This window comes from Diuraphis noxia, unplaced genomic scaffold, assembly GCF_037042655.1.
Source record: "Diuraphis noxia isolate RWA-SAM2 unplaced genomic scaffold, SU_Dnox_SAM2 contig0005, whole genome shotgun sequence".
Lineage (NCBI taxonomy): Eukaryota > Metazoa > Arthropoda > Insecta > Hemiptera > Aphididae > Diuraphis > Diuraphis noxia.
The window spans coordinates 32,771,094-32,843,182 of record NW_028301715.1 but is presented as its reverse complement, the minus strand read 5'-3'; the positions used below and the strand labels follow the sequence as shown (position 1 = coordinate 32,843,182).

At 27.0% G+C, this 72,089-nt stretch overlaps 5 protein-coding genes and 1 pseudogene across 7 annotated transcripts; 2 read left to right on the top strand and 4 right to left on the bottom strand.

Moving 5' to 3' along the window:
- Positions 1-12,437: 12,437 nt before the first annotated feature.
- Positions 12,438-19,654, bottom strand: Arp1 (Actin-related protein 1). Its single transcript, XM_089229877.1, has 8 exons — positions 19,470-19,654; positions 17,544-17,608; positions 17,146-17,472; positions 16,941-17,084; positions 16,714-16,879; positions 15,544-15,717; positions 15,409-15,471; positions 12,438-13,383 (listed from the first exon to the last, which is right to left on the bottom strand). The coding sequence occupies exons 1-8, from the start codon at positions 19,515-19,517 to the stop codon at positions 13,240-13,242; spliced, it is 1,131 nt and encodes a 376-aa protein (XP_089086003.1). The 5' UTR covers positions 19,518-19,654; the 3' UTR covers positions 12,438-13,239.
- Positions 19,655-19,830: 176 nt separating this feature from the next.
- On the top strand, positions 19,831-27,239 carry LOC107168867 (ubiquitin-protein ligase E3B). The gene is made up of 19 exons (XM_089229876.1): positions 19,831-20,022; positions 20,096-20,254; positions 20,332-20,463; positions 20,714-21,044; positions 21,105-21,293; positions 21,389-21,583; positions 23,117-23,403; positions 23,468-23,613; positions 23,681-23,852; positions 23,925-24,043; positions 24,126-24,304; positions 24,367-24,515; positions 24,579-24,715; positions 24,778-24,941; positions 25,012-25,274; positions 25,843-25,972; positions 26,033-26,197; positions 26,264-26,375; positions 26,448-27,239. The coding sequence occupies exons 2-19, from the start codon at positions 20,097-20,099 to the stop codon at positions 26,618-26,620; spliced, it is 3,201 nt and encodes a 1,066-aa protein (XP_089086002.1). The 5' UTR covers positions 19,831-20,022; position 20,096; the 3' UTR covers positions 26,621-27,239.
- A 1,774-nt stretch (positions 27,240-29,013) lies between these two features.
- l(2)09851 (WD repeat-containing protein 1 l(2)09851) lies at positions 29,014-32,003 on the top strand. Its single transcript, XM_015518418.2, has 8 exons — positions 29,014-29,485; positions 29,578-29,711; positions 29,822-29,971; positions 30,286-30,538; positions 30,608-30,776; positions 30,854-31,022; positions 31,087-31,254; positions 31,772-32,003. The coding sequence occupies exons 1-8, from the start codon at positions 29,293-29,295 to the stop codon at positions 31,907-31,909; spliced, it is 1,374 nt and encodes a 457-aa protein (XP_015373904.2). The 5' UTR covers positions 29,014-29,292; the 3' UTR covers positions 31,910-32,003.
- LOC107168875 (PXMP2/4 family protein 4-like) lies at positions 31,932-33,820 on the bottom strand. The gene is made up of 3 exons (XM_015518419.2): positions 33,485-33,820; positions 33,278-33,409; positions 31,932-32,232 (listed from the first exon to the last, which is right to left on the bottom strand). The coding sequence occupies exons 1-3, from the start codon at positions 33,740-33,742 to the stop codon at positions 32,068-32,070; spliced, it is 555 nt and encodes a 184-aa protein (XP_015373905.2). The 5' UTR covers positions 33,743-33,820; the 3' UTR covers positions 31,932-32,067.
- Positions 33,821-38,988: 5,168 nt separating this feature from the next.
- Positions 38,989-43,361, bottom strand: LOC107168868 (uncharacterized). Of its 3 annotated transcripts, XM_089229470.1 has the most exons (6): positions 43,138-43,354; positions 42,901-42,974; positions 42,166-42,483; positions 41,958-42,100; positions 40,030-40,214; positions 38,989-39,960 (listed from the first exon to the last, which is right to left on the bottom strand). In XM_089229470.1, the coding sequence occupies exons 3-6, from the start codon at positions 42,464-42,466 to the stop codon at positions 39,516-39,518; spliced, it is 1,074 nt and encodes a 357-aa protein (XP_089085596.1). In that variant the 5' UTR covers positions 42,467-42,483; positions 42,901-42,974; positions 43,138-43,354; the 3' UTR covers positions 38,989-39,515. The 3 variants fall into 3 exon arrangements, with proteins under 3 accessions (XP_089085596.1, XP_015373893.1, XP_089085595.1); XM_015518407.2 differs by lacking the exon at positions 42,901-42,974 and having other exon boundaries at positions 43,138-43,361; XM_089229469.1 differs by lacking the exon at positions 42,901-42,974 and having other exon boundaries at positions 43,015-43,354.
- Positions 43,362-44,028: 667 nt separating this feature from the next.
- LOC149055210 (heat shock protein 68 pseudogene) lies at positions 44,029-46,460 on the bottom strand (annotated as a pseudogene).
- Positions 46,461-72,089: the final 25,629 nt, after the last annotated feature.

Here is a 72,089-nt window from a genome sequence, read left to right as displayed (position 1 = left end):
TTCCGTTATAAGGAAGATTCCGTTTAATAGAGGGTCCGTTATAGAGAAGTTTTACTGTAATTATGTTTTAACTTAATAGTCGAGTATGGCTACTAAAAATGATGTGAATATTATGTATACTATGCATCTACTTGATTTTAAGTATTTTTAATATAGGGACAGTAAACCCTCTACGACCCTCTATTAAACGGTATCCTCCTTATAACGGAAAATGTCAATAGTCTCGAAGCAAATAATATATATGAAATTTCTACTTATCTATGACGGAAAACTCTCTATAACGGAAAAAAATGTTTAGTCCTATGCGGTTCCATTATGGAGAGGTTTTACTGTAACTCATTGTACAAAATAGTATATCCTATAGACACTAATGATAATATTATAGAAGTATGGTTATAACTATAAGTTAAGTTCTGAACAGACGATTGGATTTTTTCAGCCAGTTGCCGTGTTCTTCTAACCACGATATGTCGGCTAAAAACGACACTGTCATCAGTTTACCACAATCTAACTCTAAACTCTATATGTAAGAAACCAGACTTTAATATCCAATTAGTAACATTTATACATAGGTGCCCAACGTACAATTATAGAACAATAGTGATACAATCGTTACACCTATTAAGATAAGCGTTATGTGTACATGCCCACATGTATAAATACAGGGTTCCCGCGAGTATTTACCCATTGGTATCTCCCAAAATAATGGAGGTATCAAAATTCTAGTTTTGACTCACTGCGATAAAAACTACAATTAAGAGGACGCTACACCCGCATGTGTTGTCTCCGTCTTACAAGTACGTAACATTGCAAAAACTGTTTCGCGCGGGAAAGAACCGAGAAGGCTACAGTCATAACTAAAAAACGAAATTCTCACCACAGATAAAAGGGAATTTCGACTGTGCAACGTTGTTTTTATTTTTTTGATATTAGAACTAAAAAAAAGTTATTCGATTTTGAAAAATGCAAAAATAATGCATTTTGAAACAATAAGAACTTTTTTTCTATTTGTGATATCGAAAAATTGAAAACAACGTTGCACAGTAAATGTTCTCCTTATTATGTGGTGAAAATTTCGTTTCTTAGTTATAGCTGTAGCCTTCTCGGTTCTTTCCCGCGCGAAACAGTTTTTGCAATGTTACGCACTTGTAAGACGGAGACAATACATGCGGGTGTAGCGTCCTCTTAATTCATATTTTAATGTTTTGATAAAAAAGTTGAAAAATATTTTTTTTTCAAAAAATAGCCATTTTGTAGAGTTTATTTTTTATAAAATAATGACGTTACAACATTTTATTTTCATTAATTTTCTGATCTTAAATATTTTTTTTTATTTCGAGAAAAATTGCGAATTATCTAATACAAGAGTGTTATCAAACATATGACCCACGTGCTCGTACGTCAGTGCGCCTATAAATTATATTTTATTTCTTCAAAACTAGAAAAAAATATTAAAAACCAGAAAGTTAATGGAAATAAAATTTTAAAACGTCAATATTTTCAGAAAAATAAACTCTACAAAATGGCTATCATAAATTTTTTTGGAAATAATTAAATAAAAATATATATTTCTTAAATTTTTTACCAAAATATTAAAATACATTAAAAATGAAATAATTGTAGTTCTTATCCCCGTGAGTCTTATTACAAAACCATAATTTTGATATCTCCATTATTTAAGCTATATCACAATAGATAAATCCTCGCAGTACACTCTGTATATATTTAAGATGGTAGAACATGTAGAATTTTAACACAATTTGAATATCATCCCGTTTATTTTGAGACAATTGACTAGACCTATATCCGATCGAAATCTACATTTATCTATACAGTATAGTGATCTTCGAGTTTCAACCACACGAACTCAAGACCCATTTTAGTTGTTATTAATTTTTAAAACCCGTGTTTCAAAAAAAATAAAACCGGATAATAAACACTGTTTTATAAGTGTAAAAATGAACTAATTTTTTATTAACTCCGAATTATTATATACCTACCTATATTTATGTTTATTTTTTTTACTCCATGCAATACAATACGTTTTCACTATATAAATAATTAAAAGTATATCGTCGTGACTCACCGGTCAAAGACCACTAAAGTTTAAATACTAAAAAAAATCAAACAGCCGTCATGAGCTATTGAGCTGTTGTAATACATACCTAACACATCTGATAAACAGACATGCAGCAGCACAATTCATGAATGAATGAAGTGCAATTATCAATGAATGACTCAATGTCGTCGTCTACTATTGTGTACCTAATCATACCCACTTCTTAAATATTATTATTGATAATACATTTCATCGCGTTAGTGACTCATCTCAATTTAGCGCATTTTTCGACGGAGTGATGTTAATATAGTTACACATCATGCCAATTATTTATGCAACGAACTTCTATTTAACCCTGCAATTTTTCGTTCAACGAAACGTTTTTGAGAACCTCTTCCGATGTAGAACCAAATTTATTTATTTAAAAAATGTCGAGCATAATTATTATATATTACCTAACCTAACCAGCAGCTGCTGTTAGGTGCTATTGCGGAAGATATTGGTCGCCGAATTTTTATACAATTATTGACGTATATAGAACTATAGAAAGGATAGCTCCGAGGATGAGTGGGTTATGATAGCAAGATTAAAATTAACAGAACCGTTACTTACTATACACATAGGTAACACAAATGAGTTTCCAATCGTTAAATTATTATTTTTAATGCACCTAAATAATACACCATCATATACGCGTGTATTATATAGCTGCTTAATTACGCCTGTTTTTACCACATATTCGCGTAGAGGAATTTATTGTATTGCGAAAAAGAAAAGAAAAAAAACGCTGCCTAGTAGGTACGTAAATCAACGATTTACTAATTCGATAATAATATGTAGAATCGATTGAGTGTTTAGTGATTATACAAATAGTAATTCATATTTCTGCTACACAGTTGTTTGACGTTTGACTGCGGTCGGCACCTACCTAATATGAAACGACGTATACCTCCTGGCTCTTGCATAATATATAATTTCAGTTTCTAAACTAAACTTTTTTAACACGATATTGAGTATGCGTCTTGATTCTCCCAGTATATTATGTATGGTGTGTACACTACCTGCAAAAAATATAATTCAGAATTGAGAATTTACAAAATAAAAATATTGTAATTTAAACAACGTATATCAGCGCACGTTAGTATACCTATACTAATATAACATCGAAGCAATCACCTGAGCAAGCCATGAAATATTATTTATAGTATTATGGTTACTAATTTATTATATTACGTTCTGATCTGAATGGTTACATATTATTATGATACTTAAATAGATATACATTATGTAGTACGAATACAATTCAATTGTGATAATATGCCTATAACGTATCGTTTACTGATGAATAATTACTTGACAGTTTGACACATTGATACTTTTTTATTATGTTAAAGATTTAGTTGTCAACGTCATTATAGTTCGCACTCTCAGAACCTTTAAATAGACACCTACATAATATTTTTAAGTAATTTAAGTCTAATTTAAAAATGACCATTCAACACTGTATAGCCATCTGATATAATATTTTTGTTACGATTAACACAAACTTATGGTTGTCCATAAAAATATTGACGAAAATGTTTTATTTTGAATGATTTTAGATGATTTATATACATACCTAGGTGTATATTATAATTAATATGAATAAAATTAAATATAAATTTACATTATACCTGTAAGCTGTATGTATTCGGTCAGTATATTCATTACAATTTACAGTATTCTCGTGGCACTAATATTATATAGAATAAATCATTATTAGTATTGAAATGTCCAATACAAATTTAAAAGTTTTATTAATTCAATATTTTACGTGCTTAAAAATCAATATCAAGGTTTTGGGTTAGTAGTTTGGGATATTAATCGTTTTGTGTCTTATTAGTAATACATAATGTATTATTATTTTAACAAAATTATGTTTTTGGGTTGGACTTTTTTCCAGCTGATTTTCCATAACGTTTTTTGTATCAGTGTATCACCATAATATTATAACTAGAAACACAAATTAACAACTAAAACATTTATTTTTTAATAATTATTTTGGTTAATTAGTAAATTTAATAAAATGTTGTTTTAACAGGTTTTACACTTTTTTGTTTTTTTATACAGGTTTTTATTATTTTTAATTTTCTGAAAAACAATCTAAAATTTACAATACTCATTTCCAAACGAAATGCAGCTACCTACTAGATATTTGATCACTGCACTATATCCAAAAACATATCTATGATTCCTCAATTTACCTCGCAAAGGAAATATATTTAAGATATAATATCTTTTACTTAGCATGCAACATTTTTTTTTGCCGTAGTTACAATTTTGTAAGTAATATAGTTATATACTTTTACTATTATTCATTATATAGCTATTATTATAGTACGTGTTAATGCGTGTAACTAACTTATTATTAAAAATACCTACACGACAAAGTACAGAGACTAAACATAAACATGTTAATAATTAGATTAATTACAAAGTTAAAAACTTATATTAAAACAACCGATATAAACAAAAATATTAAATTGTTTTATAGATATATAGGTAGGTACGCCTTATCATTAAAAAAAATATGCTATTATAGTATTATTCATAAATATATTATATTATTATCATTTCGAAGGGACCAACATGTCATTTTTTTCGTCCAAACAACTGTAACAATAGATACGCGTTTTATTTTATGATACTATTGAGTTTTTGTTATGTACAAACAAAAAACTTCATTATTTCACTATAATAAATAACATTATAACAATATACCGAAAATTAATTATTATTTTTCGATAGTATGATGTATGATGTATTAATGTATACATCACGTAAATTCGGCGGTGGCAATCACACGTAAGCCGAACGATGACTTATTAGGTGTATTCAAACCTGCTTAAACGCGAAAATTACCTATACATGATTCGTTTCGATAATAATATATAACCATCATCAATCAAAAAAATACGTGATATTTTTTCATAATAGGTACTGATTCGACCTATTAATAAGATAAAAAAAATTTAATTTTGTATTCTACTCATTGTGTTGTAAACTTGTAAAGTGTAAAGTATACGATTGACCTTTATGATTTTTTATATATATTTATTTTTATTTTTTATTTATTTGCGCCGTTAAAATTTTTCTATATGTCTACGTTTTAAAATCAAATTTAAGGGATATATATAAATTACAATTTTAAAAAGTGGGAGAGTCTATATCAAGTACCAGAAAAAAAAAACAGTCGCGGTATCTGATTTTCTCACAACATGTACTTATAAACTAGTTGTATATTATTATACCTACCGATATTTATACTATAGTTATTAAATTAATATTTAACATTATTTGTAGTATTTCCATCATTTTCAGTTATATACGCAACCACGATTACGTTTTTATGGTAGTACAAAAAGAAATTTGTTTACGACTTTTCAGCTATTACTGAACATTTAAAAACCTATAAATAATACTAAAATACCAAGAACGTTTTGGCTTCACAAACGACCCTCAATAGAGACATGTATAGGTATATAACTATATAAATAGCTTGGTTTTTTTTTATAATTATTTTAATTCCCAAAATTTTCTCGAAATCATCATGTCCATTCAACTATTCTATCTAATTTTAAATGTATTGATTTCAACGTGACTCGAACGAGACTAAAACAATGTTCGTCTCTAAAGTGGCTAAAAATAAAACCACTGAGACGATATTTAACTTAATATTCAGGTGTATTTTACACTATATAGAGCTACACCTTTAGAAGTTGACAAATCTTAATCAATATTAATAAAGCCGATGATCGATATTCAAATTATTATTTTAATCACAGATACAATACAAAATACATTTTATTATAAATTATAATATTTAAGCAGTTAAAACCGACCATTATATTTTATTATAGGTACCTAAAAACATTTTTAATTACATATTATAAAAATTTTTATTGAATAATACTACACTAATATCGATTCTATATTATATTAAATGATATTATTATTATTAGTGTTATTACTATTTACCAAAATCAAGCATTAACACTAATTTAAGGATGTATAGTTGTTAATTTTAAAATCCGTATCGCGTGCGAAGTGTCTCCCTTCTTTCCATGGGAAAATATTCTCGAGTAAATTGTTAGTTAAAGACTTTAATTAATTTTTGTAAGTAATGTAAATTATTGTGAGTTAATCTTACGGAATTTTCAAGCTCATAATTCGTTTGAAGCGAATTGAGCGTATTATAGAGGAATGGGCCTGCCGTTCTAAACCTGATAATTTGTCCATAACCTTGGAAAGGTTAACTTACGAATCCCGAAATTACAATTACAATTATTAAGGACTATAAATTAGGAGTTTGCTTTTTGTGTTGTTAATAGATGTCAATATTCATCAAAAGACATCCATTGATAAAATTCTATGGTTTGAGATGAAAGGGTTTATTTATCTGGTCAAAAGATTTTTTGGAATTAATTACACTGCAGGTATCTGCTAAACGACTAAGCTACTTTAATTCTGAATTATTTAAAGTAAGTATTAAAACTTGAAACACATATCAAATAAAATTGATGCGTGCGTGCATTTTCGATATTTTTAAATTTATTTCTGTAATAACAACTTCTAATGAACATTATATCACACTATCACGTATTCCAATCTATTAGGTAGGTATTTAAATTGAAAATGTTAAGTTGCAAGTATAAAATTGGTTATATTGCATAATTCATTAGCAAAAAAATCTAAATCAGAAAAATATTCTCAAAACAAATATTTTTAAAAAAGTTATTATTTTTCACATTATCAACTGTTAATAATGTTAATAACTATTATTTTTTGTAAATTTCACAATATAGTAAGGCTACATAGGTACACAATATAGGTAAGTAGGGGTTTAATGCCCTAAAAAATAAAAAACTGCTCTAAATAAAATGCTTTCATGTCATACAAATTCTGAATAATGAACTTAAAGATGCACTACATTTTTAAAATTATTATTTCATAAGAAATTAATATAAATTTGGTATACTCAAATGATAATATACATTTCAAAGAATACTAAAAAGTTTTACTTACAAAACTGATGGTTTGGAACCCTAATTTGGAAAACAATATTATTATTTATTCCTTTACGTTATTATTATTTATATATATTATATATAGCTTTAAACAAGATTATATTTATTCACCTTTACATTGTTTGTTCAATTATAAAAACTTATATCCCACCCCAGAACCAATTCCTAATCACGCCATTGATCGGTGATAGCCGATAAATAACTGTTACACAATATAACACACGTATGTGTAAATGTGTAATTATTGATTAAACTTAATAAAACTAATGAAGTTACGATACTGTTATTCTCACTTTATAATACGCGTGGCACATAACAGTACATTAACACTGGTCCAAGCTAAATATTTTAATAGTTGGAGGAAATTGCACGTAATTTTAGTCATGATTTCATGTTTATACATATATATATATATAATTTAAATTGATAAAACTAATTTATCAACATTTTTATTTTTTTTGTTGTATAGTCACTATCTGTACCTTTTTGGATGTAATTTCAAATATAATAAGTTCATAAAATCGACAAGTACTATAGTCCATAAGTACTATTATTATATTTACAACATCAACATACCAGAACGCATTACAAATAATAATACGAGTACAAAAATTTATTTATTTAGCTATATAGAAATTCAGTTTATATTTTCTAAGCACTGAGAAATATGTAGGTATAGGTACCAGCTAGATAGTAGGTTATACCTATTGACTTCACAATTACATATTATATTATTTATTTTGCTTTTCCGCGAAAACTTTAAAAAAATTAATTTTAGACACAGTAAAGTATCGGTACTATAAATATAGCGCACACCTATTACGATTACAACTCATCAAGTAAGTTTTACTTTCGACTACACTACATAATCTCATGTAAGTATACCTATAATAGATGTATAAATAAATATCGATAAATTACACTCACGTAGTTGTGTATATAACCAAATAGCAAGAAATGGTTATTTTTTAGTACTTTGTATTTGTATAGTTACTGGACGTATTTATATTATATAATATATTTTATACAATACCAAAAACCTTAAATACGACGAATTTATTTGCATAATATATTTTATTTTTCTATGAAATTCATGTGATTAGTGTTCGGATGTTCTTGCCAAGATATTAGGTAAATCCTTAGATGTTGGCTATGAAACTATAATACCAATAAATAACACCGGCAGCAATCCCCTACCACAAAAAAAAAAGTGTTCTAGAAATAATAGTATTATAATTTATAATAAAGCATAACTTTATAATTATCAGTAAAATCAAATTGTTTATAATTATTTTGTTGATTTCTTTCGTAATAAAACTACTATAAAAAATGGTTTTAATGTTTTATGTTTCTAAGCACATATCTTTATTAACTAACAATGTTAAGAAATGTATGGGACTGAGAGAATACATAAATGCTAAGTCTCTCAAACTACACTCGCCAATTCCCGCCAATGATTATATCGCATGGGTCTAATGATATACGCAGGCCAAGATTTGTTGCAAGTGAGATGAATTAATTATTAATTAATTAGATTAATGCTTATATTTAAACCACTTACATAAAATATTGTTCTTATCATAAAAAAATATATACGTATTAATTTATATTATGTATAAGGTTTCTGTTACAAGCTTCTTTTAAAAATTTTGTAAATTAATTCGACTTGGATTTGTCTTGTAAATAGGGGGAAGGATATGTGACCACTCTGCTGCACAATATATCTACTCTAATACATATGTTGAGCATTATGTCTCGTAATAGAGTAAGTCATCGTGAAAGATAAGCGCTAATTATTGTAATTCAATGGTGTGTACGGAAAACGATTCTGGGTGAAAACGGTTTTTAGCCTATATTAACATGTATTAAGTGAGTGTATTTCATGATTAACTTTATTATATTGATACAATTTGTTTTACTGTTATTATTTTGGAAAGTAAGTTGATTTAATTTTTGACGAAAACTTGTTCCCTTTTTGAGCTATTTATAAAAATTTTTAATTTTTGTATCGAAATTTATAGAAAAATAATCTTTAAAAATCAAAGACGGTCCAAAAAGAAGATTATAACTTTTTAGTAACCAGAGTTACGTACTACACAATTATTTTAATAATAATACATAAAAGTTTTCGCAAATAATTCTTAGAATTCTATGATCTTGTTAACTTATTTATTTTTATTTTTTTAATTTGTAACGAGATTTTAATTCAGCAGGTTGAGTGAAAATCCATTTTACGATATTTAAATTTCTAACGCTGTCACAGATTTTTAAGGCTATAAAAAATTAAGAATTTAAATACTATATCTATTAGGTTAATTCGATGTTTAATATCAGTGTTATATAATTTGATATTTTAAGCAGTTATAACATCATAATGTTGACAAATAATTTCAAACGATTATTGTTTTTTATGCATTTGACTCTGACATTACAGGCATTTTCGTAACGTTTTCGTCAGTTAAATACATATTATGATATATTTATATGAGTCATCATCGCTCGGTACATTGGCGCATAATATCAGCTACCCACACACAAAACAAATCATATCAATTAGGTAGGTACTGCCGGTACTGGTGTCTTTTTTTACTCTCAAAACCTTTTTTAATGAATAGTTTACATCCTCCTTCCTTCCTTCCGGATTCCTAGAACGAATTCGCATCATTTGCTGGGTCGTGTCCTACGCTCAGCGTTAGTGTCTGCAGTTATTTCTTATTTAAAAAAAAAAAAAACAGCGGCGAAAAAAAAAACACGAACATAGTAAATTGAACACCGTACAATAATCGCATGAATGAACGGTGCCACGTGCGAATGAATCACACGACAGCAATAATATCTTACTATATTCTCAAGTGTACACCGTAGATGAATCATCCACAAATACACAACACAATATATAGGAACCGTCGTCGTCTCGCCATGCGTTCAAAATATAACAATCGATTGAAATATTTTTTCTAACTTATATCTGCTTTAATATCACGAGTAATACAATAATATATTAAACAACAATAATTTAATCTGAGTATTAAACGATTAAGCTCACTAAACTTTTATAGTTCCAAAAGACCGCAGTAACAGCCAAGTTAAAAATTTAAATTTCGCAAATGGTAATTTACCCTAGAAATCCTGGGGATTCCGTATAATAATGATCATATAATACCCTAAAATCTAAAGAGCGATAAGTACCATTTTAATTGATATGCAATAATAATACATTTTGGTGAGGAATATAAAATATGTTCAGACAACTTTAATCACTAATTCCCCACAATATGTATACATGGGCACACGTCATATTATATGACAAGTTTAGCATAGAATCACCCGAGAACATGACGAGACGACAAACACAAACGTTATATAACGTGTACGAATGTATGATTCATCCACGATGTACACATGAGATAATATAATATATAAATATTATTATTATTATCATTGTTAATGCTGTTGTGGGAATGAATGATTCATTCATACGATTTGTTCGATGTACCTATAGAATCGTGTTCGCGTTTTTTTTTTCTTTTTATCGCCGCCGGCCGCCGCATTGTAAATAACTGACGCAGACGCATATAGCGCACGATACCATATCGTCGATCCGATCCACGGCGAGTGACGCGATCCGTTCTAGGAATCCGGAAGTGAGGAAGGAAGTCGTAAATTATTCATTTAAAAACGTTTCAGAGAGGAAAAAACAATATTAATTGATATTATGATAATGACATTAATATGTTAATATTGTGAATGTGTTAATGGGTATCCTAAAACTGGTCGCTAATACACGGTGATAACTGATGATGATTCATTTTGTATTTAACTGACAAAAAATGTTACATTATACATACAGTGCTGTATCTAGGGGGTGGACTTAAAGGCTTAACCCCCTTCTCCCACCCCGAAAACAAATCATGGGTACGGCACAGATACATACACCATTGAATACAATGATAGATTATCTAATGCCTATAGTTAATTGATAAAAATAAACAAAAAGTTATCTTGTAAATTAACACGATCGACCCATTTTTTGTTTTACATATAATTTACGATATTGGAAAAAATGATCCCCTGCAGAAAAAGTCATAAATTGATTATAATTTATAATTGATATAAATTGATATATATTTAATATTTTATATGGTTTTTAATATATTTTTTTTTAATGTCTTTCTTCCATTTACCTATCTTTAAGTTTCGGACGTTACTTTTCATGTTTTGCTAAATACGGCGATTCGGCTGAACGTTAAGTCGCAAGGATTTGTGAATTTGACGAATAATCGCTATTCGTGCATTATCGCCGTGAAGTGGGAAGTAGGAACAGAGTACTGACTGGGTTATTCGATATTCTCCCTCTATCAATTATCGATCGTGTTAAATCAGTTATTAGAATATTTTTTTTTTGTGTTAGTGACGTTTGTGTACACGATAAGTAGTCGATATAGTGTTTTGATGCTTTTCAACTTCAGTATCTTTTCTTTTAGTAAAGTGAATATCTAATGTTCTAATTGGTATACTTTAGAGGGGTCAATTTGCAAATTTCCCAAGAGTTCTCAGAAGCGTCAAGAAACACAAAAAAATTTGATGAAAAACGAAGATTTTTAGTTTTTACATAAAATAAGTTTTGACAAAATTGATTTAGTTGTTTTGATGTTATCAGTAACTGTAAAAGTAGACTTTAAATTTTCATCTGATATTTGTATTACCAGTTCCGATTTTGTATTTAACTTTCCAAATATCTTGACTCTATTTGAGATATTTATAGACACGAGAAAATTTAATTTTTTTAATTATTAATAATTTTTAAATATTTTAAAATGTTTGCTCGGTCAAAACATTTGAAAATTTAATAAAATGTTCCTCATAAGTTTTTATTAATGGAAATCCACATTAATTTTTTTTAAACGCCTAAAGTTAGAAGTTTTACAAAATTAGTCAAAATCACATAAATTTTCTATTTAAATCTAAAATTTGACTTGTAACCTACAGTACATGCAGAGCGGTATTCACTTTTTTTCAATTAATTATTTTTTCAAAAAATAATTTCTTAGGAATTTTCGCTTTAAACTCCCAAAGACCATTTAGATTTTCTTTTCTAATAGAAGAGGTATCAATTTCAGAAAATCTAATCATTTTTCTGCTCAGAAACGAATAACACCCATTCCAAAATTAATACAGAGGTAGGCACATTACTAAGAATCAAAATAAAAATACATACACGTGTTTTTTACTACAATCATTGCTCATCGGATTATAATATTTCATAGTACTTAAGAATTGAGTTAAAATGGAAAAATAAATTGTTAGTAGAATTAATTTTGTTAAGTAACTCTTTTTATTTTTGACAAATTTATAACAATTTCATCAATTAAACTGCGATAGCTAGGTTCGACAATATAACATAATTGTATTGTAATACATATCATGTAGCGAAAGTTGGTATTTACACATAAACATATTATTAAAGTAACGGTCGTTTTTAATAAACATTGTTTTTTATTTCAATAGTAAAAATAAATTAATTTAATTTAGTTAATATATTATATTATACTATATTTACAGACGTAATAAACCGATGCCGGTCAACTGTTAAGACTGCGGTGACGTCGTAGATATATTAAAATTTAATTTTGCAGAACAATAAAATATTTAGAGGTAAATTAAAAATTAGTCGTACCTGTATCATACTTATTTTTACAGATGTGAAGTATTTAAAATATTATAAAAAAGAGATTAATCCTACAATAAATATTATACATAATCGTTATTAAATACACATCGATAAGCTGAACAAGTAGTAATAATAATAATAAAACTTAAAAAGTAAACAAATGGACTGATGACGAAAATATGGGTATTTTTACAAAAGCATGTTTGTTGTGGTTGGCCGTCGAGTGGATAGGGGTGACAAAAGGGATCGGGCTAAAATCATATTAGACCACCGTCCACGTGGAATAGAGTACTTTTCTGTTACACGAGACGTCATTTAAAAAGATTGATGATTTGATTGATGATTGATCCGCGTAAGGCAATTATGACCGTATACCTTGACGTGACGTTTGACCGAAAAAGTCGGAAACGTGGCAGGCAGCAGTGAGCGGGTCGGAGGCAGCGTTACATCGTTTTTCTGTGTATCACCCTCGAGCCTTCTTCGAAAAATTCTCGTTTCGACACCCACATTCGGCGGAATGTGCCCAACGATGCAAGAATGGAACCTCCGATCCATGTCGTATACAGACGTTCTTGTGGCGCCAAAATCTTTAAAAAAAAAATTTTTTAAAACATAATTTTGTTATCGATATGTGCGAGCAATATATTTCCATAAGAGCTTAAAATTTACAGAGAACACCGCTTATAAGGGAGTGATTTTTTCTGTAAACATGAGCATTTTAAAAGGCAGTTAAAGGTGAATAGAGTACATTTTAATTCAATACTTTTATATGCGATAATAAACGCGATAAAATAGAAACAAAAATAAAATTATGAACAACAACCGTCATTTTAGGTTCGATAGAACATAGCTCGCACACTTAAACAGTACCTATCACCTGTGACTGATGACAGACTCTCGATAACACTCACGTGATACGCATGAAATGAATTGGGCCTTGAACTATATACAATAATCATACTATAGGCTCACGTTTGATAAATTATTACGAGTTAAATATTATATTTTTACGTGTGTAGGTATACTAATTTTTTTAATCGTCAATTATAAACGTGATTTTTTTCGTCATTAACCTGTGACCACTTTACTCCTTTATAGCGATCATTATTCCATAAGATGTCAAACAATAAAAGTATTAATAGTTGATTGATACTTTTATTAAATTCCGGTCCTATTTTTTGTAAAATTTCGGACTGCACAATTAATTTTACTGCTTTAAACAAAAATGTTATGCACTATTATCTTAGAAAAATCTATGTATTTTATATATACATATATATATAAGTTATAAGTATAATAATTTAACATTACAATCAAATAAAACAACAAAATTCAAGAAATACTAATATTTTCTGCATATTATGTAATTTTTGTTTTGTAGGCTGTAGTGCACACTTGTACATTCGTGGTGCACATTATGTGTCGTGATGCACATAAAAATAGGGCTTGATTAAATTAATATTGTAAATATTAAAATTTGTAGATTTAAGAATAACAACCAAAATATGATGGGAAATACGAACACTAGTCTGAAGATCAAATGTTTATGTAAATTAACAATGATTATAATAAGGATTAATTAATTGTTATATTAAATAAGGAAACTTTTATATATTTTAAGCCAGTCTTAAAATATATGAGCTATGAAAATATAATGAAAAACATATATTATCTATTAAATTAATGAATAGTATTCACGAGGAAATTGAATCAATGAGGATAATACAAAACAAAAATAAATTTCTACAAATCAATTAACAAAATATTTTGACTTTTTTTGAGATATTTATAGACAACTGAAATTTTCAAATAGCTATAGAGAAAATTTGAAGCGTCATTATAGGAAAAATGTTTTGAGCGTTTGAGTTTTAAATTTTTATGAAATCTCTTAACGATAACAATTTATCCTCAAACCAGGTATATGTATATATATGATAATATAAGGTGTTATGAATTATGATAACTACATGCAATGTTTTTGGAAAAATTTATTAACCATGCCTTATGCAAAATGTGTTCTAATTGAAAAATAAAATATTTGTTTCAAAATAGAATATATGACAATATTTAAATTTAATATATCCTAGACTGACAAATTATCTCCGTTCAGAATCGTATTTCGTATACAATGATACCTATCATTGCATTCAAATTTAACCTACCCTAGTCAGAGGTCCACCCCACTCCCTAATGTACAGCAGAATGACATCAACTTACCCGCTTTTTTTTTTAAATTTTAATTGAAATATTGTAAAATCAACTATTTTATATTTTGTAAACATTCACAACTAATCTCAAATTCAACAATCCAATCAAACAAATAAAAGTTATGCAAATTAAACAATACACATATAACAAACAGAATAATAATATGTTTATTTTATTTGTATTTCCTCTCTATGGTCTTGCATCATTGACCACAAATTAGATGACAGTGCCTTAATAAAACCTACAACTAACAACCATAATATACTATTCATAAATATTGTTACAGCGTCACTGTTGTGTAAATAAATAATTAATTAACTATCAATGTACTCAACAAATGCAATTAAAATTAAATAATTATACAAAATAATTATTTAAAATTCTTAAGCGTTTTGAATATTTACCTTTAATTTCATATTTTTAGGTGCTAGTTTCTTAATTTCTGATAATAACCTATCACCAAATCCCTGAAAAATAATATAATTCATAAACAAAAAAATATTTGATTTACATTTTTTTCTTTTTTTTTTTTGACTTACAGATAAAAGAGTTGATCCTCCAGCTAAGACAATACTTTGATATAATTTTTTTCGTACATCTAAATCAGATTTTTGTATTGAATATACCAATGCTTCATGTAATCCTTCACATTCTTCACCAATTAAATCTGGATGAAATAACACTTCTGGAGCACGGAAACGAGCCGGTCCAATCTTAAAAGACAAATAATAATTAAATTAAGTTAAATATAACATAATAACATTGTTTACATGTTTGTTGGTTAACCAATATTAATTAACATATTATATTAAAATTATCTTAACTTTTTATTTTATATAAATTTTAGTTTTTAAAATGTACTTTTGTCAAATTGTATTAAATTAAATCTAAATGTTATACAACTATGGCTTTAAGTTATAAAATTTAACATCTACTAATTTTAATTTAAGACCAAAGGCATTTATCAGAGGCGCAACCAGGATTTATTCAAGGGGGGGGGGGGGTCCAAAAAATGTATTCGACTACTGTTTTTATGTCCTTTTCCTGAGTATATACATACATCTCATTTCTTAATAAACACAATTTGCCGGGTTTAAGACCAATAAAAAAAACACACAATTATATTATTTACATTTTTAAATTTATATTTACAATGTATGTCAATTAATTATTATTATTATGCCAATTAAATTATGGTATAGTCATAACTCATAAGCTTATAGACATACAACATATGTATAATGTATATATTCTATATCTTAAGCTGTAGTTGAATAGAGTATGTTATTGACAATCATTGATAATATTATTGTTCTAGATATTATCTAATGCATTGGATTCGACGTGTTATCAACAAAATACCTTATGTCCAAATCTAATCTAATAACTAATAAGTAATAATCAATCTAATCAATAAGTTTTGATGAACATTTCATGGAAACTTTTAAAAATAAAAATAAAACTATGACATAAGCCAAGGGGGGGGGGGGTCCGGATCCGGGGTCCACCCCCCTGGGTACGCCACTGGCATTTATATAATGTTATATACCATGATACATAATAATAATATAAAATTATTGTATACTATGATTGTATATTATATTATTATACTTGAAGTATATCAAAAAATTAGTTACCACCAGTATTTCAAAAAAAAAAAAAAAAAAACAAGAAATAACATGAAAAAATTAATCTAAGTACAAACTTACATCAACTTTGTTTCCATCAGGTAGCATATATTGATAAATATTACTATCAGATGATTCTTCTTTAACTGGACTTAGAGCTACATAACAAGCCTTTTCTTTAATTGCTCTAACTACTTCAAATTCTGCTGATGTAGAAAAATTTAAACCTTCTTTTCTTAGTAATAACCTGAACATAAAATTAAAAACTAATAATTGCACTAAAAATATTATTTTATAAGCATAATTACTTGAGATATCTTGATATATCCCGGCCAGCTAAATCTAATCGTATAATACCGTGTTTCATAGCAAAACCTTCATAAATCGGGACAGTGTGAGTGATTCCATCACCAGAATCTAAAACAACTCCAGTAGTGCGACCAGTAGCGTATCTATATACAAAAAATAAAATATTAATATTAAGTAATTTTGTAAACATTTTCTGATATATACAAACTAAGAACTGCCTGAATAGACACATAAAATGCAGGAACATTGAAAGTTTCAAAAAATATTTCTGCAGCTTTTTCACGATTTCGTCGTGGATTTAGAGGAGCTTCAGTTAACAGTACAGGATGTTCTTCGGAAAATGTTTGAAGTTGATCACTACCATAAATATATTGCCATATTCTTTCCATGTCATTCCAATCAGTTACAATACCATGTTCTATAGGATATTTTATGTATAGCAAACCTCGATGTTCTTCAGCTTTCGGTCCAATAAATGTGTCTCCTTCTAAAGCACCAGCCATTACTCTAACATGTTTTGGTCGTCCAATACTATGAATCAATAGTTTATTTAAATATCACTCTAATATATGTAAAATTATAATTTTATGTTGTCAACTTACTAATTTGGAAAACAACATTTTGGTGTTTGTTCCCCAGCAAATCCAGCTTTAATGGCACCTGATCCCTGCAAAAATACAATTCATAATTACAAATTATTAAAAAATAGATAAATTAAATAACTTAAAATGGGTTGACAATATTATTCAGCATCTAAAAATCTGTATGATAATTAAATGCTTAATTTATCAATACAGTAGATTTTTGTATTATAAAAAATATAAATGATAAAAATTAATTATTAGTTTGATATAGGTATATAAATGTTAAGCATTTACTTTTTACAGAAAAGTGAAAATAACTAAACATTAATTTTTTTTTTCATAGTAAAACTTTTGAAATAAGATTTAAATATCAAAATAAAATATACATTTGGAACATTACTATGAATATACACTATAAGAAAACTTTAAGTATTTATTTTCAGTTTGATATTCCTAAGATTGACATTTTGAAAGTTCTAACAAAAATAATACTTTAATGGAAAATTAATTGCTGCAGTTGATAATGCAGTTTAAGTATTCCAACTTAATTTATTATTGCTTAGTATAAATAAAACAAGCACAACATTTATAAGACAAAATTAAATATGTGCTTTTTATTTAATATTAAATTTCATAAGAAAATAATTTATTATTTCATGAATATAATAAATTTAAATATGTTAGATACCTAATTGATAGATAAACTTTAAAAAAAAACTATGTTTATTTAAATACATTTTCTAAGATTTAGATACCTATGGGCTATGATTAAATCTTTTTTGATCTACATAGTATTTAATTCTTAAGCATAATTAATGCATTTAATAATAAATATAAATTGATACCTACTATATTTATTCTTAGTTAGTGGTTAGTTTATTCTATACATTTCGCAAGCTTACTAAATTCATTTAATCTTGATAAGTATGCCATCAGAAAATACTGAGTCAATATTTGACAAATCATATATTATTTAAATATTATATTTTTAATTCTTTAGAAATAAAGTATACATATACATATTGATGTTAAAATCAAGGCTAATGTTGAATATTTTTAAGTACATTTTTATAATATATAGGTGATTATATGACGATTTACCAATTATGTTCATCCTATCTTTTCATCATTAATAATGCAGTTATTCCAAATTTTATTTTTAAATTTTTAAATATTTGTATACTATATTCAAGTTTTTGTGATTGTACATATTTACAAAATACTTAAAAAGTGTCCTGTGAAGATCAAAACTTCTGACAATATCACTTTTCTACTATAAATTATTAAGTGGACAATTTTTCAGAAAATATGAATAAAATCAAAATCAATATTCAAACGAATAGCTTTTGGGTCATTTAACTCTGTGTACCATGGATAATAGGTACATGATAATGGATTTGAAAGATACAAATCAGTTATGTTAATCCATCAATATTCATAATTTATAAAAATGATCCATCTATAATGAATACTACCCAGATCAGACATTACATAATATTTTTAATAATTTCAAAAATTAGAATTTAAATTAATTAGGTATTGAATAAAATACAATTAAATAAGTATGATTGATGATGTATCTTGTATATCTGTTAATGTCACCAAGCCTAAAACTAATTTATGAGTATTAAAATAATATCACATAATTACAAAACGATTTACACAAATATAGAAATACCAATTTAGTATAAAATAATTTTCAACAGAAATACTAGTTAAAATAATATCTGGTTAGGTTATATATTCAATAATCACTAATAAGTCATACAAAATAATCGAAGCTGAAGTTTTCTAAAGAACTTCACAAATGAAGCCACAAGAGTATTATACATTTCCTCTTATTCGAAAAATAAGTAGACGAAAGATGATGAATAAAATATTCATGCTTCATAGTTGTATAAAATATTTTGCATAAATAATAATATAATGATGACGAGGACTTACATTGTCTATGACAACAGGCTGATTAACAATAACGTCATAAGTTTCCATGATGAGCCGTCGTTGGTGAAAAAATAATTAACTAACAATTTAAACTTTAAATTCTTTTTGGGATAAAATCGTAACAAATTACACCTAACTAATAAGTAGAACTTTCTTTAAAAACGTTCGATATTATATTATTATAAATATAAAGTTGATAACATTATAATAAGCGTTAACATAACCTAAATGCCGTTACCAACTTAACCGGTACACTTTACTTTAAAAAATGATTATAGATAGTTATTTTTTGTTTTTGTTTATCATTAAAATGATAATAATTATTTTTATATTTAAGATGTCCATGATCTGTGTTATCACTAAGTCACTCACAAATCACAATTTCAATTTTCAATATTCCAAATCCAATTTTTTCAATCAATATGCACAATTAATTAAGATTAGTACTTATGACAACTTTTGTTATAAAAGTTTAAGCGGTTTGTTTGTTTTGATTTCTGACTGTTTATCACAGGGTTTGAAATAAAATATGAGCATAAAAATATCTAATTAAGTAAGTTATTTATCAAAGTCAATTGCATAAATAATTATTCTAAATCATGTATTTTGTGCCTTTATTTCGTCAGAATGATGTTTGGTGAGCATTCTAAAACGCAGTTTATTGAACAAACAAGAGCTGCACGAGTGGAAAGAGCAAATGATCGTAAACGTGAGGAATCAGCTATCCTTATCCAATCTTTGGTTAGAGGATGGCTTGTTCGCAAACGCACTCAAAACTTAATACTGTCAGTTTTAGCTATTGTTCATTTATACATGTGATATTAAACTTTTATTAGTTGTTTGATTTTTGGAATATTTATAGGAAACAATTTGATGACACATTTGAGAACATCAATGATTTGAAACCTGCTATTACTGTTTATTTATCTGTGAAAAAATTTTTAATTTATTGGGATGAAAAGCGAGATAAACATAGATTTGAAAAACTCTGCAGGTTCGATATATATTTAACTTAAAAACTTATATTAATTAATGGAGTTATAAATCATTCAATTTTATTGATTTCGTGTATACACATTATCATATTTATTTTCTAAATTTTACAGCATACACACTATAAATTATATTTATAATATAAATCCTACGTCTTAACAAATTTTTAATATCTTTCAAATTACTTGTAATATTGTATGTAATTATTAAGGAGTTATAGGTAAATTAATAAGTTTTTTTTATATTTATAGATATATAATTCTTAGTCTGGAATGTGATGCAATCAAACGTAGCTATATATCAGTAGCTTTGTCTAGTGAGCATGCAGTTAACTGGATAAGTCATGTTAAAGAAATTCTGTCTATTTGCCTAACTTACCTTACTAAACTTCAGCCAAAATCATTAGATGATTCTTCTTTTTTACACACTTTACTTCACATGATTGTATCTTTTACATCGACATCAAGATGGTGTGCAATTAATTCAAATACTTCTTTGCAAGGGTTAAAACCTGGATTAGAACGTTTAACAGAAAACTTGATTGCACACTTATTGAATAAAAATGTGTTTAATACCATGCAGGTATTCAAAAATTAAATATATTTTAATTTATGAATTTATTACCAAACTAATTTTTTTTAGGCATTACTGATTACTGGTTTATCAGGTATTAAAATCTTATTAAAACCTGTGGCTATGACAGCTATAATGACTATTTGCTGGAGATGTTTAGTTTTGAGCAATTTTTCAACAAATATTTTCCAATTATTTGTGATTAAGATTTATTCTATACCTTTATTAGTAGAGCATTTGATATCTCTCTCGCCTAAAGTGAGTATTTTGAATAATTGTTATTTTAATACTAAAATAAATGGTATTCTATAGTTTTAAAAGATCATAAAATTGTATTTAAAAATATATTTTAGATGATTGAAACATTTAATTCTGTTAATTTACTTGAGAAGGTTATGCAATTATTAAATGATCAAAAACAATGCGATGAAATATTTCATTGCTTACATCCTAGTTGGTGTTTATCATTGATTGCAAACATTGTGCATTTAGCTGAATTAAGCGCTGAAACAGATCAATTTGAAAGTAATTCTACATCAGTGTTTATTGTAAGTTTCAAACTTTATAATTAAATGAAACCAGTTCATATGTCGATTTAATATAATTTATATAATAATTTGAACACTAAGTCACAACCAAGTATGATATCCAGCATCTGATAAAAAAAAAGTCATTGAAATAACTGAGTAGCTAGATTATATTTTAAATATTAAATCAATACATAAGTCATCATATTTCTAAATATTTTAATAATTTTGTAATTATAAATTTTAATTCATTAATAAATTAATTATTTAATATCAATTATTACAAATAAGAATGATTATGTGTAACCATTTGAAAATCAAAAATTAGAATACATTTAACTTTTAAGTCATGTCATTAAGAAGCAGATAAAAATAATTAAAATAAAACAAATAATAAAATTTTAATATTGAAAAAAGTTCAACTGTTATAAGTTTGTTGTAAGTGTAACAATTGTATTTTAAAACTTTATTTTAAGCTAATCAACAAATGTCTTTAGATAAATTATTTAAATGTTAAGAGGATATGAGCTCACTTTTTTTCTCTAATCTAACATAACAACATTTGCATTCAACAGAACCAATCTTACGTTTTTTCCATTAATATCAAATTAGCCTTATTATAAAATTAAAGTTAATGATATTGTATATGTTTGAATGTTGAATTTTTTTACCATATTTTAATTATAAATATAAAAAATCAAAACATCATCAGACAATTTTATTTAATAGACTCCATGTCAAGTGTCAACTATAACTTATAGCAGCTGTTGCCTCACTTGCCTGTTATAATTGTGATAGTAAAAATAAATTACAAACAAGAATAAATTATTATCATATAAAATAACATAATCAATTAGTAATTTTATTTATATGAATAATTTCATTTAGATACAATTAACAACAATTTCTGTGAAATAAATTAAACATTAATTTTAATTTGAAAAAGTATTTTTTATTTATAGTCGATTCAATAATTCGAAGTAAATGCTCGAACCCTTAAAAATCACCCAGTAATTCGAAATTAAAATTTGGAAAAACTAAACACTAACATGTGACAATTTGAATTATCATCTGTTCAACGCTCAGTAATTTGAAGTATATTCATCAAATTTAAAAATGATAAAAATAAAATGAAACTAAATTCGATGAAGCAAAAAACCATTAAAGATTTCTTAAAAAAAAAACTTTTTTTTTAATAATTAAATTTACATAGTATAATATTTTAAAGCCGTGTCCACACCTGAGCACGCACAGACCGAGCATATGTGCTCATGCCGAGTCAACCGACTCGGCTCACGTTTGCTGTGCGTCAAAATCATGCAAATTTGTAGAACGCGCAACATGAGCACACATGCTTGGTTCTGTGCGTGCTCAAGTGTGCACGCGGCTTTAGGTAAATTATTTAATTTATAATTTTAAAACAAAATAAAAATCTAATATATACCATTAGATTTGCTGAAATAATTAATAATTATGTACATACATCCACCGTACAAATTAATATCCATTTTAACTATTAAACATTGAGAATAATTGATAATTTTTTATTTCTAGGTTGGTTTAACAACATTTTTGGACACTATTAGAGTTAACGTAGTGAAAAAACATTCAAACGTATCTAGCGTTTGGCATCCTGAACTTGGTTGGTTTACAGCAAATTCTAACTGTCAATGTTCTCCTAATATACCTCCTTTAAAAAATCAATTGATTCCATTATGGTGTGGAACTTTATGTTCCAAGTTACTACGGTGTCATCTGATTAATGCTCTAGCACAAATACCCGAAAATCAACAAGTACCTTCACCTCCTCCTAAAACAAATAATCCAATAGCAATAATCAAGTAACTATTTTACTATTAAAATTATTTTAAACTATTCTCAAATAATAATTATTATTCATAATAGAAAGGCATTTGATTTGAGACTATCAAGCACCAGTCAACCAAGTTATAAACTTACAGGAATTCATGGTACAAAGGTAGTTGCTGCTTGCAACTTATATTTTACATGTCTCAAAACAATCACACAGCTTAGACTAGATATAATAACTGGTAAACATATTATTGTTCAATATTTATTTAGAAATTTAAATTAATAAATATCTTCTTATATTTTTAGGTTTATGTTATCATGAAGACACATTATATTTATTATGGAGGTTTTTGGCGTTTTTAGATTCTCATTGTGGTCTCAAGAACCTGTTGGATATTTTAGAATATGATAAAAATTGCAATTCAGGAGAATTGCGCATGTTACAACTATTCTGTGATAGTATGTCACATTACATAACGTAAGTAAAAATTTGTTAGAAAAATAATTTATTCATCAAATTTAAAATATTAATATTTATTATTTATTTCAGTATTCTTGATGATATAGAAATGTATGAACAACAAAAACCATTTGTGATGCGTGACTATATTTTAATGTCTAGTTTTTTGAACATATTTCTCTATAAAGGAATATCTCAGAATTTATTTGGTAAGAAATCGATTTTATTTTTACTTTTAATTATATTATTTATAATTATATAAAAATATATTTTTTGTTTTGGATAACTTAGATATTCAAGATACAGCTTCTTCATCATATAGCTTTTTTCGGTCTTGTCGCACGCTTTTAATGGTACTTTATCGCAGAGATTGTCGTAGATCATTTGCACCTGTAGGGCACTGGCTGATTGGTGATCTTAAAACTTCTTCATTTTTTAATGAACTTAAAAAGGGCCGTAAAATATACTCGGTATTGAATTGTTAGATTTTTAATTTATTTAGATAACTATTAATAATATTAAATGTATTTAGATTTTAATTCAAGAAATCCCTCATATAGTCTCTCATGAAACACGTGTCCGATTATTTAGAAAATATGTTTCTCGTGAAAAGTTTGCTTTAGGTGTACATGAATTACATGATAACGACAATTTTATGCCACCAATCATTACTATACGGAGGTAAAATAAGTTTTATGAAATAATTTTAAAGAAGTTATTGAAATTTTTATAAAAAATATGTAGGAATCGAATAATTGAAGATGGTTATACACATATTTCTGAATTGTCATTGAAACGTTTCAAAGGTGTTATTAGAGTAAAATTCATAAACGAACAGGGATTAGATGAAGCAGGAATTGATCAAGATGGTGTATTTAAAGGTCTGTCTTAAAAAACTTGAAATTCAATATTTTAAATATTAACAATAAATTAATATTTACAGAATTTCTTGAAGAAACTATTAAGAGAGTATTTGATCCATCGTTAAATTTATTTCGTACTACAGATGAACAAAGATTATATCCGTCACCATCATCATATATTCAAGAAAACCATCTGAACTTATTTGAATTTGTTGGCCGAATTTTGGGTAAAGCTGTTTATGAGGTAATTATTTTAGACAATTCATTTAAATTATTTAATTTAATAAAATATAAATGTATATTATATTTCATAGGGTATTGTTGTTGAAGTTCCATTTGCATCATTCTTTTTAAGTCAATTATTAGGACAAACTCAAGAGTTACTTTATAGTTCAATGGATGAGTTACCTTCATTAGACAATGACTTATATAGAAATTTAACATCCGTCAAACATTATGAGGGTGATGTTTCAGAATTAGATTTAACTTTTTCTGTAGTTGATAATCACCTTGGTCAATTAACTACTCACGATCTTATACCTGGTGGAAGAGTCATATCAGTTACTAATCAAAACAAGTAAAATTACTATTATTTATCATTTTTATTTATTTATATCATAGACATATTATGATAATAATATGTCTATGATTTATATATACACTTATGTTATGATAAAGATGGTAAAATAGTATTATCAATAATAACATAACATAATATGTATGTATTCTTGCATATCCATATTCATACTTGTTTAGTAAATATTGTAAATTAGAAGTTGCGTATACATATTTTTTATATGAGGGAAAGGGATCAGTAAAAAAATGTTAAAGATATATCAAATATTTTACCTGCACATTAACAAATAAAAATATTATATTTAATGAATTTTATTTTAAAACTGCTAACAAGGTGTAAGACTAAACAACAAATGAGGATATGGCTTCCTCTTAATGTTCAAAAAATCACCTAACATATATCTCAATTAATAATATACAAACGTTTATAAGTTAGAAAAACAATTGTTGAATTAAATAGATCGGTATTTATGTCTTTTCTTCAGAAAAGTTAAGTTAACCTGTGAAATAAAAATATCTTTCAAAAATAATGTAATAATTATTAAATTATTTTAAATTATTGATTTCAGGATTAATTATGTGCATTTAATGGCACATTATGTTATGCATACTCAGATCAAAGCACAAACAGCAGCTTTTATCAAAGGGTTTAAATATGTTATAAATCCTGAATGGTTATCATTATTCTCTACTCCAGAAGTAATAATTTATCATTTTATCTGATTCTCTAAATTTTTAATTATTAACTTTAATTATTAGCTTCAAAAACTGATATCCGGAGACAATGCTCCAATTGATTTGCTTGATCTTAGAAGAACCACACAATACTATGGAGGATTTCATGACTCTCATCGTGTGATTCTATGGTTGTGGGAAGTTCTTCAAAAAGATTTCACAGAAAAAGAAAGATCACTTTTCCTGAAAGTATGTAGTAATTTTTTTATACTATTACTAAGTAAGAAATAAATGTCTTGAATATTCAATTTACAGTTTGTGACCAGTTGTTCAAAACCACCTTTACTTGGTTTTGCATACCTGGAGCCACCATTTTCCATAAGATGTGTCCAAGTAGCAGATGATGAAGACTTTGGTGACACACTTGGTAAACACAATTAAATTTACTTAAAATTAATTTGTTTTATTCTTAGTTTACAATTTTTTTGCTTATTTATAGTTAGTGTTATTCGAGGATTCTTCACTATTCGTAAAAAAGATCCAAATCTTAGACTACCTTCGGCTTCTACATGTTTCAACCTGCTCAAGCTTCCAAACTATCAAAAAAAAAGTATTCTTAGAGACAAACTTAGGTATGCAATTTCATCAAATACTGGATTCGAACTGTCATGAATTTTCTTATGCCAACAAAATAATTTCATGTGAAATTAATTGAGGTTTATAATTGCTGATGTGTATGGTTATGAAACTAGGATGTACGAATTATGGCTATCTTATGTGATGTATTCAAATAATCTATATTTATGATTATTTGTAATTGTAATTCTGTTAGGACTGAATTAATCATTATTATTATTATTTTATATTGGAAAATTATTGATTTCCGAGTTATATCATTCCAAGTAATGAAATAATTTTTAAAACAATTATTATTAGGTTGATTTATATAGATAATAATATGAAGAAATACATTCAACTATTTAACATACTATCATATTAAAATGTAAATTACTATACTAAAATTATTTTCATTTGATAACTAAGTGTATTATTATGACTTGTATGATGTTTTGAATGTCAGGTTTTTAAAAAAAAAATAGATTGCTTTAGAAGTATCAAATTTTTCAATATTTATCAATTGTTTCTATTCCATACTATTTAATTTTTAGTGTACATTTTTCCTTTAATATTTTGTCGAACACTAACTTACATAAATAAAATTATATTTTGTGATAATTGTTTTATTTTCTGAAGACAATATTTTATTATTACATACATTTATTTGATTTATATTCATTTTTAATATTCAATAGTCATCCATATGTCTTATCTGAATATATTTTATGTACTTAAAACTTGAGACTGATCATATGATGTTTTTACTGTTGAAAATGATTTAAAATATTCATTATTCATTAATAATGAACATTTAATGTATGTTTGTTTTTATTTTTTTAATAAACCATTAAACATTGCTTTTATTTTAAAGCATACTACTATTTATTTAAACAAATATGTAATATTATTATTATTATTATATATACAAATTTTTGTTTTTGTTTTTCATAAATTTATCATGTAAGCTGTTTTTATAAATATTTTATTGTTTTTTTTTTTTTACTATAGTATGTAATATTGTCTTTAGCCAATAGATATAATAATAATATAAGTACTTTATGTACTTTATTAATATGATATTATTTCTTATTTTTTATTTATAGTTTCTCATATTATGTTATTCTGTAAACATAGAGCAATTTTTCATATTAATTAGTTAATCATCAATTAAAATATCTAACTTCTCATGTTGAAATAAAAAAAATTATATAGAAACATTATTTATATGTATGTTTTATCACTATATAAATTATAATAATACTTCAGTAGATACTAACAATATGTAAATTAAATGTATTTAGGCGTAAAACGAATAACATTTAAATGTTTGAGTGGTTTGTATTTTATGAACAATACAAAGGTACATATTTACTATATATATAACTTACTTTATCTGTAACATATATTATTTTAATTTATAAAAATACTTGAATAAAATATTTTATTGTTGAATAACTATTTTATATAACACTTAATATTATTTTTCTTTAATGCCTATGAGAAGCATGTAAGCTGGACCTTTTTTTATTTTGCCAGAAAAAAAACTAGTACCTAGTAGGAACTGTTTAGCACAATACTGCCACCGAGCTAAACCCTAATGGTAAAGTGTAAAACCTCAGGGTCCACGAATTAAATTAAATTTATTTATCCTTTCTATCTTGCCACCTTGGTTGATAGTACACAAGTATAATTCATTAATCAGTTTAATTCTTATGGTTATACCTACTTAATACTTATCCATCAGTTCGTATACAAGATTTATGAGTTAGGACCACCAGTGAAGACAAGACCAACACACTAAACGAGTATGTACGACTACAATCGGTTATCTTTGTGATTTTTCATCGACGACCTCTGACTCGTTCAATCTAAGAGAATCGGTTATTCGACGCACGACTGTGCTTACCTGCAAGAATTACGACGAAGAAATTTGAGTGTATCGATACGTATCGGAACAATTGTATGCTTTCAAGAAGTTACACGTGCAGTATACAAGCGATACGCACCGACCCGTTTCGGACTTGAACATTAATTTATTGATGATATTCTAAAACTTAAAACAGATAACTACCGTAAATACATGAAATGCTCACTTAATATCTGAAGTAAAAAATTCTGTAACATTTTAAAATTGATTGTTTGCGTATTATTCTGAACTAGAAATACCTAAAAAATTTTCTTACAATAACTAAATATTTTTAATGTAACTCAACATTCTCTGATTCCAAATTTATCGAAAAGTCAAATTAATTTCTCATGAGTTTTAAAATCCAAAATTAATTTTTATTTTTTATTTGGCTTTTTATTTGCATGTGGGAGTGCGGGCTTCTTAGTTCTTACGTGTTTCCCACCAATTTTTTTTTCAATAACTTAATATTCGTGTTAAAACATCTATAACCTCAAAATATTTTCATATTCGTTCCCTTATGATAAGCATAAATGCCAAATGGCCTATCCATGATGTAGAGAAGGACCGGCCGCTGGTCTGATGCACATCGTGGGCCTTATCCATTTTTTAATATTTAGGGCTTGAACCAGAAGTGTTACACTGTTGTAGTTCCATTAGTTCCAATAGTACCATAGATAACTATCTTATTTCCAGTCCTATTTATCTTGGTCCGAATATTTTTATTTTTTTAGTACATCATTCGGTCGCGATCCGGTCACTCGACAGATTCGTTCATTTTGATCCATTTAATCGCGAGCCTCGCGACCATCGCAACTCAATGTCCGACTCAGAACACGAAAGTGAAGACGAAATGATCGTCGAGGATGAAAATGACGAAGCCGGTGAATCGTCTGTCGCAGCTAATAAAAAAGAACCACGACAAGTTTACTTGCCCGGTCATCAGATGCAGGAAGACGAGTCGTTGGTATTCGATCCTTCTGCTTACCACATGCTGCATGATATTGATTCCGGTACATTTGTTCATTTAGGAGTTAGATAAATTGTTAACTTCCATACCTATTGTTTTAAAATTCAATCATCTAATTCCCATGTTAACCATTAGGTTTGCCGTGTTTGAGTTTTGATGTAATCATTGATGACATGGGTTGTAGCCGTAGTGACTTTCCACACTCTATGTATTTGGTTGCCGGAAGCCAAGCAGAAAAACCTAAAGACAATTGTGTATTTGTTATGAAGGTATGCACTCTACTCAATATCTCTAAACTATTGACACTCGACAAAATATAAAATATTATTAGTGTAATTTCAGAAATTGTTTTATTATATGTTACAATTATTTGTTTTAGCTATCTAATTTAAATGCGATTAAAAATGATGAGAGTAGTTCATCGGATGATTCAGATGTTGAGTCTGACAGTGATGATGATGAATCTAAAGATCAACCTGTGTTGCAAATATCATCAATTCCTCATTTGGGCACTGTTAACCGAATTAGGGTAAATTACAATTTTTTGTAGAATTTAACATTTAAAGACATGGATTGTGGTGTAACAAACACTATATAATCAGCAATATATATATAAATATTTAGACTGCATTACAAAAAATATAATAAGCATAATAGTTGTTTACAAACAAGTACAAAATATATTATATTTTCTCTTCTTCTACTGTCATTAGCAGTATCCTTTACTGTGAGATATTTGTATTGTAATGGTGTAAAATATTCTTACAAAAACTACAACTTACTGTTTTAAAACTTATTCTCTACAAAATGTATAAAATATTTATTATTTTCAAATGTTAATAGAATTCTACAGTTGATGACAAAGTATTTGCAGCTGTATGGTCAGAAAGAGGAATTGTCAACATTTATGATTTAAATAGTAAATTGAAAGAAGTCGAAAAAGCCCATAGAAATCGTAAAATTGGAAGTGAAGAAAAGAAAAAAAAGTTTGGTAAAGCTGCTCCCAAAAGAATAATGTCTGAACATAAACCTTTATATTCATACTCTGGGCATAGAGATGAAGGTTTTGCTTTAGATTGGTCTTCCAAGGCTCCGGGTATTAACTAAATTTTTATCTTAAAATATAAAATAAATTCTATTGATTTATTTTTTTATATTTTATCAGGATTTTTAGCTAGCGGTGATTGCAAAGGAAATATTCATACATGGAAACCAAGTGAAAGTGGTTGGGTTGTTAATTTACATTCATTAAGTGGGCATAAAGAATCTGTAGAAGATTTACAATGGTCTCCAAATGAAGTTAATGTGCTTGCTTCTTGTTCTGTAGACAGATCGTAAGTAAATATATAACATTTTATATCAACAGTATTAATGGTTCAACAGCTTAATATATTTTTTTTTCATTTAATAGGTTAAGAATATGGGATACACGATTAGCACCAAACAAAGCCAATATGTTGACAATTGCTGACGCTCATGATAGCGATATTAATGTCATAAATTGGAACAAAAAAGAACCATTAATTGTTTCTGGTGGTGATGATGGAAAACTTATGATTTGGGATTTGAGACAATTTAAAGTATACACCTATGTTTTATATACCTAAAGTTAAATATGATTCTAATAGAAACTCATTAAATCAGAAAGATAAAGAACTAGCTGTTTTCAAACACCACACTAGTGCTATTACAACAGTTGAATGGAGTCCAGATGACAGTTCTGTGTTCGCTTCTGGTGGCGAAGATGATCAAATAGCAATTTGGGATTTAGCTGTTGAAAGGGATACTACCAATGATAAAGATGACATAAAAGTATTTAATTATTATTATTTTTTTAAATAATATTTTTATTTATTTATTTATAATGGAAAACCTCATATTATGATGAATGTTAGTACTTTTCTAGTGTATCAGGGACTCTTTAAAAATAATCATATTATGTTAAATTTTGCACTTTTAAGTATGGTAAGGTAGTGTATATCTGACTGATCTGGTTGCCAGTTTAGGAATTTCACACACTAAAACACCTCTTAATATGACATAAATTCATTTTTACTCATAACACTTAAAATTAAATACCTTTTTATAATTTTTAAAATAATTTTCTTGATTTCTATAGAAAAATAATAGGCGAGGCTCAGAACCGGGGCGTCACCTTTGATATTCAATGTACCTACACTTATTGGTCGTAGCATTTATGACTCATAAATTTATAATTATAATTGATTCTTTCAGGTCCACTAGAAGTGTTAATATTCTAAATTTATTTGACTAATTATTTTTCTGATTTAATTATTTGATATGCTACATATTTGATTATTTTACATAGGAAATTCCACCACAGCTTTTGTTTATTCATCAAGGACAAGAATTTATCAAAGAGCTTCATTGGCATCCTCAGATTACTGGAGCTCTTATAAGTACTGCGCAATCCGGTTTCAATGTTTTCAGAACCATAAGTATATGAAAAAAATTATAACAGTTAAAAATATATTTAGTATTTGCTACTATATTACAGTTATTTTTTTTAAAAATACAATATACATACATAATACACACAATATGTTCATTTTTATAATATTATTATTATTATTTTTTTTTTTTTTTTGGAATGATTCTGTTTCTTTATTTACTGGTCAACATATTTTCCTTTTTTACACTACAGTGATTCATATAAGCTAAAAATGAGCTCCAAGCTAGACTGCACAGACTAACAAATGGAATCCTATTTTTTTCTGGAATCATTGTATAATTGAAAACTTGTAGTATAGGCCAAACCGCTACACCCACCTATTTGTAAAATAAGTAGAAAATAAATTTATTAACACAAAATAATATGATAACTTCATAATGGTTTTACTAAATTAATACGATTTTTCAAATATGACAGCAAAAAATTAAATAATTGGTTTGTTCTTTAAAAGGTACAATTGTGTTTCAGAAATTTGTGACATTAACACTTGATCAATCATTTAAAAATAAATTTTTAATTGTATCCTGATTTTATATTCAGTTTAATATATTTAATATTGATTATTCCCGCATGAACTCTCTGTCATTCAAGTGTGTAACATAGCAAAAACTGTTTCACGCCGGAAAGGACCTAGAAGTCTACAGTTATAATTAAGAAACCAAATTTTCATCATGAAAAAAAGAGAATTCAAATTGTGTCACTGCGTTTTTTCGATAAGACCAATATACTAAAAGTTATTGAAGTTTGGAAAACTTCAAAATATCAGATTTTTTAAAGTATTATAACTTTTTTCTTGTTAATGATATCCAAAAATATAAATGCTACGACAAATAAGATATTAACTTCTATATTGTGTTAACTTTTAGTGTTTCTACTAGGAGTACAGACGTCAGACTGAGTAATTCTATCCCACACTAAACAGTTTGTGTTATGTTACACACTTGTAAGTTAAAGACAACGTATTTGGGTATCACATCCTCTTAAGTTGGGGAAGTGAAATCTCATAACATTTATAATAGATATAAAAAGTCGTATTTTAAATTATACTTAGTGCATTATCATAAGTACATATTATATAAACATGATAATGAGACATATAGATTTAATAGCAATTATATCTATACAATTACTAATTGTAATATTGTATTGTATTGTACGGGTATTATAGAAACGCCTACACATAACTCAAGACTAGTGTTTATATTATTTTCAGTTACTTAAAATTCTTATGATGAATTTAAAAAAATTCTCAAATTTTTATAAATGCTTATCTAAAATTAAGTATTTTTATGTTGTTTAACTAAAACTAATTTTGGATATTATTTTTTAGTGGCCATTAACAAAGATCATCAAATTTAATACCTTATATGTCGGTAAAAACTTTTTTTCTACTTCTTTTTTTGCTTCTTCGACCGTCTTCCCCTCCAGTAAAGACATACCAAAATAAAAGCTCACCATTGCACAAGGTGAATACGTTACTTGCTCCAAAAGTGCCTGATAAATATTAATTTCGATATAATTTGTATATTTTGTTAAACCGTTGTATGGCGTTGAACCTTGTTATCTCACTTTTATGATTGCGCTACGGAGATCATTCTTTGGATATAAATAACGTGCAACAGTTAGCCATGCATTTAGAGTTGGTGCCACATAAAATGCTCCAAACAGTCCAAACCGAGCTGCTCTGGCAAGGTCAAATTGTTCGTCTCCAAAAGCCATTTGCTGTATAAGACATCCGGTTGGCCATATCACTGCATACGAAGCCATTCCCCTGGTGACTGGGTAGGCGATCGAAAACTTTACTATTCGGGCAAAGACGGTCGTCATTTTCGAAGATAGTTATTTTCACGCGGGACCTACAGCAAGTCGGCAGTATTGTGACTGCATGACTGTAGGAAGTTTTCATTATTTTTGTGCGGTGTTATTATTTATAGATATGATGGTGGTTGCCAATTACAAAATTGGGTGATCTTGAATAAACCTTGAAATTGGCCATTGCCAAAATTATACGTATGCATATTACATATATGAATATTATTACGTAGGTACCTACATATGTCATTATTTATTTTTGATTTTCTAATATCTAAATTGGAAAAATGTTATACGAAAAAAAAAACGGCGTATAGTATTAATCAGGTATCACGGGAATATGCATAAAATAATAGTAGTAATAATACATAATAATTATTAAATATCAAATTTTGCTTTTACTATAAAATCATATGTTTGATGGATGAATCGAAACAAACATTTTGAATTTTAAATGTTTACAGTAGGTGATATGACAGGGGCGTCAGGGTGTGCGGTTTCACCCCTTACTTTTAGAATGTTACAATTGGCCTGCGCCTTGCTGAAGCCTAAAATAATGCATGAGCCACTTATGCACAATTATTTATATGATTAAAATCAAATTGTAATAACCGGTCTATAATGTATGGAAATAATTGAATGCAGGATAATATATACATATACGTACAAATGTATATCTATTTTTATGTGGCCTGGTGAAATTTCAAAATGGCCTGTTTGAAACTTTGCACACCCGAAAAAAAACCTGAAATGACGCCCCTGTGATATGATATATTGTATAAGGTATAAATATATCAATATCATCAGCAGTTAAACTCTTACTGTTTTCTCTGAACTAACAAAATAAGTGAAAAATAAAATACTATTATAGGTTCGTAGATATTATATTTATTGATAATACTTAGATACATTTATAGTTATTTAAGGACGAACCATCCACTATTAATGATTTTAACTGAGAATTTCGTATCTATGTAGTGGCGGCCAGTGGCGTAGCCAGGATTTTTTTTAGGGGGGGGGGTTTAATAACAGAATACATTTTACCACGACCAAATGATTGTATTCCTATATTATAAACATTATATTTTTGATATAAATACGGCTGAGGGGGAGGGTTATAACACCCAAAACCCCCCCTGGCTACGCCACTGGTGGCGGCTATCATGTGTCAGTATAGGTGCTCATCAAGAACCTCATCTATAACTATAGACAGTCTACAGTAGACGGATTATAACAATTATTTGGTCTTGGACATTCAGACCTCTGCAGTATCAAATCATGAGACATAATACATAAATATATAATGCTCTAATATACTAATAAAGTAGATTAATAGAACATTAACTATGTTATGTCTACCACAGAAATTAAAATAAGCTTTATTATATGTTTGTAAGTTAAATAGTTTATTATGAAATAAGTCATTTTTTGGGTTATCCAAAATACTGGTCGGACAACATCATGTGCAAATAAATAAAAATTGTAAATAATTATTTCTAACTAACCATCAATTTTACTAATTTTTATGAACAAATAAATGATAATTCTGTTTCGAAATGAATTTTTATTTTGTATAAAAATTTAAATAACTGTCTGTAGTTAGTTTTAAAAATATATAATTATAACAGTAAAACCTAGGTTTACCTATAGTGATCGGGAATTAACGGGAACATAAATATAGGCATATTATAAATTGCGACTATCAGCAGATTATAATATTTATTATAAGTAGGTAGGCAATATTTTCGTGATAGCCATAGCCATTTAGTCAAAGGACATTACGATGAGGACGTAACTGCCAAAACATTTGTATTTGGTTAAAATTAATTATCTCCCTATAATAGAAACAGAAAAAATATTTAATTCTTGATTACCTAAAAAACATGATTTTAATACATAAAATTGTTTAAAATATGTTTAGGTTAATTGAATAAATAATAATCAAAAATAAATTCGAACGTTTACCTTTTCACCCAATAATTAATGTACGCTTAAGACAAATTTTTAAAATAGATATTGATGAATTCAAGGTCACTTGGCTACTAATGGGAGCAATTCACTATATCATTTTTACTACTTGTTCTTTATTATGGACCCCATTTAAAATCATCCATCCAAGCATATATCTATATATTAATAATTTACATTCGTCCCAGAAGTCCACTGTTACGAGGTAGGTTTTAGCTGTTGTGGGTACCCAACTTATATATAGTGTGCATGGCTCATACACTACACTGAGAAATTTCTGATTTTACTGCCAACTGATGATGAAAAAACTTATTATTTTATCTTTTTAAAGACTATATAGTATTTACACGTATAAAGTGGACATGTTTATTTTGTACCTTATTCGTTGGAGTTTATATTGCCTATGATCTAAACGCGATGTTTTTATTTGTTTTATATATGTAGTTTACCTATCAAGACGTGTTAGTGAGATGGTTTTTAGAAGAATAATTATTACATCCTTTTGAATCTTGCCATATGACGTCTTATCGACTTCTCGTCTAATCCTCTCTAGAACACCTTTAACAGCATATTGTTTTAACTACCTAATAGTTGATGTGAAAAATCTTAAATATCATATGTGCAATAGAAATGTGTGTACGGACAGTACAATTATTGTAATTCGGTCCAAAGCGAATAAAAACAAGGCATTATACCTAGTTTAACTTTACGTTTCCGACAAAAAAGCATCATGCCATCGCCCTGTTTTAAGACTTGGAGATGTTTTGAGGTAGGTATATAAACAAAATATATATAGTACCTACCACTGTACCAGGTAATAGACAAATTTAATCTATTCAGTTTAATAATAGCCATATAGCCAATGGGTCAGTACATGATTGCCAATTGGAATCATGATTGGTATTGCTAAAACCCAAAATACTACCTACATAAGACCTATATAGATACAAAAACCCTAGTTAAAAATTTAAAAAAATCAGTTTGACAATTACAATAAAGCTAATTTTAAATGCATATATCACGCATTAGCCAATATAAAATGGAGGCGCAATAAATTATTTCAAAACCGCATAAATGTTTAATATTTGCCAATATAAAACAATTTTTACAGATAGTATGCCAGAAAAAACTTGCATTTAAATTAACATCTAGTAAATTTATCAACAGGTTGTATGCAGCTTAATATGCAGGTAAGGGTAATCGGGATATAAGATAATGTATTAGCTAAAATAAATCTATTTATAAATAATATAAAAAAATAAATAAAAATATTTCATGATCATAGGTAATAAATTATATCATCGATATTGAATAATCTAATATTTTGATGGTTATTATAGCGTTATGATTAATAACTTGGCCTAATTACCTATTGTGGTAGATCCCATGTATTGACGCGAAGATGCAGAAGCTTGTAATTTTTTTTTTATATAGGTAATAAAATAGTAGCTTATAAATTTGGAGAAATTAAAATTTTTAATTTACCGACTAGGTGAATAATGTAGAATGAGAATTGAATGTAAAATTTAGCCGGGGATAATATTTAATAGTTTACCATAAACATATTATTTAGTTATTTGTAATTTATGTAAGATTCAATAATTTATAATTTTAATTGGGACATTTTCTAAAAGATAGGTATGAACACACACTGGCGACTTATAGACTATTAAAGTCGCTTAGATGAAGCTTTGCCGCTGTCATGAGGTTATTTAGTTGTTAATATTTTTAAACTGAATAGTATTTAATTTTCAAGCATTTTGACCCAACAAATAAAATTTCATTGACATTAATAGGAAAAAAACTAAAAAATTGAAAATATCCGTTTGATCAACTTAAAAGTATAGTTAAAATATTTAGTTAATTTTAACAAGTATAAGAAACGATAATGATAAAATAAACATTTGTTGTAAATTTAGATTATCTACACTTATTTGATTTTTAAATATAACAAAATAGTAAGATCGTTCCATGAGAAATTAAGTAAATATATTGAATCTTGTAAAAATGTAAACTTAAAAAGCTTATAAACATTTAAATAAACCAATCTTACTTAATTTTTAGTTAGATTTTTCCAGTAAATATTTTTTTTTTTTATAAAGGTAGACAAGTTTATGAGGAATCTTATATTACATTTTTAAGACTTCCACGTTCCAAATATCCCACTTGTTCAATTATCAGTTATTAAAAGACAAATTTGCGTGTATATCAAATATCAATATTATTACGTTAGAAGTTAAAAATTATACTACTTTTAGTTTTTAAATGTGCCAACTTAAGGTTTATGTAAATACTAGACTGGTGGAAATTCCCCCACCCCTAAATTAAATATTTAAAATTTAGTTATACACTTATATAATTAAAATTTTTAAGGTCCTTTTATCTCGAGTGAATATACCTAATATTATTAAGTTATTACTTATAATAAAAAATAATACATTATTTTTAAAAATTTAGCTCTAAATTGTGTCAGAGAAACCATTAAATATTTTACTTAATAACATATCCTATCCTGCATTTTGGCAAGCTTTTTCCCAGCTAGCTATGAATAAAACCAAAGTAGTATTAACTTTAATAAATTATGTAAATTGAAGTTCCAGTAGAATTATAGATTTAAAACATATATCTTACATGTTTCATTGTAATTTTTTTTTTATTTTACACATGATAATCGAATATTTTTATAGTAAGTTATGATAGTAAATGTACTATTAATTTGTAAAAAAAAAATAAGTATTCACATATGCTTATTATGTTAATAGTCTTGGTACTTTCTCATTTAATAAACTATTAGGATTATTCTTTATAAGCAGATGTACAGGATTTGCAAAATAAACACTGAAACCACAGTTAAACATTGAAGAGACAAGAGCTATAACTAGTATCATTGATTATAAATACTATGGTCTACAATAAAACTCTCGGTAGATGGCGATAAGAACTAGTATTTATAATCAATGCTAGTATGTTAGTTTCTAACACATTTAATGAGTAATTAAAAAAATTAAAATTTAATAATTAAGTAAATTATATATAAATCTTCAAACTAAATAAACTTATTTTTTTCCTGTTAGAACCGACAGCAGAGGAGGATCTGTTTGCACAAAACTAAATAAACTTGATCTATAAATTATATATTATATGTTTAAGAGTAATTTAGACATTTGTAAAAGGAACTTAAAAATGCTCAAACAAATATGGCTCAAAAGACCATTAATTTAATATATGTAAAAGTTAATACGGTATTTGTAACTTTTAATGGGCTGCGGGCGATTAACAAACATTAACAAATGTTTTATATGAATACTACAAATCTTTTATTATTTTAAAACAACTTAAATCTACTCTACAGTCAACGCACATTACGGTTCATACATCAGTACATCACACACTAGGACTGATAATAATAATAATAATAGTAATAATGATAGAAATCATAATAATAATGATAATAATAATAATAATAATCCCACATATATATGGCAATCTCTAATTAAATTCACACCAAAGAACAGTCAATAAATGGTTTTTTCTTCTTACCAACATTCCAACATTAGCATGTAGGTCGTATATTGTATAATTTCCAAAATAAAAATAAATAAATACAATTTGTATACTAGCACAACACACATTTATAAAAAATTTAAATGATAAATATTAAAAAATTAAAAAATTAAAACATAAGTACATTCATTTAAAAATTAAAAATAAAGACTGTATAATAATGGTAAGTGAATACAGAGTTTAATAACTAAGTTAAAAATTTAAAAAAAAATTAATATTTAATTCATATTTATGAAAGTTGTCAATATAAACAAATTTAAACCAAAAGGTAACTACAAATTTCATCAAATGTTTCTGTCTGCGTCAAATGGTCATAACCGTTAAGCTCAGTAATCTTTAATGCATTAAAAGCATTACCTAACAACCAAGCACATTCATAATTTAAATTGATATCTCTATTATTAATCAATATATTTCTTATATTAAATCCTTTCTCACGTAGTAATGCATAAAGAAGTACTAATGCTGAATGACCAGTACTATCAAGAGCTATAATATTACTAAATGTTCTTAAAATAGGCACTAAACATGTTATATCGATGATATCTTCATTTAAGGCGTTCAATAAATGTTCCATACATTCTGAATGATGCAATATCATTCCACGATAACAAGAAATTTGATACACTATCCAAAATGATTCTTTCCATGTATTCAATCGTTCATAACACGCGAGTAGCAATTTATTTAGATCTTCAATCCTATTGACATAAATATAATAATTAGTTTTAAACATGTTATACTTTCTATAGATTAATTTTCAGTCTTACTGTAAGTGGGGCAGATAGTTTTTAAGAAACAGTCTTAAGGCATAAAAGGTATTGAAAATAACTTCATCACAGAATGAATTTTGTAAGCGATCAACCAGTGCATCAAAGAATTTATGACTTTGAATTATTTTGCATGAACCTGGACTAGAATCACTCAAATTTCCAAGAGTCCAGATACACATAGCCTAGAAAATAAAACCATTTACAATAGAAAATCTAATTTTTGATTCTTATATCTTGCTAATTGGTTTATTTCTTTATCTATATCTATAGAAATATCCCAATGCATATGCATTGAATGATAAATTATGTCCAGTATTTATATTTTAAAAATGTTGAACCTCAGAAATTACATTTCAGTTATGACTTTGTGTGAGCTTAACCAGATTTTAAGTCCTCTTAATGTTGAAAATGATCTTACAGTGGTAATATGATTCACAGCTACAAACATTAAAACAATTACTCTGAACATAAGGTGTCAAACAAATTAACAATAAGAAACCAAACAAAATTTTAAAGTGTATATTATATTAAATTAAATTATATAGTAATAACCTATTCACCTGTTCTTTTTTTAAATTATTGGAATTTAAGGCCATTGCCTCCTGTCCCTCCCCCCTTAAAGTTGCAACTGTCCTTTTATTAGACAAAACAACAGAAATTGGAACAAAAATGCCCTAATTACATTATTACACAAATTATATGTACCTATTAAAAAGTAGCATTAAACAAAACAATTATTATTAAATAGTTTTAAACCTACAATAATGATTTGTTTAATTTATATGAGGTTTAATATCATAATGTATCAAATGACAATTTGAAGGAAGGTTATGATATATACACACTCTCCATCCATTGGGCAGGGATTTTAGACTTTCAGTTGGTCAATTTGTTTGACTTTTTAAAATCTGGTTGGCAATTTTAAAGACTGCACTACCACATGGATTTTTTTAGATTATCTCTTTGTACCTATGTTTTACATTGTATATATATGTTAGGTAAAAGTATGAATACCGGTTAAAACTTAGGGAACACAAAACTATTTTTGGTCAAACCACAAATGATTTTTGTAGTTCAGACTTTTACAAATAAGATTTGGTAAATCTTAGGATAAACAATCAGTTTTAGTAAAATTCAGAATTTTTTTTACTAATTATGTTAATAATCATTAATTATTATTATCATACTCACATTTATATTATTGTTAAGTATTATAGGTATTAGGTACATTAATAACTAGTATATCGTTTTTATTATAATTAAATTAATTTTATTTTAAAACTATTTATTTGTGCAGGCTTGACAACAGTGGCATCTCGAGTTGCACAAAACATTTTTGGATCGACACTTACATCTGTTAGTCAAACATTTTCCAAACAATCATACCTTATTAATCCTTGTTCACCAGTCAAAGACAGTTGCAATACTGCTTGTCAAACACCAATTTCATTATCCGGTATTATTGTCAATTCTAAAAAGTTTTCTTTGTATAAGGTGAACTAATTGCAAATATAAATGTATGTGTCTATTATACTATTCATTAATGTGTTACCTAATATACTTAAATAATAATAACTATTAATAACATAATTAGTAAAAATGTTGGAATTTAACTAACACTGATTGTTTATTTTAAGATTTACCAAATCTTGTTTGTAAAAGTTCGAACTACAAAAATCATTTCGGTTTTGACTGAATAATTTTGTGTTTCCTAGATTTTCCCGAAATCCATTATTAAATGTCCTTTACAGGTAAATCCTAGGTTTAACCGCCGGTATTCATACTTTTAGCATAACATATATTCTGTATTAATTATAAAACTCCTTAGATGACTATTGACTATAGATAATCAAGAGTTAACAATAAATTGTATTTATTTCATAACCAAAATCTAATAAATAATCATTATCAATTTATAAACTTACAGATATATTATAATTCAAATGGTTGATGTACATCATCAAGTATGATGTAATCAATTTTGTCAATTTTAAACATATTCTTTTATCTCCTAAAGACATGTTACAAAAACATTCAATTGCTGCTAACTGTACTTCTTCATTTTTACCTGAAATTAAATAAAGCAATACTTAATAGAAGTATAGAACTAAATTAATGAAAACAATAAATTACTAGTTGCAAGATGAAGTAAGGAATCAGCTGCCCCTTGAACACGGATAAATACTGAAACAAAATCTGTACCGCACAGAAAACCATTTCTTAATAATCTTAATTGTTTGACAGTAATTTGTTTTTTATTCTTAATTTCTAGTGCTAAATTTGTCATGACTTCAATTGTAAATTCATTATTTTCTTCTTCTTCAACTATAACTCCTCGTCTTGAGTTCAAAAGAACTTGTTTATATTGCTCACGATGGACATTTATGTCATAACGAATCTTCTGTTTTACTCGAGCTGTTGAGGCGGAATTCATGGTAACACAATATGCAACTAGAATGAAAAACTTAACTGTCAAACTGTAATATTTAATGCTATGAGTATGAAGTTAAAGTTCTGCATTGTCAATAATATACTTAAGACCGAGCGCCTATCAATGCAGTGAAAAAATACTGACATTACCTAGTGCATGTGACATGCTACATGTCTACTGCAATTACCTCATTGCTCATTTCACATAGTAAACATACTGCTTTGATAGGCGCCCAATCCATGAGGATGTTACACCCGCTGCTCTGTCTCGGTCTTTCAAACGTGTAACATGGCAAATTATTAAATATGAATAATCCATTCACTCTGTTTTTTTTAAATAGTCATACTTGTTTTATATTTAAAAAAACTATGAAGCTCATTAGATCATATTCTTACTTTTAAATTTGATATGTCAATTAGCTATTATATAAAACATACCTGATTATTCAAAACATACAATTTGCTATGTTATCCATTTGTAAGGCAGAGACAATGCATGCAGGTATAATGTCCTTTTGATACAATAATATAATGTATGAATAAGTAACTAACATATGTCTACCATATAAAATTAGTTTTTATATTTTGTTCAAATACAATGAAATATTGAAAAAATGATGTGATTCAAATTTCAGTTTTGAAAATAATGTGAGACTAACTGTAAAAAGAACTTACAAGTCTCTGAATACAGATTAGCGATAAGTCTATAAACATCTATACTGTGGCCTGCGATTCAAGAAACATCATAACATCATCATAAAAGAAACAACAATATGGAACATTTTAAATTTGAATTTTATCTAATGCACTACTGTTCTGCGCTACAGCTGCAGCTGAAGTACGGCAAGAGCCAAGACCCAAGAACACGGACATATTATCACCATTCGCCATAGAACAATATGATATCACGGAACAAAAAATATGTATATGACAATATGAAGCCATACCCATAACCTCAAAAAACGTCTGTAGTGCAAGCAGTGCAGCGCTCAATTCTACAGTGGTAAATGCCGATATAAGGTTTAGTTGTCTGACCTTACTTTAATCTTAATAGTTAATACCTTCCAAGACCGTACAGATTATAATATAAAATATAATATAATAATGTAATATATTATTTAATATTTATATTAATAATGTATTATATAATTATATAATCTGTATTCTGTCTCTGTGGTGATAGAGACAGAAGAGATGATGGTACAGGGTTTATTCATGTTTTTATTTTTTATGGAAAATATGAGAATTAATAATTTTTCCAATGATGTACATTTTTTATATTAAGGTTTTAATAGTTTTTAATTCAAATACTATTTCCCGCGGATAATTGAACTATTCTATATTTCTATACACCAATACTCATAATATTATTTTTTTAATTCAATAGATTAAAAGACCAAAGTATTTTAATTACTAGACATTATACCATACTACGTGATACATTCAAACTATAAGTAGGGAGTAAGCCAATTCATAACTATTAGGTACAGTTTAATTAAGTTCACACATAAAATAATTACAAAAGAAGAGTCATTTTTCAGGACAAATTAAAACAGCAAACATAAATGTCATCTAATAAATAATATTTATTTTGCTAAAACTTGGTTAAATAATCTCATAATAAAAAATCAGTCACAACTTAAATCTACCTAAACCTAATGGATACTTAACATTTAACAATCAAAATATAGGACACAAATCAGTAATCACACTACCTAGTATTAACAAAATATACAATGAAAATTGTATAATTAAAAGGAATATTAGTCGACTTCTTCGATGGTAGGTCCTCCGGGACGCGGTCCCGGGAAACCATTGGCGCCGGGACGAGGAGCATCGCCGCCGGCATGTCCTGCTCCGTGTATCTTCATCATTAGCGCAGAACAGCTCTTTTGGATTTCCTTTAGTTTGTACTCGTATTCTTCTTTATCTGCCAACTGATTGTTGTCCAACCACTGAACGATCGCGTCGCATTCTTTCTTGCAGGTGTTCTTTTCGGATTCGGTCAGCTTGTCACCAGCCTCGTCCAACGCTTGTTTAACGCCAAACACGTAGCTTTCCAACTGGTTCTTGGCCGCGATCTTAAGTTTTTGTCGTTCATCTTCTTCTTTGTACCGTTCGGCCTCGCTGAGCATACGATCGATTTCGGCTTGAGACAGGCGGCCCTTGTCGTTCTTGATGATGATATTCTTGGAACGCCCAGAGCTGTTGTCCTTGGCCGACACGTTCAAAATACCGTTGGCATCCATATCGAAAGTCACCTCAATTTTGGGCGTACCTCTTGGAGCCGGAGGTATGCCGGTCAGGTCAAAAGTTCCCAACAGGTTGTTGTCCTTGGTCATGGCCCTTTCTCCTTCGAACACCTGGATGGTGACGGCCGGTTGGTTGTCCGCGTACGTGGTAAACGTTTGGGTTTGTTTACACGGAATAGTGGAATTGCGTTCGACGATCTTGGTCATCACACCACCCGCCGTCTCGATGCCCAGCGACAGGGGAGTGACGTCCACGAGCAACACGTCTTGAATCGCAGAACTCGTATCACCGCTGAGAATGGCCGCCTGTACCGCGGCACCGTAAGCAACTGCCTCGTCGGGGTTGATGGACAGGTTCAACGGTTTACCGCAGAAATAGTTTTGCAGTAGACTCTGGATCTTCGGGATCCTCGTCGAACCGCCCACGAGCACTATGTCGTGTATGTCTCCTTTGTCCAACTTGGCGTCCGCCAATGCCTTCTCAACTGGCTGGAGAGTCGATCTAAACAGATCTGCGCACAGCTCCTCGAAACGAGCACGTGACACTCGCGTGTAAAAATCGACGCCATCCATCAGAGCATCGATCTCTATCGTGGCCTCCGAACTGGACGACAGCGTTCTCTTGGCGCGTTCTGCGGCCGTCCTCAACCGTCTCAGCGCTCTAGGATTTTTGTGCACGTCCTTTTTACATTTCCTCTTAAACTCTTCGGCCAAATGAGACACCAGTCGGCTGTCAAAGTCTTCGCCACCCAAGTGTGTGTCACCCGCCGTTGACTTCACTTCGAATATGGAACCCTCGTCGATCTGCAGAACGGACACATCGAACGTGCCACCACCCAGGTCGAATATCAACACGTTCCTCTCGCCTTTCAGGTTCTTGTCCAGACCGTAAGCCAAAGCTGCAGCCGTCGGTTCGTTGATTATCCGCATCACGTTCAGACCGGCTATGGCTCCCGCGTCTTTGGTCGCTTGTCTCTGCGAATCGTTGAAATACGCCGGCACGGTGATTACGGCGTCGGTTACGGCACGGCCCAAATACGCTTCCGCTGTCTCCTTCATTTTCGCGAGCACCATCGAACTGATTTCTTCCGGCGCGAATACCTTCCGTTCGCCCTTGAATTCCACTCGAATCTTGGGCTTACCGTAATCGTTCACCACTTTGAACGGCCAGTGTTTGATGTCCGCTTGCGTCTTCTCGTCGTCAAATCGACGGCCGATCAACCGTTTGGCGTCGAACACCGTATTCACAGGGTTCATCGCCACCTGGTTCTTGGCCGCGTCGCCGATCAACCGTTCGGTGTCCGTGAATGCCACATAACTCGGTGTGGTCCTGTTGCCTTGATCGTTGGCGATGACCTCAACTTTCCCGTGTTGCCAGATACCCACACAAGAATAGGTGGTACCCAGGTCGATACCGATCGCTGTCCTTCCGACCATTTCGGCAATATAGTTGTCAAACTTTAGTCACACTACGCACAATTAATACGATAATAAAGAATTATACGAGAGTCAAAACGTATTTTTTTTTTATAGATAGTATGCACGTATTGAAAACAAAATACAAGTATAGATAGTAGGTACCGCAATATTCGAGTATACGATTTATAATCACTTAGTATTTTAATTTAATATCGCACTGGCAAATAACACTGAGGATCGTAAGTGATTGTGTAAGATCGACAATATCGTTGAAGTTGAACCTCTCTCAATGAACCGCACTGTTATCGCTTCGAATTCAAACTGTTGCTGGGCGGTGCACGTTCAGCGTATATATAATAGACCGAACGTTCGAGAAGGTTCGAGATGTTTCGTGAGCCCACTCGTGAAGTCGTGACTGCGGCGCCGTCACCCCACTGTACAGCTAATTCGATACCGAACTGTTTTGATAAATATAATACAACAACGGCACTAAAGAACGTTCTAGAACTTTCTCCATCATTATTGTTAATTTTTATTTTCATTATGTTTGTTCGCCAAACGTCTCTATATTTGTTTTTATTTCATTGATTATAATTTATAGATATAGGTAAGGAACGTGGTATAACAGGTATAGACATTTAAAGCATTTGTTTTTTTTATGCCCAATTCAACATAATATAGGTCATTATTTGTATGATATACATATTACATAATAGAACTACTGTTGTCCTGATCATTTTGCCCAAATCCAAATAGTATGGCGACTTAGTAAGACAGTAATAATAGTCTTTAAATGTGAATAAAAATCAATAATATTCGTTGAGAATTAAAAAATTGCATAAAATGAATAATATTGGATGAATTAAGATTTAATATATTTCATGTAAACAATTGAATCAAATTAATAATTAAAGTTTAATTAGAAGATAGTTTGAATCAGTATACAAAACATAAAAATCAAAATAATATCACCACATACAAATTTAAATAGATAATTTTATATAAACGAATTAAATAAATTGTTGAAAGTAAAATATTAAAAACAAATTTTAATTTAAGCTATAAAGGGTATCCAGTAAGCATTTACCCATTGCTATATCTCCTGAAGGCTGAAATAATGAAGATATCAAAAATCTGGTTTTGTAATAAGACTCACAGGGATAAGAACTAAAATAATTACATATTTTTATTGTTATAATGTTTAGATGAAAAAGTTAAAAACAAATTATTTTATTTTACTATTTCCAAAAAAATTGAGTATAACCATTTTAAAGAGATTATTTTTCTAACAATATTGACGTTTCAACATTTTATTCTTCATAAATTTCCTGATTTCAATTTTAGATTCTAAGCGGAGCGATGAATGGATTGATTTTACCATGATTTGTGTTTTTTTTTTTTTTTTTTTTTTTTTTTTTATGTCATCACGTTTTGGGGCAGTAAAAGTGCTTCGATTTTTGACTTCAGTACCTCGTTCGATCAGAAAGTGAATCTAGTTGGTACTTTAGGGGGTCAAAAGTAAAAAATTCTTAATACTTTTCTAAATAATCGAGAAAAACAAACTAAAAATTAGTATTATAATAATAATATAAAATATAATTAATTAAATATAATATAATTATAAGGTTAGTTTAGGTAAGGTAGGTACCTTTTTTATTTTATAGAAATTTATAGAAAATGGTAAGTTGAGCTCAGTTGATGATAGATGACTATCATCACTGGTCGTGGCATTTGCATTGATCTTTTCCTACTCACTATCAAGATATTCGAAATTGTAAACGTAACAATGAAAGAAAATATTTAAAAATCAACGGGTAAAATATTAATACAATACTTAATATATTAATATATAATACCTACCTACTTCTTTTTTTAGGTTACGCAATAAAAAATTAATGCTTAAATCTTATTTTATTATATTTATGCCACATGATTAATATTTTCGTAATCTTTATCATGGTTTTAAGTCCAAATTAGTGTTATACCAGTATTTTATAAGTACTTATAAATGTAAATATTACAGTAAATAATGCATCCTCTAAACACCATTTATAATTTAATTTTGATTTATACAATACAATTTGATATGTAACTTAAAATTGACGGCAGTCCATGACTACAAGCCAATAGATTTCCTAATTTTTAAAATTGTTTGCAATTTAAAGGTGTTTTATTACGTTCACTCACGTTGCCTTCATAATATATATTTTCATTTAATAAACTAAAATTGGTGTAATAGTAAAATTATACACAATGATTAGAGATAGGTATTCAATAAATTTCAATTAATTTTCTTATACATCACATTCTAAACAGGAGCTGTCTTCATTCATCAAAGAAATAATAACTATAAATAAGTTTTTGGGTTTATGAGTTTGGAGATTGTGGATTGCAGTCATAGGTTATGTTTCCTAATTTCGTTTTTTTGCTTTTTGAAAAACATTTGCCTACGGGCGCCATTCCCCCTTCCAAAATTTTTTTTTCATAAATTTAATATAGCTTATTTTTTTGTGTACACATTTTTTGAACATTAATAACCATTTGTCTCAATAAAACTTTACTAATTCGACTAGTTATGCTGTACACAGACACAAAAAAAAAATAATAAAAATAAAAACACACATCATTGTAAAATCAATACATTCATCACTCCGTTCAGAATCTAAAAGAATTCACTACCATATTATATATTTGGCAAGATTTCAGTAGTGAAACTGACTATTGCAACAGACATGTCTGACATAAAATTTGTATACATATAAAAAATCATGCACTAACTCATATAGTCCGCAATGCGTATTACGGATTTTCTTATCAATTAAATTAAAATTTTTTTATTACTATAATAAATATTATATACAAATTCGACATTTAAAATAACTGAAAGAAACAAAAAAAAGACAAAATAAATTGGTTTATTTGGAATAAGAATGGCGTGAGTCTAATTTATATATATATAAATTAAATTTCTATCTCGTAGGTACCTATATGAAAAAAGAAGTATTTGCTTTAAAACCCTAGCCCTACCTTATTATAATTGTCATGACCTTATGATTAACAATATTATTATGCTACAAAGATGTGTTTAATGAGATTGTGGTGGCACTTGATTGGCATATTGGTGGCTTTTGACGTAGATAATTAATTAATTATAATAAATAATAAATTTGTAATTAATTATTAGTTTCGTATTCGGAGAAAACTTTTGACTTGGAATTTTACAAACTAGCTGTCGCCCGACATGGGTGGTACGGAAAATTAATGTGTACACTATACCTATAACTTAATTTTAACTTTAAAAATCAGTACCTAACCACATTTATTTAAATCAACATTTTTATTAAATAGTTCATAAAGAAATATATTTTAGTAAAAATACGCATGTATTTCTTATTAATCTTATTTATTAATCTAATTATCTTCCATATTTTAATTACAATTTAAATTCAATATTTACATCATTTTCTTCTATGATTATAATATTCTTAAAAAAGGATCCATAACGAATCATAAGATGCGGAAATAAAATGTATACATCGTATAACTTTAAAAGCAGTAATCATACTTATTTTAATAAACATTATTATTTAATAGTTCATAAAACAATATATTTTAGTAAAAAACGCATGAACTTCTAACATTTAAACACTATCTTGATCGATAATCAAATGAATAAATTTAAAAAATAATAATTAAAATAATACCAAGGTACCTACTATTTATTTTGTGATACATAATTTTAATTTAAAGTTATGTATAATTTCGGTAAAGTAAACTCATTTAATTATTGCCCGATGTCCTGCAATGTACAGATTGTATACAAAGGCATCGTTGATATAAAAGTTGTATTATAATATATACCTAGGTATCTATGGATTTCTCTTATTGATTTAGTACAATATTATATAAAATATAATCCATGGCGATTGTCAAAGTCGTTGCGGAGGACGCAGTCTATTAAAGATTCTAACATTTCAATTAGATAGCAAAGTAGAAATGAACGGAAAACATCCTGCTTTCCGTTTAATATTTTTTTTTCATAAATCACATTATTTTTAGACTACAATTCAGCAGTATCTGATGCGTTTCCATTTCAGCGTCGGAGTGCATACACGTCGCGGACTCTAACAAAGCCCAAAATAATTGATATTTAAGGTAAGTTTGTTTTAATACCAATTTTTTTGCGGCTTAATATTATAAAAGAATTGAGGTACACGTTCGTATACTTTTACAATGGTGATGTTTGCAAAGAGTTCTTCACCTATGAATTTGAAAATAAAAACTACAATATAGGTACTTTAAACATACTTTATATTGTGACTTTTTCAAATATAATAAAATATTCCCTTGAACCCAAAAAGTCAGACTTATTATGGCCTTTTACAATTTTTTAAGTAAACGAAAGACTGTCATATTTTGATATGTGGCTGTATTGCATACAAAAATTGATTTTCAGACATACCAAAATATGGCAGTATTGAATTTAAGCTATGTTTATTTTTGTGTCATATATCCAATATAGTATATAATACAAAATATTATTAACTGTTAGTTTTTTTGAAATCTGATTAAAATTGTTGTGTTATAATTTATAATTGTACAGGTAATATAATATATAAGGATGAAAATTAATCATTTAATAGTTGTATGTATGTAATCAATATCTTTAAGAATAATTTACTATAAAACACAAAATAAAAAAATAAAATACTACTTGTCTTTAAGTCAATAAGCTTATTTTTGTGTGCCAAAGTAACAAATAATATGACAAATTAAAAAAAATATATTCTAAACTGATTATGACTATAAAATTATCAAATGCTTTTGAACAACAAGAGTACAAGACTATAACATTATGTACGAATTTGAATAATTTATTATTATTTTAATAATATAGGTAATACTTGTTTAAAATACAATGTAAAAAAAAAGTTACTCATTATAATTATCATGACCTTATGTTTAATAATATTATGCTACCTATGGCTTTGAAAATAAATAAATAATAAGTCTAATTTATTATTTAAATTAATCACCATCTTCATAGTTTTCTATTAGTATTTGTTATAAGTATTATCAATTTCAGATATTTTTAAGTTTTTATAAAAATGATAATACGTATCTGGAATAAGTTTTGCTTTGCGCGATAAAATTAAATCTTTTTTATTTGTATGATTCCAGGCTTTTCAATAAATGCAAATTTCATACGTAATGTATGTTTGATAATTTTATTTTTATTTAAAACTATAATTTCTTGATAATTTGTTTAAATTGTTGTAAAAACAATTTATCAGGGGATTATTTTTTAACATTAATTAATTTAATATCTCTCTATAAAACCATTTGACCGATAGTATTTTTATTAATGTTGTTACAAAAATCTTTACTATGACACCTTGTTCTAGTTAAAATGTCATCGAATTATGATTTTAGACCTTTCTTATGATGTTCCTGAGCTTTTATTCTCCTTCTAGTTCTTGTCTTTAATACTATCATCAAAATCTTCATTACCTAAATCTGTAAACAGAATACAAACTGTGTAATAACATAAAGTTCATATAAACACGAGATTAAGATAAAATCATTATTTACTAAAATAGTCGGTTATTTTATCACACTAAGTTTTCATTGGCACCTACTAGCTCAATGAAATTTGGTGAACTTTCATTTGATTTGTTTGAATGTGTTATGTGTGGTTTTCAATGGTAAATCGTCTTAAAAAATATTATAATAATATAGCTTGTAAAAAATTGCAACTGTGTAGCTGCTATAACTGTGTACCTACTTACTGTTCTCATATTCATGTACTTATCACTGAAGGTGTAGTATTTAACCATCTAATATTACTTTATTTGTAATATTAAATTCTGCATTATTAATAGCTGTTAATATTTTCATAGAACAATAACACAATTAAATTAAAATTTATGGTTGATAAGGTTTTGTTCATTAGAAATTATCAGAAAATTATTAATAGAATGAATTACATTCGGTATTTATTAGGGTATATAATATTATACAAAATATATACAATAAGCCAACAACTGACATAGATTAATATATTATTACCTATTTATACATTATATTTATAATTCATATTGCTAAAAAGTTAAACCATTAAAAATTAAATTAAATTTTTACAGATTTATAGGTAAACAATTTTATATATTTCTTTTTTTTATAGAGCATATTCACATCGACAACAAAGTCCATTAGTTACACTTATTTACAATAATGATATAATATAATATGTAGGTACTGATACAATGGTAAGTTATTTAATTTGGATAAAACATTTTTTTTTTTTACGTAGGCACTTAATTCAATAATTTATTAAAATTGCATTTATTATTTTTTTCCTAAAAAAAAACACAATATATCAAAAATTCATAAATAATAAATTGGAATAATATTTTTAAATTATCGAAGTAAAATAAATAAACATTAATATAAGTAATTATAATTAATCTTTACGTTATTAAAATAAAAACGAACCGGTAGGTAACCGATTTCTAGTAGTTGTGGTTAGTGAACTAGTGAAGAAATAATAAGATCTTGAATAAAATATTTAAAACATAAATTAATACATTATAACTAGGAAGAGAAGATAAAAATTAAACATTAATCGGATTATTTTAGATATATAATACCTGTAATGCATAAAAGAAGCATGATCGTAATCAATAATCAAACAAAAATAGGATAAGAAAAATAATATATTATATTATAATTTGAATTTCAAATTTCAAATATTTTTTGGCTATTGTTATATCAGTTATATTATATTATAATATTATTATATTATTATTATTATATTATATATTATATTTTATTATTATTATTATTATTATATTATTATACTATATTACCTATTATTATTATTATATTATATTATAATTTAAATGAACGTTATTCATAAACGTGAACCTCCTTGGTAATAGAAGTTTTATTGATATATTACATAATATCTTTGGATTTATCCTATTGAATCTTATGTTAGGCTTTAAATAAATATTTAACGTCACGAAAAATATATTCCCAAGTTCCAAGTATCGTTGACGCATATTTTATTTCTAAGCGCGAAATTAAGAAATACGCGAGATCGATTAATATAAACGCGCTGCGTCGTTTTTCAGGTTGCCAGACGTATAATAATTATAATTTTATAATTATAACCTAGGTATGTGTTTGTAATCGACATTTTTCAATTTTTGTTTAGTTTATTTTAATATCCGTTTTAACTGATAACTTTAGTCTCCAAAACTCATAGGGAGCAATTTTAATTCGTACCTAAATGGTAATTTGTTCCAAATCCAACGTTAGAAGTCAGGAATTTAGAATAAAATATATTTAATTTTGATAAATTATGTATATTAAAGATATTTATAACATTTATTCTTTATATCATATCTAATATCATAGGTTCTTATTAAGTTATTATATTGTAGGTACACCTATAAAGCCCTATTACCTAAAGGCTAAAAGAATTGATCACTGACTGGTGAACTAAGCGGTTATGAAAAATATATTATAACATAGTTATCATACATTCATACATATAACAAATATCTGTTAAAATAGTGTATCTACCTAATACATACACACAGGAGTTATTATTTTCTTCAAAATTGTACGGTTATTATTTATTATGAAGTTGCGTAAGGTTATGTAAATAACCAAACTCTAATTTATTGTAATCGAATTTTTATTCATTTTCTAAAACTCAATCTTTCAAAAATTAATATAGAATAATAATTATAATATTCATGAATTATTGAAATAAAATAAATAAACAAACTATAATACGCAATCGATACTATAGAGTTTTAGTAGCCATACAGTAGATATAGGTAATATTTTTATAGCCATATAAAATTAATAAGTTCTTGAATTAAATAATCAAAACACATAATAACATTAAACGGATTGTTTAGCTATATATTATCTGTAATGATGAAAAAAAGTGGGTAAGTGGATGTCGCTCTGCTGTACAGGTTATGGGCTGGGGTGGACCTCTGACAAGGGTAGGTTAAATTTGAATGCAATGATAGGTATCATTGTATACGAAAAACGAATCTGAACGGAGATGATTTGTCAGTCTAGGATATTATATTATATTTAAATATTACCATATATTCTATTTTGAAACAAATATTTTATTTTTCAATTAAGACGCATTTTGCATAAGGCATGGTTAATCAATTTTTCCAAAAACATTGCATGTAGTTATCATAATTCATAATACCTTGTATTATCATAGATATACATATACCTGGTTTGAGCATAAATCGTTATCATTACTTGATTTCATAAAAATTTAAAACTCAAACCCTCAAAACATTTTTCCTATGATGACGCTTCAAATTTTCTCTATAGCTATTTGATGCAAAGCTTATGGAAAATTTAATGTTGAATTTTATAACCTTAGATATAAATTCAAACAATTTTATGAATTTTGAACTACAAAATAATTTGCAAATATTCATGGTTTTGACGAATTTTTGTCAATATTTGAACTTCAAATGCTAATAAAAAATTAATTTGAATTTCCGGGAGACATTTTTTTTGTGATAAAGATTGAAAAATTTGTAAGGAATCTTGTATAAAATTTTCAAATCTTAGATTTAAAAAGAAAATTTTTATGAATTTCTAACTTAAAACAACTTGCGAATTTTTGTGATTTTTACGTATTTTGTCAAAATTCAAAACCTGAATACTTATAAAAAAAATTTTGACTATGATTTTTTTCATTTTTCAACTGCTATCGTAACAATATGTTAAGAGCCTTGTATTAAATTTTCAAGATTTTCTAACCAAAAAATAAATTTTTATCGATATTAATTTAAAAAAAACTAATAATGATCGAAAATTGCACATACCTATGAATAGTTCAACTTATGTCAAACATTTTTGAAAATTTTATGGTGGTTAGGATATACTTATATAAACATTCGGTGAAAATTTCATGTATCAATGGTCATTTGTTTTAAAGTTACATCAAAACTTAAAATCGATTTTGTCGAAAACCGATTGTGCGTAAAATTTCCCGTTTTCCCTTAATTTTTAGTTTGTTTATCCCGATTATTTACAAAAATATTAAGAATATTTCGACCACCAAAGTATCAACTAGATTCACTTTCTGATCGAATAACGTACTGAAGTCAAAAATCGAAGCACTTTTATTGCCCCAAAACGTGATGACAGACACAAACGAATTTTTGTCAATATTTGAACTTCAAATGCTAATAAAAACAAATTGTGCCTAGGTATTCTTATGATTTTTTAATCACTATAAGAATAACCTATGAGAAAATTTTTATTAAAATTTCAAGTATTTTGATCGGGCCAAATAAAATTTATCAACACTTAAAAAAAAATTTTCAGTAAAATTAAAAATTTCAGTGTAAAGAAAATGCCAATCTAAATAACTGGTAAAATTTTCAAGTATCTACGACTTTTTTTTTTTGAATGATCACAAATATTTAAAATCGTTTGAGGATGAATCGTTATCGTTACGCTATTTCGTAAAAATTTAAAATTCAAACACACTTAAAATTTTTCCTATAATGATGCTTCGAGTTTTCTCTATAGCTACTTGAAGGAAAACTTATGGAATACTTGGTGTTGTATTTTTAATCCTATTAGTTATAAACACAAATGATTTTTCAACTTTAAAATTACTTGCAAATTTTCGCATTTTCGACAGATTTCGTAAAAATTTGAACTATAAAAGCTTATAAAAAAAATTGTGCCTATGTATTCTTATAATTTTTAAATCACTATAAGAATAACTTATGAGAAACTTTGTATTCAATTTTCAAGTTTTATTTTCAGAAAAATCTAAAATTTCAGTAGTCTATAAATAACTCTAAAATTAAACTGTATATAGATTACACTAACATAAACATTTGGTGAAAATTTCAAGTATTTACAGTGATTAGTTTTTGAATTACAACCATATAAAAAAAATCAATTTGGTCGAAAACTGGTTTTGCGTAAAAATTCCGTTTTTCTGTCATTTTTTTTTGTTGTTTTTCTCGATTTTTTTGAAAACTGTTGGATATTTACTTTTACATCGGAAACCACCCCCAACGTTTGAAGTTGAAGCATTATTTCGACTAGTTATGCTGTACAGACAAAAAAAAAAAAAAAAAAACACACACATCATTGTAAAATCATTACATTCATCACTTCGTTCAGAATCTAAAACGAATAGGTCAGAAAATATTGTTGAATATTTTATTGAAATTTCAGAGATGGTATTCGTCAGTGAAGATTTGCCAACTAAATATCATATTCGTTGAGAAGCTTGTGTGAAATGTATTAACAATGTTTCAAAGATGAAGTTTTATAGTAGATTCAGATATTGGGTAAGTAATTTTCTATTTTTCAGTAGGTTTATTTTTATTTTATTAATTTATTAATTGATCAGGGGATAGATTACTTGCAATTTTTAAATTATTCGTTTCTAACCACTGGTATAACATTATTCAAGTTATCAATAAAATCGTGATAAAAATTAGGAAATTGATCAGGTATAATAATTAAAATTTTTTTTTTTAATAGTTTCCTCAATGATATTTAAATATTTTTCCAATTATCAGGTACGATGACCTGTAGGTACTATAGGGACTGGGAGTGTGAGAGTGGGGGCATAGAAGGATAAAGAGATAGGGGGGGGGGGAGAGAGAGAGAGAGAGAGAGAGAGAGAGAGAGAGAGAGAGAGAGAGAGAGAGAGAGAGAGAGAGATAGAGAGAGAGAGAGAGAGAGAGAGAGAGAGAGAGAGAGAGAGAGAGAGAGAGAGATAGTGTGAGGTAAGGTTAGATTAGGTTAGGTAGGGCAGGGTAGGTACTATAGTGACTTGTAAAGAGAGGGCGAGAGAAGGATAGTGTGAGAGGGAGTGAGAGGTAGATAGGATGAAGGATAAGGAGATAAAGTGAATGAGAGGGTGCAAGTGTGAGAAAAACGGGTAGAGGGGGAATGTAAGACGAATGAGTGTGAGAGAGATTGGTGAGGGGGATGATGTGAAAGTGATAGGGTGAGAGAGAGGTAGTGTCAAAGGGAGATGATAAGGTTAGGTAGGGGAACAGAACAAAAAGCGAGAAAGAATTGTGAGAGGTTGTGAGAGACATTGAGATAGGTGAAGGGGAGGGCGTGATAGGGATAGGAAGAAAGAGGGGTAATGGCAGAGAGAGAGGATTAGGTTAGGGGGGGAAGGGGGATAGTTAGGTAGAATAGTTATGTTAACAATTCGTAGAATAGTTATGTTAACAATTCTGAATATGTAGGAAAGGATCTTAAATTGCAAAGGTCACTCGACCCTTTGAGTGATACTACCAGGTTAGGTAAGGTTTACAACCTTCGACTTATGGGATAGAATAAAAAGAGAAGGTTGGTTAGGCCGATTAAGAGGATGCCAGTGGAATTTTTTTTCTCCGACTCATGTGCAATATATCAAATTTTTTGTTCACAATAATCTTAATAATTTCTAAAATTAGAGAAAAATGAATGGTTAGATTTTTATCTAGGGCATATCATAGGCTTATTGTACTTTAATTATTAAGTGAGTTATGAGTATTTTAAAGTATTCATAACTCGCTTCAAATATAGCCTATAAGATGCTCTAGGTATTAATCATAAGTATCTTAAAATTTTAAAAGAGGCCATTTCACTCTAATTTTAGAAATTATTATGATTATAGTGAACATAATATTTGCTATGTTGTGCGTGGGTCAGAGAGAAAATAAAGAAATGCACTGACATCCTCTTAAGTGTTATCAAGTCAAAAAAGCTCTTGATTGTTGATTGTTTACATTATTATAAATCTTGTAAAAAGTATGACTTATACATATTTTGTTAAAATCAATCAAATTAATATCATCTTTAAAAAAACAAATTTCATTTTTATACATGAATTTGCTATTTCGTTAAACATATTATAGTTAATAGTCTAATTATGAAAAGTTATAAGGCGCATGATTGGAAGTAAAAGTTATAATTAATAAAAAACTGTAGAGCTAGGACTTTTATGTACTTATTATAATTATTCATTAAATATACTCAGTTTAATATGCCTTAAAAAAAAATACATTCTTTTATTATACTATAAAAAACACTTAATTAAATATTTTATGCATTTATCATATGTTTATATATATATATATATCGTGTGTCCCACAAAACAGGGTAGGTACACTTTATCACTCATTACCCTTTAATTATACCCTGTAATCAATCATAAATTCCTATATGACTTAAAATTCTTTTAACTCAAATATTTTAGTGGTATCCATACAACTTGGTTTTGTTGTTTTTGTGATTGGAGTAGACTTCCACTTTTTGTTTCCCATGAGTATTTTTTTTTTTTTGAACATTTTTGTATTTAATTTGTGTCCTTTTTTACTATTTGTGGAATTTCATTCCTTATTTCGTTTAGTTCCTTTAATAATTTTTATATGTTATAAGGCATGCTTTTGCTGGTATTAGTATAATATCTATTGGAAAATAAGGTTCAAAATCATGCATTAGGAAAAGAAAATGCTATAATTGGTATAATATGGTGTGCATTGTTGATGATATAATATGTTATTTATTATGACATATTGTCGTGATTTCCTTAATATGTTTTTATTTATATTTTCTTTGAGTTCATTAATAGCTTTTGTTGTAAATGCAAAATTGATCTTTGGAATTTGATGGATTTATGTCGTACATTCGTACCTAATTAAGTGATTTGTCAATTCCAATTTTTTATCGTTTATATTTATGTTATTGTTTTATAGCCCGCCTGATACTCTGTTTTCTTTACTATTTTTGTGTGATATTTTAAAGGTGAAATCTTATAGTTCCATATTATTTTTGAAAAAGAAACATTTGTTTGTTATTATTGAAAAATTCATTTTGCCCATGATTATGAACACTTATGTTAAGTAAACTTTGTTGTTTGTTTCAGTTATTTGTTTCAGTTATATGATCATTGTTGTTGTTTCTGGACATTTATTTTTTATCATTATTTTTTTTCTTTTGTATTTAAATCAGAATTATTTGTTAAGTGGGCTATGAATTATATTCCCGATAATCTGCTATGGATTATGTTTTATTTATTATAAGTCATCATTTGGACTATAATATAGTTATAATATTTTTTTATTTTATTTGAATCTCAACATCTCTGTGTTTAATTCTTTTAAAAAAAATGTATAATTAATCTTCATTGGGTTATATTTTATTTATTATTAGTCGTTGTTTGGAGTATAACTTTAATTTTATTTGAATCTAAACATCTCTGTGTTTAATTCTTTTATACTAAATGTGTTAATCTTTGGATTATATTGTATTTATTATTAGTCATCGTTTGGGCTATTTATTTTAATTTAATTTTAATCTAAATTCTAAACATCTCTGTACTTTATTTATTATTAGTCATCATTTGGACTATAATATAGTTATAATATATTTTTATTTTATTTGAATCTAAACATCTATATGTTTAATTAATTTATATACAATGTATTAATCTTCTTTAGATTATATTTTATTTATTGTTATTCATCATTAGTCCTATAATATAGTTATAATATGTTTTTATTTTATTTGAATCTCAACATCTCTGTGTTTAATTCTTTTATAAAAAATGTATAATTAATCTTATTTGGGTTATATTTTATTTATTATTAGTCGATCTAAACATCTCTGTGTTTAATTCTTTTATACTAAATGTGTTAATCTTTGGATTATATTGTATTTATTATTAGTCATCGTTTGGGCTATTTATTTTAATTTAATTTTAATCTAAATTCTAAACATCTCTGTTCTTTATTTATTATTAGTCATCATTTGGACTATAATATGGTTATAATATATTTTTATTTTATTTGAATCTAAACATCTCTATGTTTAATTAATTTATATACAATGTATTAATCTTCTTTAGATTATATTTTATTTATTGTTATTCATCATTAGTCCTATAATATAGTTATAATATGTTTTTATTTTATTTGAATCTCAACATCTCTGTGTTTAATTATTTTATAAAAAATGTATAATTAATCTTCTTTGGGTTATATTTTATTTATTATTAGTCGTTGTTTGGAGTATAACTTTAATTTTATTTGAATCTAAAAACACCTCTGTGTTTAATTCTTTTATACTAAATGTATTAATCTTCTTTGGATTATATTTTTTTTATTATTTTTCATTGGACTATAATTTTAAAATTATTTGAATCTAAATTCTAAACAACTCTGTACTTTATTTATTATTAGTCATCATTTGGACTATAATATAGTTATAATATATTTTTATTTTATTTAAATCTAAACATCTCTATGTTTAATTCTTATATAAAAAATGTTTTAATCTTCTTTTGATTATATTTTAATTATTTTATTTGTCATAGTATGAACTATATATTTTAATTTTATTTGAATCTTAACAACTATGACGTGTTTAATTAATTTATAAGAAATGTGTTAAACATTTCTGGATTATATTTTATTTATTATTAGTCATCTTTAGACTATAACTTTAATTTTATTTGAATCTAAACATCTCTATATTTAATTCTTTTATTAAAATTGTATTAATCTTCTTTGGATTATATTTTATTTATTATTAGTCATCATTTGGACTATAATATAGTTATAATATATTTTTATTTTAATTGAATCTAAACATCTCTGTGTTTAATTCTTTTATAAAAAATATGTTAATATTTGGATTATATTTTATTTATTATTAGTCATCATTTGGACTATAATATAGTTATAATATATTTTTATTTTATTTGAATTTAAACATCTCTGTGTTTAATTCTTTTATAAAAAAATGTGTTAATCTACTTTGGAATCTTTGGATTATATTTTATTTATTATAAGTCATCGTTTGGACTATATATTTTTATTTTATTTGAATCTAAACATCTCTGTGTTTAATTATTTTATAAAAATGTATAATTAATCTTCTTTGGATTATATTTTATTCATTATTAGTCGTCGTTTGGACTATTTATTTTAATTTTAATTTTAATCTAAATTCTAAACATCTCTGTTATTTATTTATTATTAGTCATCATTTGGACTATAATATAGTTATAATATATTTTTATTTTATTTGAATTTAAACATCTCTGTGTTTAATTCTTTTATAAAAAATGTGTTAATCTACTTTGGAATCTTTGGATTATATTTTATTTATTATAAGTCATCGTTTGGACTATATATTTTAATTTTATTTAAATCTAAACATCTCTATGTTTAATTCTTATATAAAAAATGTTTTAATCTTCTTTGGATTATATTTTATTTATTTTATTTGTCATAGTATGGACTATATATTTTAATTTTCTTTGAATCTTAACAAAAGTGGTATTTAATTATTTTATAAAAAATGTGTTAATCTTCTTTGGATTATATTTTATTTATAATTATTCAACGCTTTGACTATAATTTTAATTTTATTTGTTATTATATTAATATATTTATTTGATCTTTATTTATTATTAGTCATCATTTGGACTATAATATAGTTATAATATATTTTTATTTTATTTGAATCTAAACATCTCTGTGTTTAATTCTTTTATAAAAAATATGTTAATATTTGGATTATATTTTATTTATTATTAGTCATCATTTGGACTATAATATAGTTATAATATGTTTTTATTTTATTTGAATCTCAACATCTCTGTGTTTAATTCTTTTATAAAAAATCTATAATTAATCTTCTTTGGGTTATATTTTATTTATTATTAGTCGTTGTTTGGAGTATAACTTTAATTTTATTTGAATCTAAAAACACCTCTGTGTTAAATTCTTTTATACTAAATGTATTAATCTTCTTTGGATTATATTTTTTTTATTATTTGTCATTGGAGTATAATTTTAAATTTATTTGAATCTAAATTCTAAACATCTCTGTACTTTATTTATTATTAGTCATCATTTGGACTATAATATAGTTATAATATATTTTTATTTTATTTGAATCTAAACATCTCTATGTTTAATTAATTTATATACAATGTATTAATCTTCTTTAGATTATATTTTATTTATTGTTATTCATTATTAGTCCTATAATATAGTTATAATACGTTTTTATTTTATTTGAATCTCAACATCTCTGTGTTTAATTCTTTTAAAAAAAATGTGTAATTAATCTTCTTTGGGTTATATTTTATTTATTATTAGTCGTTGTTTGGAGTATAACTTTAATTTTATTTGAATCTAAAAACACCTCTGTGTTTAATTCTTTTATACAAAATGTGTTAATCTTTCGATTATATTTAATTAATTATTATTCAACGTTTGGACTATAATTTTTATTTTATTTGAATCTAAACGTCTCTGTCTATAATTCTTTTATACACAATGTATTAATCTTCTTTGGATTATATTTTTTTTATTATTTGTCATTGGACTATAATTTTAAATTTATTCGAATCCTAACAACTCAGTGTTTAAATCTTTTATATTAAATGTGTTAAAGATTTCTGGATTTTATTTTATTCATTATTAATCATTGTTTGGACTATAATTTTAATTTTCTTTGAATCTTAACAACTATGTTTTTAATTCTTTTATAAAAATTGTATTAATCTTTTTTTGGATTATATTTTATTTATTATTATTCAACGTCTGGACTATAATTTTAAATTTATTTGAATCCTAATAACTATGTGTTTAATTCTTTTATAAAAAATGTATTAATCTTTTTTGGATTATATTTTATTTATTATTAGTCATTGGATTATAATTTCAAATTTATTTGAATCCTATCAACTCTGTGTTTAATTATTTTATATAAAACGTGTTAAACATTTCTGGATTATATTTTATTTATTATTATTCCACGTTTAGACTATAATTTTAAATTTATTTGAATCTTAACAACTCTGTGTTTAATTCTTCGTTTAAAATATTCTTTTTAAAAATAATCTGATCAGGGTTATTTTAGTGAAATGTATATGTTCATTTAAATCTTTTATGAATAACAGTCACATTTTTTTGGACGCCACTTTGTGATGAATTAAATCCTTACATTTTAATATTATGTTAATTTGTATGCTATAGTTTGATATTTTGATTGATAATAATCGAAAGGTTTTTGAATGTCGGTTTTCTTTATCCTACAATTTATTCTTAATTAAAGCATATATTTTTTATGATTGAATAGGAACGTGAGTATAGATATATAAAATTCAGCTAATTTATGTTAAAACTGAGTCTGTGTTTCTTTATTAATTTGTCATTAATGATAATTTTGTTGTTGAAGTTGTATGAATATTATATATTATATATGTTAATATAATTTCTTGCCTGTTCATAAGTGAATAAATTGGTTAAATATTTTTATTTTTATTTAAATCTTATAAAAATTATAGTTATAATTGTTAAGTATAACGATGTTGATTACAAATTATGTTTTTTGATTACCTAAATAGTTTTTTCGTTAATAAAAGTATAGTTGATTAAATCATTTTTTGTAGATGATTTAAATGGTGATTATTTATATTTTATTTATACTTCTTAGTTTTTTGATTTGATCTCCAGTAAATTTGGTTTTTTTTATAGTGTATAATGGCATTATTTATTTTGTAAATTATTGAAAATTAAATTTTTTTGTTTTGTAACCCGACATACTAGGTTGGTATGATCAGATGAGCCCTTCTTTGTATGAGAATTTCATAATATCCATAAATGAAATTTAAAATAGGGATTTGCATTTAAAAAGATAGAAGAAATAGATGACTTAAAAGAATTTTAAGTGATATAGGAATTTATGATTGATTTGTCTAGTTTGAAGTCCAACAAACAGAATTGAAAGATATTTACAGGTTAATGAGCAATAAAGTGTACCCTGTTATTTGAGACACATGATATATTGTATAAATTTAAAAAAAAAATTAAAAAGCTAGTAAAAATTTCATTTTTCTTTCATTTAATATAATTTTATTTTGATCCATAAAAATATTACCTAAGTGCTTGAATTTCGATAAACTATCAAAAGATGCACTAAAAACATTTAGAATTTTATCACATAAGTTTTTAAATATGCTGTGTACTATTACTAACCTAGAAATAAGCATACAATAAAGCTTACAAAAAAGAAAAAATATATAAAATGCATAAAAAGTCTTTGCTCTAGAAAACATAAAATGTATTAAAATAAAAATTTGTAATAGTAATTTGTCCAGATAAAAGAAAAACAACTTTTGAAGGTGATTAAAAAAATTTAACTTATATTACTAGTTTTTTAAAATTAATCCAAATCTCTAATACTGGAAAGAAGAAATAAGATCTGGTGATAGTTCATTTTTCTGAGATCATTATTAAATTATTATTTTAGTTGAGTGTTGGAATCTATACTAGTGTTAATTGTACCTATACTTTTTCGACTAGTCTAATGGAATTTTTAAATTTAAGATTTTAGAAATAAAAAAAAAATTTTTGTTGTTCACGAATGTATTTATTACCTAAGGTATTCAATATTTTAAGTGACATACGTGTTGTTGTTATTATTAGCTATACAAATAAAAAAACATTCTTGAAATTGATGAAAAAAAGAAGAACAAGTACTAATTATCTAATATAATAGATATGGTTTCTATATTATGTTAAAAAGAAAATTTTGGACCTAAAGGTCAACACATCGACTGTCGTTGCTAGCTCCCGGATGGGCAACCACCTGGGTTCTTAGTGACGAATCCTCGTCATATTTACATGTGTATAAAACCAAACAGTAAAATCAGGTTATGCAGTTGATATTTTGAAAACAAAAAAATTGCCTCTGGCCTGGTATGTGCACTGCACACTAGTCGTATACTGTATTTTGGGGTATGGTGTGGCGCGGTGGTTTGCCGTGGTCAAACATCGCCTGGCGTCACTAGCTCCTGGATGGGTGACCACCTTGGTTCTTAGTGACGAATCCTTACCCCACAAACTCACGTGTTTCTAAACAAACACACGCAATATGGATATATAATTGCCTAAGGATTTGTTTAAAAATAAAAGATATATTATGTAATAATTAAAATAATAAGAAACCAATTGTACATTGTTTAAGTCTATATGAGATATTATACTTCATACTATAAATTCTTAATAATAATAATTAACAATAAGTATGTAATTTGAGATATTTTAGATGATTAAATTTTCTTCTGGACACTTGATCTTTGTCACGAAAAATGTACTGACACTGTGATGTAAAGATTACCAATCACACAGCAAAATGTTATGTTGAAATAAAAAATAATAATATTTTATTGTAGAAAAGATTGTGTAAACATTTTTTTAGATCGTTTCATTTAAAAAATATTCAAAATCGTAATAATTCAATTTCCGGTGTCTAGAGTCGTTACTCGTTTTTATTAGGTACCATATAAAAATAAAAATAAAAATAAAATTACCATTATGGTATCACCCGACGTGTTTGGGCCCAGAAAAGCATGATAACTATAATTTTAGTGTGTTGGAAGGGGAAATAATTTAGATATTACACCATTATTGTAATAATATTACAAAAGTTGTTTTGCTTTAATGAGGGTGTCGCACTCTCATTCTCTTCAACAGGACTTTTGTAAGTCGGAGACAATACAAACCATAAATCTTTAATAATTATTAGTTATTACTTGTACAATTTACATCCAATCATACTTGCGAATTTAGATGACAATTTTTGATTAGGATAGAATGTACTATGGATGTGTTAACAACACTTCCTCTCACGTATACTCATTTATGCAATCATCGCGGCCAGAGACCCGTGGTCATATAAATATGTGCTTAAAGTTATGTACACCAAAAAAAATGGGCATGGCTCTATCCATAATATATTATCTAAGAAGCAGTAGCAACAAAGTCCTAAAAATCTAGTAGGGAGAAAAATATTTCAAGAGGCTCAACATCTTAATAATAAGAGTTATTTCTAAGAGGTTAACAATCAAGAGAACTTGATAAGTAAACACTTATATCGGAAATCAACTAAGGATCTTTTTATTCAAAGTGTCCTAGTTAACCATCCGTTTGTCACGCGTTACCCAAAAAGCATTTATTTTTATACGATCATTTAGATTGATACTTCTTAAACCCAGTGTCGTAGTCAGCCTTCCCGAGGGGTATTGGGTGTATAGTACTGTATACACTTCGCCTCCCAAATCCTAACCCTGGCTACGGCACTGCCTTCCCCGCGGACATGCAGATGGTTAATTAAGTCATTAGGAGGTTTGTTTAGGTTAGGTACCTATGGGCAATGGTAAGTTGAGCTCAAGTGATGATAGATGACTATCATCACTGGTCGTGACCTTTGCATAGATCTTTTCTTACTAACTAACAAGGTATTCAAAATTGTCAACATAACAAAGAAAAATATTTAAAAATTAACGAGGAAAATATTAATACTACATTTATACTAAACTGTAATACATACTTTTTTTTAGATTTTATAATGAATAATTAATACTTAAAATATTATATATATCTGCTTAATAATGTCATAATTTGGATCACGGTTTTAAAGACATACGAGAATTAGTGTTATACCAGTATTTCATATGAACTAATGACGATCACAAAAAATAATGAGTCCTCTGATCATAATTTGTTCAATAAACTATATAAAATCTAGTATTTTTAAGTTCACAATTTTCAAACTTTTTTAATTATGTGCATTGTGCAACTAAAAAACATAATTTTATCATGATTTAATTATCCGTCATATTTTATTTTATTAATTATTCTTGAGAATACAAAGTGTAGTCTTCATTGTGTATTCTAAGACCATAATTTTTTCCAAATTTCTTTTTTGTTTCTTAAAAATCATTTGCCTGCGGGCGCCAATACCCCCTCTCCATTTTTATTTTTAAAATATTACTCTAGTTTATTTTTTTTTGGACACAATATTTAAACTTTATTAGCGACTTGCCACTAAAAAACATAATTTTATCATGATTTAATTATCCATCATATTTTATTTTATTAATTTTTCTTGAGAATTCATAGTGCAGTCTTCATTGTGTATTCTAAGACAATAATTTTATCCAAATTTCTTTATTGATCCTTAAACATCATTTGTCTGCGGGAGCCAATACCCCCTTTCCATTTTTATTTTCAAAATATTACTCTAGTTTATTTTTGTGGACACAATTTTTAAACTTTATTAGCCACTTGCCACTAAAAAAACACAATTTTATCATGATTTAATTATCCGTCATATTTTATTTTATTAATTATTCATGAGAATTCATAGTGCAGTCTTCATTGTGTATGTTAAGACCATCATTTTTTCCAAATTTTTTTTTTGTTTCTTAAAAATCATTTGCCTGCGGGCGTCAATACCCCCTTTCCATTTTTATTTTCAAAATATAGATCTAGTTTATTTTTGTGGACACAATTTTTAAACTTTATTAGCCACTTGCCACTAAAAAACATAATTTCATCATGATTGGATTATACTTCTTTTATTTTTCTTTAGAAATCATAGTGCATTCTTCATTGTGTATGTTAAGACCATAATTTTTTTTTGATCCTTTAAAATCATTTGCCTGCGGGCGCCAATACCCACTTTCCATTTTTATTTTAAAAATATAGGTCTAGTTTATTTTTGTGGACACAATTTTTAAACTTTTTTAGCCACCTGCCACTAATAAAACATAATTTTATCATGATTTAATTATCTGTCATATTTTATTTTATTAATTATTCTTGAGAATTCATAGTGCAGTCTTCATTGTGTATTCTAAGACAATAATTTTTTCCAAATTTTTTTTTTGTTTCTTAAAAATCATTTGCCTGCGGGCGCCAATACCCCCTTTCAATTTTTATTTTCAAAATATAGCTCATGCTTATTTTTGGGGTCACAATTTTCAAACTTTTTAACCACTTGCAACTAAAAACCATAATTTTATCATGAGTTAAATATTGTTCTTTTATTTTTCTTGAGAATACATAGTGTAGTCTTCATTGAGATTGCAAGACTATAATTTTTTCCAAATTTTTTTTTGTTTTTCTTAAAAATCATTTGCCTGCGGGCTCCAATACCCCCTTTCCATTTTTATTTTCAAAATATTACTCTAGTCTATTTTTGTGGACACATCATTTAAAATTTGTAACCACTTGCCACTAAAAAACATAATTATTTCATGATCTAATTATCCGTTATATTTTATTTCATCAATTTTTCTTGAAAATACATATTAAAGATTTCATTCTGTATTCTAAGACTATAATTTTTTCCAAATTTCTTTTTTGTTCCTAAAAAATCATTAGCATGCGGGTTCCAATACCCACTTTCCATTTTTATTTTTAAAATATAGGTCTAGTTAATTTTTGTGGACACAATTCTCAAAATTTTTAACCACTTGCAACTAAAAACCATAATTTTATTATTAGTTAGTTGTCCTTCATTTATTTTTCTTGAGAATTCATAGTGTAGTCGTCATTGTGATTTCCAAGACCATCATTTTTTCCAATTTTTTTTTTGTTTCTTAAAAATCATTTGCCTGCGGGCGCCAATACCCCCTTTCTATTTTTATTTTCGAAATATAGCTCATGTTTATTTTTGAGGTCACAATTTTAATACTTTTTTAACCATGTGTAACTAAAATATAATTATATCATGATCTAATTAACCGTTATATTTTATTTCATTAATTTTTCTTGAAAATACATATTAAAGATTTTATCCTGTATTCTAAGACTATAATTTTTTCCAAATTTCTTTTTTGAGCCTTTAAAATCATTTGCCTGCGGGCACCAATACACCCTTTCCATTTTTATTTTCAAAATATTACTCTAGATTATTTTTGTGGACAAAATTCTCAAACTTTTTAACCATTTGCAACTAAAAACCATAATTTTATCATGATTTAATTATCCTTCTTTTATTTTTCTTTAGAAATCATAGTGCAGTCTTCATTGTGTATGTTAAGACCATAATTTTTTTTTGATCCTTTAAAATCATTTGCCTGCGGGCGCCAATTCCCACTTTCCATTTTTATTTTCAAAATATAGTTCTATTTTTTTTTTTTGGTGGACACAATTTTCAAACCTATTAACCCCTCATAACTAAAAAATATAATTTTATTAAGAATTAGTTGCCTTTCATTTAATTTTCTTGTGAATACATATTTCAGTCTTCATTCTTTGTTCTAAGTACATATTTCTCCCGAATTTATTTTTTGATCCTCAAAAACCATTTGCCTGCGGGCGCTAATACCCCCTTTCCATTTTTATTTTCAAAATATAGCTCTAATTTATTTTGGTGGACACAATTTTCAAACCTATTAACGACTCACAATTAAAAAATATAATTTTATTATGAGTTAGTTGTCCTTTATTTTTCTTAAGAATACATAGTGCAGTCTTCATTGTGTATTTTCAGACCATAATTTTAAGACCCTAATTTTATCCAAATTTCTTTTTTTTATTCTTAAAAACTATTTGCCTGCGGGCGCCAAAACCCCCTTTCAATTTTTATTTTCAAAATATAGCTCTACTTTATTTTTGTGGACACAATTTTTAAACTTTATTAGCACACTTGCCACTAAAAACATAATTATATCATGATTTCATTATCCTGCATATTTTATTTCATTCATTTCGCTTGAGAATACATATTTCAGTCTTCATTCTGTATTCTAAGTACATAATTCTCCCGAATTTATTTTTTGATCCTCAAAAACCATTTGCCTGGGGGCGTCAATATCCCCTTTCCATTTTTAGCCACTTTTTTAGCCACTTGCCACTAAAAAAACATAATTTTATCATGATTTAATTATCCTTCTTTTATTTTTCTTTAGAAATCATAGTGCAGTCTTCATTGTGTATGTTAAGACCATAATTTTTTTTTAATCATTTAAAATCATTTGCCTGCGGGCGCCAATACCCACTTTCCATTTTTATTTTAAAAATATAGGTCTAGTTTATTTTTGTGGACACAATTTTTAAACTTTTTTAGCCACCTGCCACTAATAAAACATAATTTTATCATGATTTAATTATCTGTCATATTTTATTTTATTAATTATTCTTGAGAATTCATAGTGCAGTCTTCATTGTGTATTCTAAGACAATAATTTTTTCCAAATTTTTTTTTTGTTTCTTAAAAATCATTTGCCTGCGGGCGCCAATACCCCCTTTCAATTTTTATTTTCAAAATATAGCTCATGCTTATTTTTGGGGTCACAATTTTCAAACTTTTTAACCACTTGCAACTAAAAACCATAATTTTATCATGAGTTAAATATTGTTCTTTTATTTTTCTTGAGAATACATAGTGTAGTCTTCATTGAGATTCCAAGACTATAATTTTTTCCAAATTTTTTTTTGTTTTTCTTAAAAATCATTTGCCTGCGGGCGCCAATACCCCCTTTCCATTTTTATTTTCAAAATATTACTCTAGTCTATTTTTGTGGACACATCATTTAAAATTTGTAACCACTTGCCACTAAAAAACATAATTATTTCATGATCTAATTATCCGTTATATTTTATTTCATCAATTTTTCTTGAAAATACATATTAAAGATTTCATTCTGTATTCTAAGACTATAATTTTTTCCAAATTTCTTTTTTGTTCCTAAAAAATCATTAGCATGCGGGTTCCAATACCCACTTTCCATTTTTATTTTTAAAATATAGGTCTAGTTAATTTTTGTGGACACAATTCTCAAAATTTTTAACCACTTGCAACTAAAAACCATAATTTTATTATTAGTTAGTTGTCCTTCATTTATTTTTCTTGAGAATTCATAGTGTAGTCGTCATTGTGATTTCCAAGACCATCATTTTTTCCAATTTTTTTTTTTGTTTCTTAAAAATCATTTGCCTGCGGGCGCCAATACCCCCTTTCTATTTTTATTTTCGAAATATAGCTCATGTTTATTTTTGAGGTCACAATTTTAATACTTTTTTAACCATGTGTAACTAAAATATAATTATATCATGATCTAATTAACCGTTATATTTTATTTCATTAATTTTTCTTGAAAATACATATTAAAGATTTTATCCTGTATTCTAAGACTATAATTTTTTCCAAATTTCTTTTTTGAGCCTTTAAAATCATTTGCCTGCGGGCACCAATACACCCTTTCCATTTTTATTTTCAAAATATTACTCTAGATTATTTTTGTGGACAAAATTCTCAAACTTTTTAACCATTTGCAACTAAAAACCATAATTTTATCATGATTTAATTATCCTTCTTTTATTTTTCTTTAGAAATCATAGTGCAGTCTTCATTGTGTATGTTAAGACCATAATTTTTTTTTGATCCTTTAAAATCATTTGCCTGCGGGCGCCAATTCCCACTTTCCATTTTTATTTTCAAAATATAGTTCTATTTTTTTTTTTTGGTGGACACAATTTTCAAACCTATTAACCCCTCATAACTAAAAAATATAATTTTATTAAGAATTAGTTGCCTTTCATTTAATTTTCTTGTGAATACATATTTCAGTCTTCATTCTTTGTTCTAAGTACATATTTCTCCCGAATTTATTTTTTGATCCTCAAAAACCATTTGCCTGCGGGCGCTAATACCCCCTTTCCATTTTTATTTTCAAAATATAGCTCTAATTTATTTTGGTGGACACAATTTTCAAACCTATTAACGACTCACAATTAAAAAATATAATTTTATTATGAGTTAGTTGTCCTTTATTTTTCTTAAGAATACATAGTGCAGTCTTCATTGTGTATTTTCAGACCATAATTTTAAGACCCTAATTTTATCCAAATTTCTTTTTTTTATTCTTAAAAACTATTTGCCTGCGGGCGCCAAAACCCCCTTTCAATTTTTATTTTCAAAATATAGCTCTACTTTATTTTTGTGGACACAATTTTTAAACTTTATTAGCACACTTGCCACTAAAAACATAATTATATCATGATTTCATTATCCTGCATATTTTATTTCATTCATTTCGCTTGAGAATACATATTTCAG

Coding starts and splice junctions, on each gene's coding strand:
- LOC107168867 (XM_089229876.1), top strand. CDS start 20,097: ATGATGTTTGGTGAGCATTCTAAAACGCAGTTTATTGAACAAACAAGA. Junction 24,044..24,125: donor AATATCTCAGAATTTATTTG/GTAAGAAATCGA, acceptor TGGATAACTTAG/ATATTCAAGATACAGCTTCT. Junction 24,942..25,011: donor TGGGTAAAGCTGTTTATGAG/GTAATTATTTTA, acceptor TATATTTCATAG/GGTATTGTTGTTGAAGTTCC.
- LOC107168868 (XM_089229469.1), bottom strand. Junction 42,101..42,165: donor CTTACTTCATCTTGCAACTA/GTAATTTATTGT, acceptor ATTTAATTTCAG/GTAAAAATGAAGAAGTACAG. Junction 40,215..41,957: donor ATTTGAATTATAATATATCT/GTAAGTTTATAA, acceptor TTTATTTTCTAG/GCTATGTGTATCTGGACTCT.
- Arp1 (XM_089229877.1), bottom strand. CDS start 19,517: ATGGAAACTTATGACGTTATTGTTAATCAGCCTGTTGTCATAGACAAT. Junction 16,880..16,940: donor GATATATCAAGATATCTCAA/GTAATTATGCTT, acceptor TTTTATGTTCAG/GTTATTACTAAGAAAAGAAG. Junction 13,384..15,408: donor CTAAAAATATGAAATTAAAG/GTAAATATTCAA, acceptor TTTTTTTTAAAG/ATTTTGGCGCCACAAGAACG.
- LOC107168875 (XM_015518419.2), bottom strand. CDS start 33,742: ATGACGACCGTCTTTGCCCGAATAGTAAAGTTTTCGATCGCCTACCCA. Junction 33,410..33,484: donor TCCGTAGCGCAATCATAAAA/GTGAGATAACAA, acceptor AATATTTATCAG/GCACTTTTGGAGCAAGTAAC. Junction 32,233..33,277: donor AGTTTTTACCGACATATAAG/GTATTAAATTTG, acceptor TTTTACAAATAG/GTGGGTGTAGCGGTTTGGCC.